Here is a 72,089-nt window from a genome sequence, read left to right on the forward strand (position 1 = left end):
TATATATTTTATAGATTAAAACGGATCGTTAAAGTTTTCTAAGAACTATGATAGATCTCTAAAATATTTAACTTATCCAAATAAAATAAATTAAAGATAAAAATACCTTTTTGATACATAGATTTTGGTTTTAGTCTATAAATTTCAAAATATTACATATTTAGTCTATAAGTTTTGAGTTTGGTTTCAATTTAATCTATAGATTTCAAAATATCCACTTTGATTCTTGTACTTTCAACTTTTATTCATTCTGATTTTGAACTTCCAAAAAGTAACCATTCCGATCCCTTAAAAATGAAGGACCAAAATGGTCATTTTTTTAAAGTACAAGGATCAAAACGAATATTTTGAAAGTACAGAGACCAAAATGAACAAAAGTTAAAAATATAGGGACTAAAATGGATATTTTTAAAGTATGGGGACAAAAATAAACAAACATTGAAAGTATAGGGACCAAAATAGTATTTAAACCTAAATTAAACATCATTAAAAGAATTATAATAAATAAAGTTTCACTATTTTTATCACTTTTAAAGTTAAATTTAAAATTCCACTTCACAACTATTTTTAATTAATTAATATAAATTGACGTCAATGATTAAAAGTGGATATTTAATAAAAAATCGAGGTTAAAAATGTAAAATCTTAAAACTCAGGAACTAAATCGAAACAAAACTCAAATTTTTTCAATGGTAAAATTGTAATATTGAAACTTAGGAACTAAATTGAAATAAAATTCAAAACTTAAAAATTAAATATGTAACATTTTAAAACCTAGGAACCAAATAAAAACTAGAGTCAAAACCTAGGAATCAAAAAGTATTATTTCCTAAATTAAACGTTTAAAGGACCAAAATGATATTTAAACATTTATTTTAATTAAAAAGCGTGTAAATTATCGAGAGACTTCAAATTTATATATTTTAACCCGTCAAGTCATACTCAAATTAGATTGTGATAAAGGCTCCATTTGAGATTGCTTTAGTTTTAAAAATAATTACTCGCAGTTGTGATTTTAGAAAAATCAATTGTTATAGAAGCTAATTGACGTTTGATAAATTTTAGTTTTTAAATATAAAGAAACAGTCAAGAATGTTTGGTAAATTCAAACTAGATTTGTTATAGTTTAGCTTTAAAGTTCGGATTAGACATTATTTAATCATTATTTTTTAGTGTATTAAATTGTTATGAGTTATTTATTTAGAATTTTTATAGTTTAAATTACAAACACTTGCAAAAAAAAAAAAAAAAAGTGAACCAATAATAAAAGATGAAGGGATTGATAAAAAAAAAAAAAGTGAGTGAAATAGATGGATTAAAGAAAAATTATAGAAAAAATTATTTATCATTAAAAAGGCACTAATACCAAACGGAGCCAAAATAGAAAAGAAAGGGTTAATTTTATTCATTAACCTAATCAACCTTAATTAATTAGTTGAATTTTGTTAACAAACACGTGTAGGAGATATTCATAATTTTTGTCAGTGTTATCCATACATGCACCTCAATTACATAATATAATTTGTATTATATATTCATCCATTTTTGGCAAAAGTTGACTAAAATGTTTAGGGTGGATAAATATTTTGTCATATAGTATGAAAAAGATATATAAGGTATGTGAAACTTTATAATATGTTTAAAAGATAATTAACGTGCTATTAAAGAAGTAGATTTGGAAATCGATTTGAATTTAATCAGACCAAATATTTCCCTTTATTCATCAATTATTTTTCTTCAAATTAATAGTCATCAATTTTAGAATGGTATAGATATATTAATCCTCTAATGGTGAATATAATTAATCAAAAACATATATTTTCAAATATATATATATATAGTTAAAAGAGGGGAAAAAAAACTCATGGAAATCTATTTAATTTAGAGTCCTATTTATAATGATTTTTTTTAAGTGTTTTAAAAAATATTTGTACAATAAAAACTCTCTTAGTTTCATAAAATTTTAAAATAGACATATTTAAATTACTTTTGAGTTTTGACCAAAAACGACATCATAGTGACACTATCATAGTCAACATTGTTGGGATGGAAAGTAGTTCTTTATTTTCTTTTTAGCAAAATAAATAAATAAATACATCAATTTTAATTTGGAAAGAATAAGACGCAAATTCATCCATATCATAAAGTTTTACACAGTTAAAAATTTAAATAAAAAAGTGTAATTTGACTTGTCCCATAGGCTTAATTGTAATCCTTTTGGTAGAAAATTTAGAACAACTCAAACAAGTGTTTGGTCTCTATATTTAATTGAAAGCATAAAAATTAATGATGAGATAAACACACACATACATATGACATTATTAATATTATAATAGAACCATATGACATGAGTTTTTAAATACCGTGGGATTTTATACCCGAGAGATGATGGGTAAAAATATAGCCTTATTATTTTTTTTAAAGGTATTATAATTAAAACGTGAGGTGGGAGAATTGAATCTCTGACCTTTAAGTTGATAGTACAAACACTATGTCGCTCATTTTGGCATAGCCTAATTAATTGATGAATTAATATTGATTACTCATTATTATTAATTTTAATTAATTATTAAATATAAATATATTAAATAGACTTAATAAATTTCAATTAATATCTTACCATTAATATTTTATGTTATCTCTGTTTATTATTATTATTATATTTTAACTATTTTAGTAATTAATTTAAATTAATTAATTATATTTAATATAAAAATATTTATTTATTTTTATTTTTGTTGATTAAATAATGTTAAATTTATTAGATGACTATAATAATTGGTCTCTTGTATTTAATTAAGTAATTATTTAATTTTGGTTTCTGTAAACAAAATTGGTAAATTGAACCCACATATTTAACTTCCAAATATTAATTATTCTACATATTCAAACACAGATATTAATTATCACATATATTTAAAACCCAAACATTCAAATCCCAGATATTTAATATCTATACCCATAAAATAATGTCTGTGATCCAAACGAGCCCTAAGTGAATACAATGAATAATACTATATGTATATACTATTATCCATTGTATTCACTTAGTTGTATTTTTCCTTCTTTTTAAATTTGGCAGTTGTTTAGGTCCACCAACTAAAAGTTGGTGTAAACAACTAACTTAATTTCGAAGTTTACATATTTATGGGGTAACTCAAATTTTCCATCTTTTTATACTTTTTTCAATTATCAAGTAACTTCATCTTCTCATTTTTCTTTACTTTTTAGTTTTCACACATCGAGAAACTCTACATCTCAAATCTAAACCTTACCATCTCCAACATATTAACTTCAGACTTCTTAAATATATTTAGTAGATGAAATGAGCCGTAAATATTATATGATGAGGGCACATCGTTAGGAGGATCCGTTCCTCAATTGTGGAATTGAAGGAGAATCCCATCTCAATCACACCCTATTACTAACCATATTCAAAACAATTCCAAAAGGCAAGATATTTTTCAACTTCTTCCAACACGTAGAAAATGGGTAAAATCTCAACCATCCTGGAAGAAGAAAAAGGAGGAGATAATAAAAAGAAATGAAATGGGATAGAGTTGAAAAAAGAGAGAATTAGTGAGAAACGAAACATTGAATGAGTAGAATAAGAAATTTTCAACTTTTGAGAGAGTTTATGGAAATGGAAAAACGTTTTACACTTAATTTAAACTACAAGCCAAGTGGATGTTTTAAGACAATGAATGCATTTGCCAAATGGCCTCAATGCACCCAAAAAGAAAAAAAAAAAAAGAAAGGATTTTATTTATTTATTTATTTTTGCCAAAATAGTGAAGAGGTAGCCAAGCAATTGGGAAGTAGGATAAGTTAGAACAATTTTAGACGGCAAAGAAGGAAGGAAAGGAAGATGAAAAAGGGGGAATGAATTTGTCCACATGAAATTAAAACTCTTAAAAACATTATAATAAAAATCAATTCTCTTTGGATAAATATGAAATACCCTTTTTTCCCCTCCAAGTCTCTAATTCCCCATTCATTGGTGTTACAACAAATGTGTTTCTTTTTTATGATAGTGACCATTTCCACTTGGCACCATTTTATTTCCTTGTCAATGTCAAAAGTAGAGTCAAATGATGTCAATATAAATCTCACGTGGGTCGGTTGCCAACGTGAGTATAATTCAATAATTAAAAATTAAGACGACTCATTCAAATCGTAAAAGGTGAAAAGAATCAATTTTGACCATGAAATTTGTCCGGATGTGTTAATTTTGGACCATAAACTTAAACAAGTATTACAATCTAGTTTTATCATTTTTAATCATCTAACACGTTACCACTTCATATATCCTTGAAAAAAAATTCTCTCTTATGTATTTAGGCTATCGTAGCAAGCTCGAATCACAAACACAATTGAATTGGTTTTTATCGTGTTTACCAAGAATTATGAATCTATCACATTTTATTGTTACCATTACTGTTACTGTTTGACCTTAACGGTACGGGTAACAGTAAAGGTAACAATGAATGTGGCAAATTCATAACTTTCCTATTGTTACAATAATAATATCTGTAACGGAAACGGTAAAGGTAGTGTGTCCCATGTAATTTTCAACCGTAATCAGATTGAACACCTTTTATTCATCAATTAGATTACACGATTTGATTACAAATTTCAAGACGGATCCCACATCTTATTACGATTACAGAAAGTAAGTAAACAATAACAAAAGTAATCAATTGAGGTTCACATTTTACACTATCATTGATGGATTACTTTTCAACCTGTGTAAACGTGACCTTAATAAATTATAAAACATGCATACAATATGAAAATGATATATTTTTTTTTAACAAAAGCAACAACATTGTTAGAAAGACTTTTTTTTTTTTTTTTTTTTGAAATTTATCAATTTTGAGAATGTTATTCAATGGTTAGTTTGTATGGTTGTCAAACTAATTTTGTACAAAATTTTAGTTCATTGAAATACACGTGTTTATAAAATATTTTACATCATTTTTTTTTATCAAAATTAATAGATGAATTAGCTAAAATTGACTTGAGGGTAAAAATTGCAATACTTATGTAAGTTTAAGATTGAAATAGATGAAATTGAAAGTTCATAGTCCAAATTGATACAACATGACAAGTTTGTTGATGGATAGTAATATTACCAAAAATCAGAAAACATAGAACATGGTATACTAAAGAGAATGACTTTACGTTGTCCCCTTAAAACAATTTTACATACCCTAGTGTCTGAGTATCCTGAGTAATTATCTCCCAAGATAGAACAAATTAACTTTCTTATGGAAATAGTACCCCGTCCACAATATCCAATGAATTATATTTTATGGAAATAAACCGAACTTCAACGACTTTATAAAAAGGGAGAAATTTTTAATGGGAGAAAAGTGATTATGATAAAGTTCTTTTTTGCAATTTGAAGAAGAGACATATTTATAGACTATTCGAAAACTATTCGTGACCATTCGTCATGTCTTTTAGTCAAGTTGATCATTTTTAAAAAAATGTATTCATTTATGAAACAATGCGACTCTACACGAATGGTCACGTACTATTTATTCCAACAATCCTCCCCATAAATGGTAAGTTGACAATTTAAGATCAAAGAAAAAAACATTCGGTATTTTCCAATGAAGAATATGCATCAGGATAAGTAGTAAAAACTTTGAACTTTCCTTAGTGAACATCAATTGAGGTTACTTGGTTGATTAGTGGATTTGATGCCTTGAGCGATCAACCATTCTAGAGTAAACTAAGACAATTGAAGACACACAGTTTCTCATCATAACAAAGTTTATTCTCAGTTCATTTTGGCCTTGCATACTGTCTCGTCTCATGAGTGTTTTAGAGAATTCGCCTTAAAATTCTCATAGAAGCGGCCCTTCACACTCACATATGTGATTCCTATAAAGAACATCATTTATGCTCTTTTCGTAAATAATTATTCAACAATTTACAGAAATCAATAAAAACATAATGCTTACCCTAAAACCATACTTGTACTGTCTCATCATCCTTACTTAGAATGGGTAAGAAAAAAAAAATCAACATAGTGCTCACTAAGTTATCTAAAGGTCGGTTCGCTCGTTGAACCTAGATCTTGGGATCTCCAATCAATTAGGTTGGGTTGCCTCTATAGTTAACTTTTTAAAATTAAAGGTTTTAATCCCATTCTCCTTGATGAACTTTCAAAACTAACTCTCTAGTAAGACATTTTACAAGCGGATACGCAATATTATCTTTTGACCTTACAAAGTCAATTGTGATAATTTCACTAGAAAGTAGTTGTCTAATTGTATTATGTATTAGTCATATATGTCGAAAGATATTATTATTCACTAAAGAGATATAGGTTACATTCATTTTAGGAATACTATACAAATATTCTGGAGCCAACTCAAACATGTCCCATCCCCTTTTTAAATTATGATCCAATATTCTAAAACTTGGATTATCGATTGAGAATAGTCACTTTTCCCTAATACCCCTACATTAACATACAACTTTCAAAAGGTTTTCTACTTCTATAAGTCCCAATGAATTTTCTATGTTTTCATGTATAAAATTATATATAAAACATAATTGACCTTCAGACATATTCATCGAATAAGTCTTGTCATGATTTTGGAATCAATCATTTTATAGATTAGAAAATTTTCAACCATAAATATTATTGTTGTGGCATTTTCGGTCTTCCATATATTATTTTCCTTTAATGATTGCCATAGATTTTCACCAAACTCACCACTATAAATATTATATAGTATGTTATCTAGTCCGCTCAAAATATAGTTCATGCATAACTATTTTGCATGTTTTATGCCTCAAGTACATGCAAGCAATTTTCATTTGTCGGCTTCTCCTTCAGACATTACAATAATATATTCTTTCACAAATCTTGTCAGATATTAAAAGTTGTAAGGTAAAATAGAATTTCTCCTTGTCTTCATTTGAGTTAGCACTTAAATTTCTCATAAAATTCTCCATGATTTCCACCAGAACAATTTGGTATTGCTGATGACATTTATGTGAAATAGTTCACCAAATATTTGTAAAACAAAGTAAATAACTTATCGAATAAGTTCTCACAACATAAAATTAATATGCCCACAAACAAACGTAACATATTATTTATTATGCTTGAAACAACACGAGAATATTATGTTTGATAATCCATTATACATGATATTAAAAGCACCTAAAATTATTTTTGTTTTAAAAAATGGTATTTACAGTTCTAGTGAATTTCAGATACACCAGAGCACATTTAAGAAAAAGAATATTTATAGATCATTGTCAAAGGAAAGATCCCAAAATGTCACTAACCTCTCAACAGGTTTATGGACTAAAACCCATTAAAAACCAAATACAGTAAAATCAAGGAAAACTTATTCAACACACATATCGGTATGATCCTATATACAACTTTAACTTCTAGATTATCTATTTCATTTTTCAAGAAATAGAACTCATTATAATAGAGAACATTATTTTGTAATTTTATTGTACTCTTCAATTCCAAGATGACCCACAAGTTCTTCAAACTTTATCTCCTTGCGTTTATATTTGAGATAGTTTTTGAAATCTCTACATGAGAATGACAATTTTTCAATTATTGCTACTACCTGAAATAATTCACTCAAAAGCATATTCTCAAAATGTAAATCATGAAGAATTACTTAGAGTTCTTGAACCTGACTTATCACCGTTTTTTAATCCACCATTTTATAATCCAAAAAACTTGTCAACTAGAATTTCTTCGAACTAACAACTTCTATTTTATACTTTCTTTAATGAATTCCACGGATTCTTTGCTGAACCAAAACTACTATACACATTGTAAAATGTGTCGTCCAGTCCATTCAGAAATTTTGTAATCTCACACTTCATACCATACAAAAAATTTGTAGCCAACTCAAATATATTCCAACCTTTTTAAATTGTTATCGAATATTCTCAAATTTAGATTATCAATTGGATAGTCACTTTTATATATATATATATATTTTAAAAAGCTTAAATAGAATTCTGGAAATCTAAGCAGCCACCAATTAAAAATTGTATACATAATATATAGTTTCAAGATTTCCTTTTCACTGATCTCAGAAAGTATATATTCAACAAACAATTAATTTGCATACTGGAAACAAAAAAATAGATACATATTTTAAAGCAGAATCTAAATGAAATAACTCTAGAGCTTGGTGTGAGAGGTAGAATCAATATAAAACAAGAGGCAACAAACAAAAAACGTGTAAAGTAAGATTATCTTAAAATTATTGTTTGGATAGTAATATTATCAAAAATTAGAAAATATAGAATATGGTATACTGAAGAGTCTGAATCCAACGTCTTCGCTTTATCTCCTTAAGACAATTTTACTCACTCTAGTGCTTGAGTATCATGAATAATTGTCTCTCAGAATAAAACAGATTAACTTTCCTATAAAAGTAGCACCCTTTTTACAATATCCAACGAACTATATTTTTTGAAAATAAACCGAACTTCAACTACTTTATAAAAGAGAGAAAGTTATAATGAGAGAAAAGTGATTATGATTTTTTTTTTTTTTTTTTTTTGACAATTTGAAGAAGAAACATATTTATAGACTATTCGTGGTCATTTGAATAGACGTGTCTCTTCTTCAAGTTGATTATTTTCGAAAAGGTATATACATTCATGAAATAATGCGACTCTACACGAATGGTTTGTTTTTTAGTTCGACAACATATAGAGATAAAAATTCGAACTTTTTGACATTTTGATTTAGAATATAATACATTTAACCAATTGAATTATTCACATAATAAATTAATGGATTTATTGGCGTAATAAATTTCATAGTGTTTGATTTCATTATCGATACATGAGAATTGGGAAGAAGCCATATTGTGTCAAATTTTGATAGCAAATGGCAATGGAAAGCCTTTTTTTAATCTTTCGTGGGGAAGTTTGGGTTTCTTTTTGTTTCAAGGTGACATTATTTTTTTTGAATGTGACATAATTAAATTCAATCCATAATTATCAACTTTTAATATGGAGTGGTTGGAAGGATGAATGAATTACAAAAGAAAAAAATGATAATTAAAAAGACACTTGTAAATATATGGAAAAAAACAATAGAACAAATACATTCATAAGTGATTATTATAATTAATTATAGTCCATTCATATTTGTGATCATTTTTATATATAAAAAAAATTATCATAAACATTTTTAATATAAATACCCATTCAATTTTTCCTTAATTTGGTGGATTTCTTCTTTAATGGTTCAACTCAGAAGGAATGGGTAAACTTTTTAAAAGTAATATGTCAATTTTTTTATTATTTTTTTCCCCTTGAATTCGATCAACTTGAAGTAATAGTAATATGGACTAAAATGTAAAAAATATTTAATTTGAACTAACAAAATAAATAGTAAATTTAGAGGTTTTATTTGGAAAATAGTAAAATATTCTCAAATTTGTGAAAATGGTAAAACTGAATTAAATAATAAAAAGTATTGATAAAAAATTGTCAAACTTGGACTCAGTTAAAATAAAATACATAGCATTTAAAAATTGAAACCGGAGAGTAGAGGTGTTCAAATAATCCGATACAGAAAAACCGATCAACCCAACCCAATCCATGCAGTTTGGGTTGGATTGGGTCAAATAAATAAAAATTTTATGGGCTGGATTGGGTTCATAGGTTCACCTAAAATAACAACCCGAACCAACCCGAACTTTAATATTAACTTTAAAATGTAGTTTTTTTTTTAAAAAAAATTATGATACCATTATATATACATATATTTATTTTAGTTGTATTTAATTTCATTATTTTTTGGATAATTTATTCTCCATTCACTCCTGAAAATAGTTTTAACACTTTGAAAGGAAAACATCCATTATACAAATTGAAATTGAGTTATTAATCTTAATTCATTATATGAAAATAATTAATCAAATTTTTACATATTAACATTTTACTTATTTTTAAAATAAAAATTTAAATAAATCAATCGAGTAATCTGAACCAAGTGTTTCATGGTTGGGTTGTGTTCCTTTTTTTAATAAGGGTTATTTGAGTTGAAGAAACTTCAACCCGAATAATCGGTTTTGGTCTAAAAAGTTCAACCCAACTCAACCTAACCCACGAACACCCATACTGCAAAGTTTCTAAAACAAACGTCAAATCTACACCTATAAGTATGATTACTACACTAAACTAGCATGCATACAAAATAAAGAATAATTAAAACCAAAATAATAAAAAAAAAACTGATCTAATTGTAAAAGAAAACAAGTTATGGATTTTGGAAAGCTTCTGCCCCAAACACACACCATCATCGTGAGGAAGAAAATACCTCTGTTCGACGATACCAACAAAAGATCAACGTGAGGAAAATCCCTTCGATTACGGTGGCCCCAGCTAAAATACTAGAGAATCTTTTTGCAAGGTAAAAGACTGTAAATTATTCCCCAATCTTTCACCTTCTCAAGTATAATCTTCTCTAAAACTCGTTTATTCATTAAGGGACCTTTTTATCGATTAGACTGCCAGAAGAAAGACGAATCTCACCTGTTTATACCATTGGACAACACAAAATCAATAGTACTAAAGTCCATTTCATAGGTAGAGAAGTCTAAACCCTCGTGTAATCTTTCTTCTTGTCATGTACTGTAATTTGTTCTACACATTATTTCCCCCATTCAAGGTCAGAAGTAAGTGTTGAACAAAAATATATGAATATAATATATAGATATTTTTATTTTTTCCAAAAATAATTAAAGATTTAGCTTGTAGTTTTTTTTTTAATATAAGATCGTGTTTTAAAATAATATTTTAATTGTAATCCTTAGGTAAATCAAATAAATCTATGGTCGATTGAATATTTTTTCCTACTTTTTAGGATTCCAAAATAGAAATGGAATTTTGTTATTTATCTCCCTCTTTTTAACTATTAAGTTTAAAAATTATCAACCATTTAAATGCATTCGAAAAAAGATTAACACTATAAAAAAAGAGAAAACTGAAGGAAGAACAAGAGTCAATTTGTTTAGTATTATGCTTTGGAGAGAATAATTTGTTGCTACTAACTCATTATTCAAATATATTGTATTTCCAGAAGTACCAGAAGATATGTGGTCAACTACTACACATAAATCATTAGGGGGAAGTCCGATAAATTAATATCAACCACATCCTTATTTTCAACAATCCGAATAACATTCAAATTGTTGGGGCCATCTAGTACATTATCGAACGAGATATAGACAGATTGTCATAATGAAAAAATTTATCTTGAATATATTTAACAAACTGTTGGAAGAGAGAATATGATGGAATATAAGTCTCAATAACACAATAATTATGATAGTATAAACTTTTATCACATCTATAATCGAAAAAAAGTTTAATTTATAAATTCATAGAAAAAACAACAAGATAGCAAAACTGAGTACTTACTTGTTTATCAATGAAAAAGATTTTTTTGTTGAGATATTGATAAAAAAAAATGTATCTCTAAAATTTTAAAATGATATAATAATATAATAATATGTTAAGTGATAAAAGTGATAAAAAATCAAGCAACTCGGAATTTAAATAGAAATATAAACATAATTTGATGAAGATATGTATAAAATAATGAACAAAAATTAAGTTGGAATTAAATATATCAATAACAATTTAAAATAACAAGAAATTAATAAGATAATGTAAAAATGTGAAGATTTACTATAATTAAAATGGAGAGATAAAAATAAGAGATTGGTTCATTTTGAATGAATTTGAAAAGTGGTTAAACAAATTAGTTTGATAAAAAAATGGCCAATTTGAACTTCAAATTGGACGAAAAATGCACCACTTTTATCTATAAAATCCGTTAAGTTAGAAAGTGATAACCGATGCTTACACATTTACATTGTATTTTTAATCATAATTGATTCATGTTACAACAATTATACTGTATTCAATATTTTCAATGGACAATCACATTAAGGACAAATTAAGTATTATAAAAAGTGATCTCGCGTGAACGACACACGTTTTTGCCAAAAATCTTATTAGTTCCACGTAGATCCAAATAAATCTTCAAATCTTGTCATTTTATTCCATTTCCCATTTAATTTTCTATTGAACTAAAAAAAATAATAAATAATGGACTGAATGTATTTTATTAATTATGTTATAGAGTTGGCTAATCAATTAGTTAGTTTTAAAGGTTGAGCAATAAATTAATTAGCATGGCAAATCCACATCTTATTTTGTGATTTTTTTTTTTAATGTGATCTCTTAATTTTATTATGTAATGATCTTGTCAATGTATAATGATAGGTTGATGGGATCCATGAAATTGTCATATTAAGTCACACTTCTATGGAATTTTTAACAATAGAAACTACTACAGTTTAGGAATGAAATAATTACAAGTTTCAGATTATCCTTTTTTTTTCAAGAAAAGTTTCAAATTATCTTAATAATGTTATCACACAATTATTACACATACTAAAGTTAATCTTTACATAGGTTTTTCCCCCTTAGATTATTACTTTGGTAAAAGTAGAGGACCAAATGAGGTTTTTTCATTTTTTTTAAAAAAACATTATTTTAATTAAAAGAGATTTTGATATCTAAACTTTAAAAATGTAACAATTTAATTCTTAAATTTTTGTTTGTCACCATCTAAATTTTATACTTTAAAATTTGTAACAATTTTAGTCTCCGATTTTTCATGTAATTGTATTTTAATCCCTATATTTTTAAAATTGTAATAATTTAGTCCTTACCGAGAAAAATCTCATCAAAGTTTAGTGTCAATTTCATTATGTATAAACTTGGCCTTTTTAGTTGATAAATAAATTTGGTTCCTAATCAATTTATCAATCTACATATATAAGAAATTTGATTAAATCTAAATATGATTTATCATAATTTAGACTAAGTTGTCACTAATTTCAAAGTTATATACCATTGATGCCAAAATTCGGATGAGGGAAAACACACATGATGTTCACATGACAACAATGGTTAGATTTGTAATTTAAAAAAGATGTAACTTGCAAAACAAGAAAAATTTGGGCATCCATGTGGTATTTGCCACACCATCTATGATGCTTAAGTTTGTAAGAAGTTTTTTTTTTTTTTTTTTGGTAACAAGAATTATAGGGAGATGAAAATGAATCTACTTGTGAAGTCATAATTAATGTACATGTAGGCCAATTGACCTAAAATTTTTCCTTCTACTCTTAGGATTCAAACTCTCAAATATCCAACCTCTTTTCAATCCTTAATATTGGGCTCTTGAACAACCTTGAGTTGAGCAAACCACCCCCGATCTCATCCCAAGCCAAGTTGAGGGTAACTCTGTTAGGTTAAATGTTTAAAAACTTGCAGTTCGTATTATTAAACATATTCTATTATCAATAAAGATATTATTGACGTTTATTTAATAAAACTGTTGTTCAATATGTAAATTGCACTTATGAAGTCTAAATCCAATCAATTAAAGATCCATGGCTATTATATGAATACATGAACTTTATATAGAGACATAAGAGTGGATCAAGTTTAGTAAATAGCCAAGATGGTCCATAGTATACGAATAAGGCTGGGTATCTTATTTTGGTAACACTATAAAATGCGACCCACTCTATAGTTGTTGCATCTGATAGTGTTACAATTTATTGTAAAGTGCTACAAAAAAATTGATCCTAATTCGTTCATGTATTGATATGAGAAGCGGGGGCATCCCATGCAATGAGTTTGCATAAGATCGGACCAATAAATAAGTCACTCTCGCTTTATAACGCTGTTTACTGTTTAAGACTGACTATTTCAAAGCGATGACCTAGGTAACTTGACCTTAATCCTGAGCTAGCTATGAACTCATGTTTATTTGGGATTATCCTTAGATTTGCATGGGTAAGGCTTGGCTCAATAAGCCTCTCATTTCAGGAGTAAGACCGGGTAGATAGTTGGGGACATAGGGTGCAAGACGAAATTCGTTCCTACCCACTTTTAGGGATGATAGAGAGGTTGTTCTCTTAAGTGCTGACTTCAGGTCTTGAACAAGGGGCCCCACTCTCTTATTAGCCCGAGAGGAACTCGGTTTAGTGATTGGATCATAAACAAATTGTTTATTAGAGGATCAGTGGGACTTAAGGAGCAAGATGTAATCTCGGAGGTAAAACAACTTTTGAACCCAATCGTTATTACATACAACTTGTGAAGGGTTAACTTCCTAACCGTGGTTATATCGAGTGGACACAATATACCTATAGTGAGAGAAGTGCAACTACTGAGCTTTAATGGAATGACCCAGTAGTTAACGAATGGTGGTTAATTAGGTTAAAGAGTTTAATCAGTTAATCTCGGATCGTTGGAGCCCATGATCTGTAGGTCCATGAGATCCCCCTACTAACTCATATCGGACTAAACCTTAGAACAATGTGATGAACGAATTTGAAGTGTTTAAATTTGATTTTTTGAGCAAAGTGTTAAATATATACGATATATTTAACATAATGTTTAATTGTGAATTAAACATAAAGAGAGAGAAAATAGGAGATATTTAAATAAGATTTAAATATCAAGATTATGAAAGGGATTCATACTAATTGGGATTAGTGTTGGATTTAATATTAAATTAATTAATTATTTATTTAAATATTAATTGGGATTAGTCAACAAATTAATTAATTAAATATCAAGATTATGAAAGAAAATAGAATTGGTCAAAATTGCATTAAAAGTCAAAATTGTTGACTACGTAAAAAATACAATGAAAGTAAAAAAAAAAAAAATGACTTTTGACTTTGAAAATAAAAAAAATTTGAGAGTCAAACTTGATATTTGACCAAGTTAGTGAAAATATACAACATTTTTTAGTGGAAAATTCCAACATTTGCTGCCAACAAGAGTGTAGCTCAACTAGCATAGTTTTCATACTATCAATCTCGTGGTTTAAAGTTCAATTCCCCCACCCCACACTTTAATTACAATATTTCTAAAAAAAAAAAAAATCCAACATTTGCATTGCTAAGTGTTGTCTTCAATTGAAAACACTTGCCCTTAGTGGATTTTTTAGTGTCAAAATCTCATCAAACTTATAGTTTCATATTTTGCATAAAATGACTTTTAAAAAGATTTTTTTTTTTTATGTTATTTAAAACTTTGGGCCAAAGTGGATTATTATGAGATTATTTGATAATCTAAAACATATTTTTCTCTCAAATACTTAACTCTTTCCTCTTCAAATTAGTCACTCACCGGATCCCACCATCCCGTTATAAGGCTGGAGAATAGTCGGAAAGACTTTCGTGGTGGTCTACGGATCGTTCGTGAGGAGATTGAAGCTAATTTGAAGAAGTTTTAAGACTACAAAGGTTGTATTTCTTCTTTGCCTTTATTCTTATTTTACTTGCATGCTTATTTTTTGAAATTAACCTTATTAGAGTACTTTAGATCCATTTTTCTTTCCACTGCACTTGTGCTCGTTCTATCAAACTCCTCATGGACCTTGACTCGGGCTCACTGATCCAATGCTCATTTAAGCATTTCGGTAAGGTATTTTGATATTCAATTTTTCCTTTTGTTTCATTCAAGCCGATGCTTCTTGAGTCTAAATCTACCTATTACATATTGATAAAAAAAGGAGGAGTAAAGAGGGAAAAATGGCTCACACAGAGTTACGTGAAAACCCTTAGTACAGTGAGAAAAAAGCACAGTATAAAGTTTTCTTATTAGAATTGATACACTAGATACACAGAGGCTATACGTATAAATAGAAAAGTAGAAAACTCTAGAGTTTAGTAAAAAGACATAAATTCCCCTAGGCTTTAGACCCTATTTTCAACACTCTCCTTCAAGTTGGGACGTAAATATCAGTGAGGCCCAACTTGCTAACACAATAGTCAAAAAACTGTCTAGGAAGCCCTTTTGTAAGAACATATGCTATCTGTTGATTGGAAGGAATATAGGGGATACAGATGTTGTCACTGTCAAGTTTCTCCTTGATGAAATGTCTATCAATTTCCACATGTTTTGTTCTGTCATGCTGCATTGGGTTATTTGCAATACTTATTGCAGCTTTATTATCACAATAGAGTTTCATCGAACACTCACTGTCTTGATCGAGACCCGTTAGGACATTTTTCAGCCAAATTTCCTCACATATCCCTAGACTCATGGCCTTGTATTCTGCCTCAATACTGCTTCTTGCAACAACACCTTGTTTCTTACTCCTCCAAGTAACAAGATTACCCCACACGAAGGTACAGTACCCAGATGTCGACTTTCTGTTTACCATAAAACCTGATCAATCAACGTTCGTGTACACCTCGATGCACCATTTATCAGACTTCCTGAACATCAACCCTTTTCCAGGAGAGGATTTCAAATATCTCAGGATGCGCTCCACTGCTCTCATATGTTCTTCGTAAGGAACTTGCATAAACTGACTGACTATGCTGACAGCATAAGATATGTCTGATCTGGTATGAGAAAGATAGATCAATTTTCCAACAAGCTACTGATATATCTCCTTGTTGACTGGGACACTGTTATTCAAGTTACTGAGTTTAGCATTAGCTTTCTCAAGAGTATTCACTGGTTTACAGCCCATCATACATGTCTTCTTAAGTAAATCCAAAGTATATTTTCGTTGAGAAACTGAAATCCCTTCTTTCGACCAAGTCACTTCCACTTCGAGAAAGTACCTCAATTTTTCGAGGTCCTTAATTTCAAATTCCTCAGCTATTTTCATCTTCAATTTGGCAATTTCTAAAGCATCAACACCTGAAATGATAATGTCATCTACATACACAATCAGAACTGTAATTTTTCTTGATATTGATTTCTTCATAAAGAAGGTGTGATCTGAATGTCCCTAACTGTACCCTTGTGATTTTACAAAGGTAGTGAATCTGCCAAACCAGGCTCTTAGAGACTGTTTTAACCCATACAAGGACTTCCTCAATTTACATACTCTGTGATTAAACTATTTCTCGAACTCTAGAGGAGGACTCATGTAGAATTCTTCTTCTAACTCTCCATTAAGAAAGGCATTTTTCACGTCAAACTGGTGCAGAGGTCAGTCTTTGTTAACTGCAACTGAGAAAAAAACACGGACAATATTTAACTTTGCTACCGAGGAGAAAGTCCCCGAGTAATCTATTCTGAAAGTTTGAGTAAAGCCTCTGGCAACCAATCTTGCTTTGTACCTGTCAATCGTTCCATCAGGCTTGTATTTAACGGTAAACACCCATTTGCACCCAACCGCTTTGTGCCACTTTGGAAGAGTAACCCGGTCCCAAGTGTTGTGTTTCTCGAGCGCCCCCATTTCCTCCATAACTGTAGTTCTCCATTCGGGAATCTTCATCGCTACATTTATACTTCTTGGTATAGTAACTGTGTCCAGACTTGTAGTAAGGGCCTTGGACTCAGAAGATAGGTTGCTGTAAGATAAGTAACTCTGCAGTGGATACTTCCGGCAGGATCTCGAACCTTTTCTCAAGGCAATGGGAAGATCAAGAGAGGCATCGTGGTTTTTCTTCTCCATTGATTCTCCACTGCATTCAGCCTTCTGCTCATAAGTCTTACCTTCTAAGAGATCTTTTTCACCTTCAACAATGTTATCTGCTGGAATAGGTTTCTCATAACTGTCATCACTTGCATCAACAACGTCCTCGGTACAATCGTTGATACCGTCACCATTTTCTTTGTCTTTACTTACATCATCTTCAACACGAGCATCATTTTCAACACAAATGTTACTATCATCAGAGATAAGATTACTAGTACCTGGAACTGACGCCGGTTCTGACTCATGGACTGGAGCCGGAGAAGTAACAGACTATACTATTTCCTTTCTAAGATTCCTCCTATAATATGAGATCCATGAGACTTGTGCAATAGGAAGAATGAATCCACTGACGCTTATGACAAGTTCAGGTTCAGGTAATACAGACGAACTCAGACCCCAATTAGTCTCTTCACTAGTACTATCCCCCTGAAGATGACTAATGAAAAATAATGAGTGATCTTCGAGGAAGGTCACATCCATTGAGGCAAAATATTTTTGTAAGGAAGGATGGTAATATTTGTACCCACGTTGATGAAGAGGATACCCCACAAAGACACATTTCTGAGCATGAGAAGTAAACTTGGTACGATTAGAACCATGGGTATGGACAAACACAACACACCCGAACACCCGAAATGGAACATCAGGGATAAGCCAACTATCGGGATAGGACTCCTTGAAATAGTCTAGGGGGTTTGAAATTTTAAGACTTGGGAAGGCATTCGGTTTATCAAATGAGCAGCTGTTACAACAACATCTCCCTATAAATAGGACGAAAATGAGGTTGACAACATAAAGAAGCAAGCAACTTTGATAAGGTGACGGTTTTTCCATTCAACTACCTCATTTTGTTGAGGAGTATACACACACGAACTCTAATGGACAATTATTAAAAAATTCCCAGAAATAATTATTAAAAAACTCCCAACCATTATCACTTCAAAGGATAGCGATTTTTATGTTAAACTGGGTTTCTACAGTAGTATAGAACAGTTGGAAAACCGATGAGACTTCAGACTTATCAATGAGAAGAAAAACCCAAGTTAGTTTAGTGTGGTCATCAATGAAGGTTACAAACCAGCGTTTTCCAGTGGCAGTAGTTGAAGGATCTCATTTACAGAGAACCTTAAGCGGAAGCGGATGGTGCAAATCCCATTTCGATTGAAACAAACATTCACAGTAAACAGTATAGATTATGCATAAAACATGAACTACAATATGCTTTTGAACTAGAAAAAGGGTTAAAGAGGTTATACCTTTGAAGAACTCTTCTTCGTGTTAATCCCTCGAACTTGCACGAACAATTCGAACAGCAACTGAACTCCTCGAACAACAACCAAACTTGAATCAAAGGAAGAGGACATTACCACTTGGTGACCTTAGTATTCTCGGTGTGAGAACTCAGGAGTGGTGGGCTCTGGCTATTTTGGTTAAGAGGGAGTTTATGGTTTGGAGAAGGAAGTCGATTAAGGAAGTAACTCACTATCGCATAGGAAAAACTTCAATTGTTTAGTGAATCAAGTCTATCGCTTAGACTCTCTAAGTTGATTGTGTAGTCTTTCAATCGTGTAACACTTGTTATTGGAATAATAAAATTATATTTCATTTATTCCATTTGTCATAATAAACTGCTTAACCTCCCACTAAAGTGGTTTGAGAGAAAAAGAGGATAATTATCAAATAATTAATACATAAATATGATAACTAACTTATCATATTATATTTATAACCTATAGTTTTAATTTTGGATCATATACAATATAAACCATAGCTCTTTTTCTCTATTTTATGGCATTTAATATAGATTATATTTATATTAAATTTAACAACTATTTGAATCTCATTCAAATATTTATTTCTCCAATGAAAAAAAATGTATAAATACATTATATCAATTATATCATATATAATTGAATCAATTTAATTATATCATACATAATTAAATTTCCTCTTATTTATTTGAACATTTCAAATTAACCCAAAAACTTATTCTCAACTAAATCCTTTGAGCTACCAAAGGAACCTTATGGACATGTAGCTTGAAGCTCCAATGGTACGTGAATAATTAATTAAACTTCTTAATTACAACCATCCGCTAACTATCGGGTCCACTAAAAACCGACAATTGTACTATTCACACTACAGATATATTTATGTGTCCATTGGATATAACCAATAAAAAATGCGATGACCCTTCACTTACAGCTGGGCCAAATTACCGTTTTTCTCCTGTAGTTACATATAACTTCTTAAGTACCACTGATCCCTCTAATGAACAATCGATCATAATCCCACTATGACTAAACCCCTCTCGGGCTAGGAGAGGGTGTGGCACCACATTGTTCAAGACTCGGAATCAATCCTTAAGGGAGCAATTTATCTACTTACCCTTGCTTCGGGGAAGGAGTAAATTCCATCTTGTGTAGTTGAGTTTTCAGCTCCCCAATTAGACGAATTCCCAAAATGGTAGGCTTGTTGAGTCGGCGATCTGGCTACTCTCACCTATACAAATCAAAAGACCACCCTCGTAGGCAGGAGTTCACAACTCACTCAGGATTAAGGTCATATTATCTATGGTCATCCTAGTGAAATGAAAGTCTCTATTAAGAACGACGTTATATAATGAGACTAAACATTTCGTGGTCTGGTCTTATACAAATTTCTTTGTATAGAATATCCCCGCTCGCATGTCTAATACATGAATGATCAGGATCATATCATTTGTGGCACTTTACAACATTTGTAACATCTAAAAAGTGGGACATACTCGTAGTGTCACCAGGATAAGTTACCCAGCCATATCCATATACTACAGATCATTTAGGTTATCACTTAAACATGATTCACCTGTATGTCTCCACATACATGTTTAAGTTACAATGATAACCTTGGATGTTAGTTTATTGGTTTATGGTTAATGCAACTAAAATATCATATATTTCATAGATAGTGAATAAAATATTAAATATTATTAATCACAGAAATGTTTGTTCATACAAGGTTTACAAACTATAGAACCCTACGAGATTTAGGGCATCAACCCTAACAACAGTAATAGGTGAAGAACCCCAAACATCGCTATGGAAGAAGGTGAATGGCTTAGAAGGCTTATAAGGCTGAGGTTTCAGTGAGACACGAAGTTGTTTGGCCCAAATACATACATCACAAGTCAAGTTAAAGAGATTAATATTGTGAAACAGATGGGAAAAATAAATATTTCATATAATGAAAACTAGGATGTTCGAGACGATATTGCCATAACATGTAATCAGTTTTAGAAGTAGAAAAACATGATAAGTAAACTAGTCTTATCATATATCCTAGAAGAAGCATTTTCAATAAGAAAATGGAGCCCCCTATCATGCCGGTTAGTGCCAATCGTCGTCCCCAAGTTCAGGTCCTGAAAAACAACAGCATCAGGTGAGAAAGTAACTCGACAATTTAAATCTCATGTAATCTTGCTAACATATAATAGATTATAAAAAATTTTAGGAACATGGAGCACATCTTGTTGAATTAAACCCTCAAAGGGGGAAAGACGACCTTTCCTAGCCACATGAGCAAAAGATCCATCATCAATTCTGATTCTCTAATTCCGAGCACTTGGATAGTAAGAAATAAACTAGTCGAAAGAACCAGTTAAGTGATATGTAGCCCCTGAATCTGGAATTCACGGCTTGCTACCAGTTATACTAACAAGGGCAAATGATTGAAGTGTACCTGATTGGGCAATCGCGCTCACACCCATTGCACTAGAGCTATTCTAACTAGTTTCTTGACTCTAAGGTTGAGGACCTCCGTTTGCTAATTCACTTGTCAGTGCTCGTATAGAACCTGACTGATGTCATTTACCATTAGATGGACGACCATGCAGCTTCCCACACTAGTATTTGTTGTTCCATGGCTTCTTGCAGTGTTCACATACTGGAGTCGGCTTTCCATTCTATTTGTCATTGACAAGCCTTAACATCTTAAACACAACAGAATCAGTTGGTGACATCAACGTATTATTCATAGCATTGGACCTATCTTCCTCGAGGTGGATTTCAGAGCAAACTTCCATCAGGGATGGTATTGGACGATGTCCCAGTATCCGACTTCTTACAGCGTCAAACTTAGAATTCAACTCCGCAAGGAAATCATAGACCCAGTTGGCTTCCTCAAACTCATAATATAAGACTCCCCCACAAGAACAATTCCAGACCATCTCTCGACATAAGTCCATCTCTTGCCAGAGAAGAGATAACTTGTTGAAGTAAGCCGTAACGTCCATCATTTCCTATTTGCATTTATAAACCTGTTTGCGTAAAGTATAGAGCTGGGAAGCATTCTGTCGTTTGAAGTACAACTTCTGGACAACCTCCAAAATATCTCGCGCAGTGGTAGCATACAGTAGGGGTTTTCCGATCTGAGACTCCATACTACCTATTAGGATATACCGAAGTAAAGAATCCTCTCCTTTCCATATAGTTCTTCAGGGTCACCCGATCTCGGTTCCAGTATTTCACCATTAGGTATCCAAATTTATGACGACCCTCGAGGGCCATTTTAATGGATTGAGACCATGAAAAATAGTTATGACCATTTAATTTCTCTCATACAATAAAGCCTGCAGAATTTCCCATTGTCCTAGAAAAAAAAATTGTTATAGATAAAATAAGGAAAGGCGTTACCGAATTTCCAAAGTAAATAGGTGGATTTGAAGGGAGGTATGACTGGACATTTGAGGTCATTCCAAGTGCTTCTCTGAGAGCAGTTATCTATTGCTGGACATACTCGTTTTACTGTTTAATCTGAAGTTGCAATTGAGTAAATTGATCTTGGATTGTATTGCCTTGACCTCGATAGTGAGATGATGACTCCCAAATTTTGAATCCACCAATCCTAGGAGATGACTGACCTAGACTACTGTTCAAATCAGGTTGGAACGGAGGGCTGCTGTTGGTCGGCGCTAGGTGGCAGCCGTGGATTGGATCTACTCCAGTAGGGTCGGAGGTACGAGTTGCATCGACTGGAATAGAGAATCTTGGCTGGGTCCAACTCACTAGAATGGTTGCGCCGACTGGAGGTCGTCAATCGAAGTGTTGCACAGGTTTCATCTCCCCGTCAGCTGGAGGCACGAGTTGAATCACGCCGATTTGTGAGATCGGGCTGGTCTGTGTCCGCATGGCTTGGATCACGCCGATCGGCTGCGTGGGCTACTGTGCGTTGATCCGTGAGGTTGCGTTGGTCTGCAACTTCTATGTGGCTTGGATCGCACTGATCGGTGGCGGGCCATGAGTTTCTTATCTGGTTGGCTATTGTCCGACCGGCTGGTCACTTCGGTGGAGATGTGGGAAAGCTGTCTGAAAATACCATTTTATGGCATTCTGCACGGTAATGGTTATATCTGTGCCATTGTTGTCAACTACTGGCAATTGTGATTCTCGTGTTGGGTTTTCCTCAATGGTGACCAGGGTTTCGTCTCTATACTTTGATACCATGATGAAAAAGGAGGAGTAAAGAGAGAAAAAGGACACACACAGAATTATGTGGAAAATCCTAGTACATGAAGAAAAAACCACGATATAAAGTTTTCTTATTAGAATTGATATACTAGATACACAGAGGCTATATGTATAAATAGAAAAGTAGGAAACCCTAGAGTTTAGTAAAAAGACATAAATGTCCCTAGGGTTTAGACCCTACTTTCAACACATATACTAAATTGTTACATATTGAATTATTACTAGATTAAATAATTATAAATTGAAAACATATAGATTAAACTGTTACTTTCACAAAAGTTCAAAAGACTAAAAGTGTTACTTGTTGATATCAAATTTTACATTGGAGTTTGTCAGGTTTTATCAGTTTGGAACTTAAACTTTCAATTTCATCAATTTTGACTCAAAACTAGCTTATATTAAATGTTGTCATTTTAATCTTAAATTTTAAAAAGGTGTTGCAATTTTAACCCTTGAATAAGTTCTTGTTTCAAGTATCATTAATAAAGTTTGTTCTCTAATAATAATAATAATATTTTAAAAAAAAAGTGACATTTTTAGCCGTAAATACAATAATTCACAATCAAATGGCAAAGGTTTGAAAATAATTACCATCACTATTCACTCCACACTTAAAAAATAATAGTAATAACACGATCATAATAAAACAAGATTACGGAGACTTGCAATGTTGAAGGATGCTTTTTTTAAATTCATAATTATATCACCCAATAATGTTACAACATCAATTGCAACGAACCCTTGTTCATAATTAGCCATGGGTTTTCCAAATTTCCTTCTATTTTTGTTTTCAATTTTCCACAAATAGTTCCATCATTACCCATGAAACTATATGATTTGATTTTTGAATCCAACGCTCACATTTCTTTTCAATTGATTTAGTCTTGATTGGTCCAACTCACTCATGACAAGTCAAACTTATATATAGTATGTAATTTTGTTTATTCTAAAATTATTGAAGTGTAAACATTCTAAAAGCTTTTTCATTCATATTATTATGAAGATATATTGAACTTTTATTATCTTCCATAACCTATAATAACCTTTTTTTTTTTTTTTTTAATTGATGAGGCATAGGACAAATTCACTTCAACCAAAATCGATGCCGAACCAACATTTCATTATTTGTATTTATAACCACATTCATAAGAATTTCAAGAACTTGTACCTCTATGTGAAGCACGAAGAAGATCTCAGTATAATCTTAAATGATAAAATAGGACATAATCGGACTGATTAAGAGCTAAAAGACCTTATATAAAACAGTTGACATTTAGCAAAAAAGAATATTATTAATATATATATATATATAAGAAAAAGAAAAAGCAAAAAAAGCGGGATGTCGGATAAGGCGGGTTGATGTCGTCAGATATCAAGACAAAGATTTAAAGGGCAGCCGACAAGTCGAGGTGCATGACTAACACGCGCTCTTCTAAACAATGACCAAACCAAATCGGAAGTTTATTTATTTTGTTCCATTAATTGGAAAAGATGTGTTTGTCTTCAAACAAATCAACAATCTCCTAGGTTCTTGCTTTTTTTCTTATTTTTTTCTATTGGATGGGCAACATGTTTTAGATATTTTATGTGTGTGAAAGAATCCTTTGTTAAAGAGGATTTAAATTAGCTAATGAAAGAACATTAGGCATATAATGTGATGTGATCTATAATGTCTTTGTTTTTTTACGCAAAGAGGATCGGTTTTGGCTAAAAACATCCCTTGCTCATGGGTCCTCCTTATAATATTTAATAGAGAGTCAAGATGTTCACTTTATAGATATAGAGAATGTTTCATTAGTAGAAATTTTAGGTCAGGAGTCTTAAATCATCAATTGACCCAAAATCTTAAGTTGGTGGGTGAAAATAGATTTAATTGTATATATCTAACAAAGTGGATAATTGAACAAGAATCGCTTTCAAACAAATATCACACTATACTTTTTTAGTAGAATATCTTATGTTGAACCAGATGAGCTAGCTCTCTTACAAAAAGATGATAAGAAGCCAGAACCTCTTAGGACTAAGAGGCCTACCTTGATCATCCTAAACCCCTACTATTTTACTTACAAAACATATAGAGATGCACCACATGATACTTTAGGGAGTAAGCATGGGTTTTTATTATATAATAATACATCAACATGTTAATAGAGCATCTTTATATATTTTACATTAATCCCAATTTGGTCAAAGGTTTTAATTGGGTATGGCAAGAAATTTAATTTATTTTAAGCTGAAATGATCTTCTAAAATAAAACCCTAAAAACAATGATCATTTCATATCAACATTATTAAATATTACGTATCATAAACTCTCTCATGCAAGTATGATCATAATGAAAATATAGAAAAAGAGAGAGAGAAATTGGGAAATTATGATGGATCTAAGAAGGCGTGGGAGAGAGGAAGAAGGTGTGGTAGCCAACAACTGAGACCAAAATGCTGATTTTAGGTCAAATCCTTGTCTTAAAAATAACATCCTAACATCATACAAAAATATTCCATATGCTGGAATTATATTCATATTCATTATATTAAAAAAATTAATAAAATTTGATATACATTACTTTATTCTTTTATAAAATGCCTTTTATCATACTTGAATTATGATGGGAATCAATTCAAAAGATAAGCACAAGGGAGCTGAGTGAGCTCTCATTTTGGCCGACAATAACAACTTATGACATATGACCCATGTTTTTTTGTTCATGTTTTTTGTTGGGTTTACATGCAAGTTGACATAATCTCTTTTGTGTAGCTTTAATTTCATCCATTCGAATATAGTCTAGTAAATAAGGTAATAATCATTTGATAGAAGAAAATATATCTCACCTTCACATGACAACAATGGTAAATTTAGGAAAGAATGTAATCTGCAATATGAAAAGATCTCACACCAATGTAGTAACTTTGATACATAAGTTAGATTGTATGACTCTGTAATAAGTTGAGAGTTTGAGTATCAGAATGGACTTTCAGCCCTTAGAGCTATCATGATGTATTTATAGATGTAGTTACCTATGACCTTTTCTTTTAGAACTTAAAGTTGTATTGTGCTTATCCTTTGTCTTAATGGACTAGGGTCAGTCTCGGCCGAACATCTTCTTTTAACTATATTTTGGGTCTACAATGATCCCTTGGGCGGGACCATCCATGAGGCATGTCCCATTATAGGTAATTGGTGAGGCTCAACCATGACCTTGACCAAGGTCAAGCGCACTGGCTTGGGCTAAGCCTACTCTTTTTCTAGGCCAATTTTGGTCCTAAGTTGTCACTTTCGACCCGAATTATGCTACCTTCTTGACTTTGTTGTTTCTATTCTTGTTAGATGTCGATTATACCATTTGGTCCAAAATCACCTACAACAATTACTACTTCAATAAAATCCATGGTTTAATCTCTCATTCAACACATCTATATCATCTAGAAAAATTATTTAATGAGTTAGTTACAACGTGGGGTTTGAAAGGACTAACTTAGTATATACTACTAAAAAATTTATTCTATCGTAATAATAGAAACTTTTTGTGACTATATTTTTAATAACTATTAAATGTAGGTTCAAAAATTCATATACCCCTTAATAATTAACTTTTTTATATAAATTCAAAATATTTTGTAGTTTCACTCTCATAGATCTGGTGGTGAAAAAAATCGTCAGTCGTATGTATTGTGAAAATCTCTTTAAATAATTTCTTGTTTAGTGAACTAATAATAATAACAACTGCAACGACGATAATAATAATAATAATAAAGCTTCATCATCATTCTCCACCATCACCATCTAATAACTGTCACTCTTATGCTATTATTCCTCTATTTTTCCACTTAATTATTCACCCAAAAGTTACTACATGATGGGTACTGAAATTAAAGTATTTTTCACCAACTTTATAACGTATTGATAAAAGAAGAAAAAGCAAAACTACTACATAACACTCTTATGAACTATTAAATTTGTTATGCTTTTAAATGTCACATCATATGACATATACATATGTTATCAAACTCAATAAGGAGGTGTAGCTTTATTTATTTTAGAACTATATTTTGTTAGATTAAAAGTGCAAATTAAAAATAATGCATTGGCTATAAAGTTTATTAACCATACTTTGCAAAAAAAATAAAAATAAATAAATAATAGTGACTTAAGGATTTTGAGTTCAAATTTCCTATGGTCATTTTTTAAAATTATGTAGTGTAAGTCATGTGTTCAAGTTTGGTGAGTAAAGACACAAATTTTGTCCATTTTTATGTGCTTAACAACCTAGCAAACTAATGCACATATATGGACATGGAATGTTCCAATAATAATGTTAATATTTAATATAACAACAAAGACTGAATAGAGAATAATAAAATACACTCGTAGTTAATAGTCTGAGTTTAACATGTTTATTTGGTCTCTAAAATTTTAGAACCTAGACATTTTAATTTTAAAGTATGGTGGAGATGGTTGTTCTGGTTTGAAATGATCTTTAAACTGTCAGTTGACTAATTGAATAATGATTCGATGGTTAAAGTTACTCAATGATGTATTATTAAATTGTCAAATATATTAATTTACTTAATACTATTTTTTTTTTTTTTGTTGGTGAATGGCTTATTCTACCTTAGATTTGGATCGAGAGGAGAATACAAAATCGAGGTCTAAATCCAAGAGCAAATAGAGAGAAGGTCGTTGCAATGCTACGAAAGAGGAAAGGACATCAATGTCGCTTAATGATGTGGGGCACTAAGGCCTATGCTGAACAACATCGCGATACTGTCGATTTTTTTATATAATTTTTTTTTATTTTATATAAAAAAAATCAACAGTATGCACCAACGTTAGAAGAGAGTAATAGAGGTTGATAATGAAAAGTTCTAGTACCCCTTCCACTAATTAATTGCAAAGGAATTTGGTTTAGTAGCTAGGAGGGTGAAAGGGTTGAAGCTCGAGAGAGGATACTTAAACCATAGACTTTTTAGATTTATGTTATTCAACTAAAGTTTAATCTTTTGAATCCATCAACTTATCGAATGAAGTTAGATGTTATTAGTTGAAATTATCTCAATTGATAGTTTGCTTCCTTATTTTTAGTTCAAAAAATTGGCCAAATTTTCTTGATAGTTAAAAGAGTTAATTACTTGATCTCTAGAGAACGATACTTGGTTTTGGGTTGTTTTAAACTATATTACAATTTGCATGTGTTAAATTTTTGGCATCGTTGTTAGTGATCGATGTCTTTGATTTTTTTTACTCACTATCAACTATATTTACACTATGTTACTAATAGTATTTAAAATTATCGTAATTGTAATAAGTTTACGTTTATGTATCATTGGACATCTCTTAATAATCAACAATAGTTAAAGTGAATATAATTTAGCGATAATTGTCAAGTATTCATTCTCTTATTATCAGATGTTCAAATTCTAAACTACGTTTATTGTACTAAAAAATAAATTCAAACAACAATATAACCTAAACGCGAAATAGAAAACGAGTTATAAAGGACTTTTCATCAATTCCTTTTCGTGGAATAAAAAAAAAAAAAGGAAAAAATTAATGAACTAGTAAACAAAAAAACCTTAAACATGATTCAACCGGCTAAAATATTGTATCATCAATTTAAAAATTATAAATTCTAATATATTCTCCAACATGTTAGAATGAAAAATCTAAAACTAAATTTGACAAAAGAAAAAACAAAATTAAATATAATGAAGCTCTTAGAAGTATAGACCAAACTAGAAAATTAATTTTAAAAAATTCAAGTTTTTTTTTTCTTTAAATAGTGTGAAATAGTGAAAGTATAAAACACGCATTATTTAATAAAATTTAGTGGAATTGAAGTATTCAAGAACGTGTTGACTCAAAATCAGCAAATTTCAAAACATAAAATCCTTTGAAAAATTAAAGAAAAAAAAAATTGTGTTCCCACTTCTCATGCTTGGAAATTTCATTTTGGATTCTCATTCTTTACCTTAGTTTTTTTTCCTTTCCTTTTATTTAATGTGAAAATGATAAAATAATAATAATAATAATAATAATTCCACTTGGATAGCTTGACTTTAATACAAATCCATTCATGAAACTACTTCTAAACATTTTCTTCTTCCATTTTTATTCATGAAATTTCTTCTAGAACAAGCCAATTTAAACTTTTGAATAGTGATTTTATATATTTTTAACCATGAACTTCTATTAGTTGTGAAATTAATAGCTAATAGAAGTGTGGTGGATCGGGTTGGATTTGGTTGAAGGATTTTTTAGACCTAATATAATTGTTCGTATTGTTAATTTCTTCAATCCAATAACTCTTATTAAAAAAAATGAACTCAACCCAATTCAACCATAAAACATTGGGTTGGATTGTTCGGATTAATCGAACTATTTATTTAAATTTTTGTTCTAAAAATAAGTAAAATGTTAATATGTTAAAATTTGATTGAATTATTTTCATAAATTGAATTAAGATTAGCAACACAATTTCAATTTATATAATAAATTTTTTTTCTTGTTAAAAAACTAATTTTAGGAGTTGTTAGAGAATAGATTATCCAAAAAAATTAAAACTTAAGTAAATATATGTATATATATTGCATCATAAGTAAAAAAAAAAATATACATTTTAAAGTTAATAATAAGTTCAGGTTGATTCGGGTTAGTTTGGGATATTTTAAGTGAACCCATGAACCAACCTAACCCACAAAATTTTCATTTATTTGAATCTAATCCAACTCAAGCCGCATGGATTGGATTGATCGATATTTTTTCAAATCATCAGGTTTTTTTAAAAAAATTTCTTTTTCTTTTTTTTTTTTTTTTGAAAAAGCACTGTTTACCATCATTCATTATTTTAAAAGATTCAACAGCTCTCCAAACTAATCCCATATTAAGTTAGATTTTATAGACTGATTTACGCGTTTTTTATATCTATACTAAGTCCTCTATTTTCTATCTAAATTTGATCTATTTAGTTGAAATAACACTATACCATTTATCCTCCTACTTGTGTTTTTTGTTAAATATCACAGAAATTCAACAGAAAGGTCTAAATTTGGAGACTAATTTTTGTTGTTCTGTTGGATGAAATAACATTTTGATTGCCTTTGATATTTTCTCTGCTGGATAGAGCTTTCTATATCTCCAAACTGTTAAAAATGTGTTGCAACAATTTAACTAAATAGTTTTGGACACTGATTTCACATACAACATCCCGAACAAAACCTAATTATCTTAACTAACACACTCTTAATTAACCATACAAATCTTTATAACGTTTTTCTTAACAACAATATTTATGTAGAAATTTGGTGTTTCTTTTAATACTTAGTTATATGGTAGTGATTTTAAAAGGTACGTACAAATTTTCCTCGAAAGAGAAAAAAAAAAAAAAAAAGTTTAACAACAATATTTATGTAGAAATTTGGTGTTTCTTTTAATACTTAGTTATATGGTAGTGATTTTAAAAGGTAAGTACAAATTTTCCTCGAAAGAGAAAAAAAAAAAGAAGTGAAATTGATCCGAGTATAGCTCACTAGATAAGACACTAATACTAACATCCTCCAATGTTGGATGGTTTCAATGATTGAACTCGGAAAATTGGACTTTTAAGGGGTAGAAAATGAGAGGATATGAAGAGAAAATGTATATTATTAAAATTTGGAGTCATAAATACAAAAGAATATGATCAGATCAGTCAATTACACTCATAAAACCCTAATTAGATTTGAAGGCTAATCAGAGAGACAAATTTCCCCCTCCCTTCAGCCCTATTTCTCATTCAATTATGGGGTTAGTCCAATTTGCAGCCAGCAGTAGTATCCTCTCTAAATATTACACTAAATTAATAAAATTAGATAAAGTTAGCCAATTGAATCAGTACTACACTAATGTCATCAACTGAACCTCTTGAAAGAGACAGCTCCACAAGCTTTTTACAGGCCATCAATGGCTCTGCCTTCTCAATACCTACACACAATGGATGTACTATGTCCACTGCTTCTTGATTGCTCACCTGAAAACCACAAGAAAAACAAAATGGTTCAGTACAAATTGTCTTCAATGGAGGAGGTTTTGTGATTAGTGATCACACTAGGGTTTGAATCGCTTACCATTTCCCATAATCCGTCTGAGGCTAAGATCAAGAACTCGTGTCGAGGCTCAATCCGAATTGCCCTCGTCTCCGGTTCGGCTATCACCCATTGTTTCAGGTGAGCATCCCCAATTCCTCTTGTTACAGCCAGAGATCCCTGGACTCTCCAAATGCCATTGCACAAATCAACATATCCACCCTGCAGAAAGCCAAAAAACAATACCAAATTCAGTTTTGACATCATCACTCCATCAACATTGAACAAAGGCTCAATTGTTAATGAATAAATGTGTAACGACCCGAATTTTCTAAAGCAAATTAAACTGGAAATTAACTATATCAGAAAATACGGGGCGTTACAGAATGAATCATCATCTACCAATTCAATTCTTACCGTGGACTCGATCCTGTGTCTTTCGTCTTCCCGGGATGGGCGGTGGTCGGAGGTGATGGCCTCGGCAACACCTTGGCTGCTGAGAACAGCGCGACAGTCACCAGCGTTGGAGATAACAAGGTTGCCTTTCTTGATCAGGGCTGTCACACAACATGAACCACCACGTTGATCCTCCTTGAGGAAATCAGAATCAGTGGTGAGGTAGCCATGTTTAATGGCTTGTTCAAAATCAATTTCATTATCGGCCATTCTTTCGATTTCATTCATAACGTTCTTCTCCAAGTTATTTGCTGCAAATTCTGCAGCCTTTGCACCTCCATGTCCATCGAATACACCAAAGAACGCCTGAAAATTCAATAACAATAACACAAAATTGAGTCCCATTTGTTCTAATACTTGGAAAATCCACCCCTAAAATTAATACCCAGATGCTAAAATCTTAAAACTCAAACAAAATTTAAAAAAAAAAAAAAATAAAAAAATCTACAACAATTTTTACCTCTTTAGAATTTCCACGTAGATCAACAGCGGCAGAATACCGATCTTCCATAGCAATTCTCCTCCTCCCTCTCTTACAATACACGGAATACCCATCTCTTTCAGCCTCCACCACCTCCCTGAACGACGACGGCGACGGCATCACCGGAGCCGCAAAACTCAACGGCGTCAACGGAATATCCAACCTAGCGGGTCTCTTCCTCTTCAAAATCGCGCTCGACGACGCCGACGAAGGAGAAGAAGTGGAAGCCACCGCCACCGCTGCCGCCGCAGCCGAAAGCCCAGAAGGGGGCTTGGGAAACCTAATCCGAAAAGGGGAAGAAGGCGAAGAAGGCGAAGAAGAACAAGATGACGAAGCCTGGGACGATTTCAAATGGGCTAAAGTGAGCGTCAATGCCTCCGGCGCCGGAGAAATAATGGACGTCTTGTTACAGAACATAGACGATGAAGGGGAAAATCCCGGCGAATTCGAAACCGCAACGGAGACAGACATATTCAAAGCTTCTAAAGAAAAACCCAGATTCAAAAACACAAAGAAATCAAAACCCAGATACGAATTTTTCTTGAATTAAGGATTGAGATGGAAATTTGAGGGATTTAAATTTAGGGTTACGGAAAAATTGGAAGAGAAAAAGGGTAATATAAAGGGAGATTGAGTCAGCGCGTGTTCTTTTTTAATTCCGTGTTAATAGCGGGGGGTGGGGACAGTTGGATTTGGATTATTCTTAACGTATTTTGACTAATATTCCTTTACATTGATTGAAATACCTAAATTACCCTTCTTTGCTTTTGCTTTGTGACTTGAGTCAAACGTTATAATAGTGAGTCGGCAGCCAAATAAAAATAATAAAGGGTGCAATTCTCCATTTATTATGGAAGGAAATTAAGAAGGAAAATAAAGAAACATGTTACATATGATAATGTTAATGTATTTTGTTCTTTTTCAAAGTAGGATGATAAAGACCAAATACTCTTCTACACCTTAAACATTAAGTTATGTAGTGAATTGAATGTCTTGTATAGGCCAACTTAAATATATTCTAGAGGTTGAGAATCTATTGTCATGAATTGTGAATATTCGATAAAAGAAATAGAAAATGAACTTTGAAAGTTAAGGAATTTTAGTGGAGAAATTGTTAAAAGATGCTATCACAATGTGGTGGACAATTCTGTATCCATATATTTGGGAAAAAATCGTATAAAAGTGTTTCAAATTTATATCTTGTAGTTGTATCTTTTTTATTTAGTTCAATGTGTACGGATAGGGATTTTGAAACTTTGACCATTTGATCGTTGGTATATGCCTCTTACGATGTATTTGTGGTTGATTTTTAGGAGGTCGAGATGATTTTAAAAGAATCTTTACCCTATTTTGTGTTTGGAAAAACAAATTTTGATTAATCCATTAAAATCAATTTTACAAACCAAGTTCATTTCACTCACTTTTAAAATCAGTTTCATACCAGATTTTAGATTTTTTGTAAAATCAAAATTTTCTTCTTAATAAATTTTCATTTTTCATTTTTATCCTTCAAAATTAAGATTTATATTATATATGTAGTATCTTTCCCACATAACCATCATTTTTCATACAACACAACTATTATTTTTTAACATATTAATTTTTTAAAAAGAAAATTAAAGTTTCTTCCCCTTAATACTTAAAGCATAACATTTTAAATAATTATTTATATATTCTAATCTTTTTTTTTTTTTTTAAATTACCAATTGTAATAGTAGGTTTATTTGGATACTATAAATTATTAAAAATATATATATATTTAATAAGAAAAAATCTTATAAATAGAAAAATCCAAAAAATATTAACACTTTATACTAAAAAGTTAGTTTCAAACATAATTTATACTTTTGAAACTTTTTGCTAAGTGTAAATATTTTGAAATATTTTTTTATACTTAAAAAGTCCCTAATAATAATAATAGGTTTATTTAATAGTTATATCTAAAAAAAGACAATGATATACTAAACATTAAAACTAATTTTTTCAGATCTAAAACTAATATATTCCAAACACTAAGTTGCTTCATACTACAATTGATTTTTCTAAAAGCAAAGTTGTCAGCAATTATTTTAAAAGCTACAATAATTCCAAATTAAGCCTAAACCAATTGAGATATGTTCATGTTGGCTTAGTTTTTTTTTGTTATTATTAGAAAGCACATATATATATTCAAATTTATATTATAACATTGTCATGGTCTCATTGTATAATTTTCTTCATTTATGAGGTTCAATATTACTCCAAATGTCTCCATAATCCATGGTGCGATATTTTTCAAATTAAGCACAAACATTTATGGTTTTTCTTTTAGTTTCATCCCAAAGACTTCATACCATTAGAAATAGTTATTCTCACTTACATGTCATGAATCAGCTTCTTCATATTTAGTCAATGTCAAAACACACATCAACAAAGGAGTTTGTTATCAATTACACATCCCACAATATTCAAGTATTCAAGAGTGTTGACCATGAATTATTGTTTAAAAAGAAAAGAAAAGAAAAAGATAGCAACACAATTGTCATGATGATCTAATAGAATAGGATCAATTTTCTTTTTGTTAATCTATAGACAAGATTGGAATAAGAGAGCCGAAATTAGGGGTAGAAATAGAATAAGAATTAGAGAAAGGAGGGCAATGAGGTAATTGTAAGAAAGAAAGAAGTCAAAAGTCATAAACATAGAGTTAAATTTCCAAAGTGGGATTCTCAAATTCAATCATCCTTTTGACTGAAAAGAAGAAAATAGACTGAATGCAGCAAAATGACAGCTGTCTCCTGGGTGGGACCCACAGATCAGAGTTTGGGATAGTACTGCGAAGTTACCGTTATAATGCAGGGATTGTTTTATAATATAACAATTTTAACAATTAAAAATATTTTTTGTATGTGTTTTTTTTTTTTTTTTATATATTTTTTTCTTAAGGCGACCGTTGGGGATGACGTCATGTATCAACGTCTCTGTCACATGCAACGCTGCATTTTTTATTTTTTAAAAGTAAAATTAAAATTTGATCTTCTTCTTCTCCGTGTTGAATCTGTTGATTCGGAAATTCGGAAGAATACTTATAAGTTACAACTCATATTTAAAATACATAAATCTAATAGCTCAGCGATAATACTTCACATTTAGACCAAATTTATCAATTTATAATGAAAATTAATATATTTGTAATGAAATTTCATTTATGAATAAATCGTAATATACCTGAATCATAACATAATTGAATTTTTTTAATTGTATTTATTTAGAATTATGAATATGACACATTTTCTATCGTTACTGTTATTGTTTGACCCTAATGATAATTGTTAACAGCAAAAGTAAAGGTAACAATAAACACATATTCATAATTTTCATAATTTTCAATGAATAGCATTGTACATTTGGATGATATTTAATAAATATTTGAGTACCACATGTCAAGCACTTGTAGGAGGATGCAATAACAGAAATAAAATGGAAAATACAATATAAAAATAACATAAAGATTCTACAAATAATTAGGAAATAAAAAGGAAAAATATACAACTATCAATAGTAACAATATGTAATAATAAGGGTAAATGTAGTAGATTCTACGTCATTTTCAACCACAATTAGATTGAAGACGGACCTCACAATTTTTTATAAATACGAAACACATATAAACAACAACAAATATAATCAATTGAGATTCATTTTTCAGATTACTAGGGATAAATTATGTTTCAGCTACATAAACATGACTTCTTATTGTATTAAAATTACGGTATGTATTTATATTAAGTTTTTAAAAATTATTAGTCAATTCAAGTATACTTTAGTAAATAAAACATTATTTACTTGATGATTTTCTCCAGGTCATAACGGTTGAACTCAAAAAATAAAATTTAAAAATTATGTTAAGACTAATAGGATTCAAGTCTTTCCAGCTAACTTTTCCATACTAAAATTTAGGTCAAATTCAAGAAGTTATAATTATCTTAATTACTAAGGTCCCGCCTTTATGACCATTTAGTTTTTTTGTTTTTGTTTTAAAAAATTAAGTCTATAGACTCTACTTCAACATCCAAATTTATTCATTTCTCATCTATTTTTTATCAATGGTTTAAAAAAAATTGAAAACTAAAAAAAAAAAAAGTAGGTTTTAAAAATTTGTTTTTATTAATGGTTTAAAAAATCAAGCCAAAATTTGAAGGCTAAGAAAAGTAGCTTTTAAATTTTTAATTTTAGAATTTAACTAAGAATTCGACCATAGAATGAGATACAAATCATTATAAGAAACAAGAAGAAAATAGGATAAATTTTAAAAAACTAAAAACAAAAAATGAAATGGTTACCAAACGACACCTAAAATATATTTCGAATATTGGTTTATTAGACGAGGTCCAAATTGCATTTGTTTCCTTTAACAATAATGCTATAAATTTATTTTAATGATTTGATAATTCATTGTTTGTCAAATAGCTTAGAAGTAGATACCAAAAGCTGGAAAAACAAAGATTAGAAGTATTTTCTATGAAAAAATAGCATATTTCAATTAACATAAAATTTTGTCCTACTAACCTTAAGGTCAGACGTCTATTTCTCCCGTCTCTAAATATCATAAAAAATAAATATGTAATCTTGTCAAATGTTTTGGTTCAAACACTTTATTTGTAATCAACCAACTAAAAATAACAAATGGTCCCTGATCTTTTTTAACTTTAAAAATTTTAATATTACCTTTAATGCATATATATATATAAGGAAAAAAAAATCTTCATAAGGTTTTTCAGTACCTTAATTAAGTGTTTATGTTAAAAAAAAAAAATGTTAAATTTGGTTAGCATGCTAGGACATGTTACTTTGAAAGATAGAATTTATCAATTAGACTTTTAAATTTCCATGAGCCAATAAATTTAGACCACTTATTATCCAAATGTGAATCTTAAAATGCTGATTTTACAAAATTGACAATTTGAATAAATACATGAGAGATTTTCCAAAGAAATGTTATCTAAGATTCTAAATTGATTCATTTATAAAAGTTTGAGAGTTTAACAAATATAAGTATAAGTTTCACACGACGTTTTCTCAAACGGAATATAATGAAGAGTGTAGGAGATATGAATTGATATTTTTAGTAACTTGTCGATTGTAAAATTCAATATAAAACACTTATCTAAAAGAACATAAAACTATTTATCCAAATGAGTGTCCCTAAATTTCCATTGGTTTCTCTCAGCTAACAATAAATCATCAGTTACTTTACAAATTACATTATAGTGGAAGAAAGATTATAGATTAATTTGAATATATCCCTGAATTCTTGCATTAGAACAATAAGTATCTAGAGCTAAAAGAACAAGGCAGTATAAAGTAATTGATTCCAGGTATCAGGTACGCCAGGAAGACACCAATGGCTACAATCAGCTGATCTATCTGGGTTAGCCTTTTGTTGAGGGCTCAAATCACCACTATAAATGGAAGGGTGTCCATCCTTTCTTAGCTCAGACAACATTGTGATGTCTAACAAGTATACTGCCTTCCTCATGTCCCTTATCACTTCATCCACAACCCTCATCTGAATAGGGTATCCTCCCGGGTATGTCGTCCCCCCCATCGGTGCCGTTTCGCCATAGCAATTCTTCATTGATGTCATTGTCGTCAACGATGTCCCCATGTTCCATTCTGATGGACTATTTCATATATCATCCACAAACATGAACAACATTTTTATTATGAAATGAGGAGATTTGAACTTTTGACTAAAGGGTGAAGCGAGGAGATTTGAACTTTTGATTAGGGGTGTTCAGTGTTTCATTTGGTCCCCCAAACTGAACCAAACAAAAAATTTAAATATATATATATATATATACCAAACCGAACTAACGAATCGTTTGTTTGGTCTGAACTGAACCAAACCTTAAATATTTGGTTTGGTTCGATTTTATTTATAATATATATAAATGGTTTGGTTCGTTTGGGTTCGGTTTTCAAATCTACAAAAGTGACCAACATTTTAGCTATGAAGTGAGAAGATTCAAACTTCTATGTCAATTTCCATGTAATTTTAAATTAAAGTGCACTGCGCTCCATTAAAAATCGAATTTTTGGTTTGATTTGGTTTAGTTGGTTTTAGTATTCACTCCTATCTCTAATCTCTTGATGGAGGGTATACATTTTTATTAAAAATAAAACACAACAGCTAAACCTAAGATGATTTTATATGCCAAATTCAGGGAACAAGACATGATGTTGGAAAGATTCTTAGTTTTCAATGTTTTTTTAAGAAGTTTTATTAAACAAATTGAAAATATCTTCAGATCATATCATTTTGAATTAAGGAAAGAGATAAGCCAACAGGTAGGGCCATGAAGCTTCAAGGAAGCATCATTTACAATTTCTTTTTTCCCTTTTAAATTGAACACATCCAGCTTGAAATTATCATACAATAATTTTTTTCTTTTATTTGTACATCAAAATTATCAGGAGCAATTTTTAATGTTGTACTATATATAGAGAAAATTAATAAATATCCATTTTATTAAATGATCTGTCCCACTCCCACCGACATATTTGGAATCCGTTAAATTGTGTAAGATATTTTCCCACATAGGAATAACACTAAATGAGTTAATTAACTTTTCAGAAAACATATTATGATTAGACTATCAAGTTAAGAGCTAAACTATTAGATTTATGTCTATTTAAGTCTTTTTCGTAACCATTTGATTTTTTTTTTTTTTTTTTTGGAAATTAAGTCTATAGATAGAGATACTATTTCCACTTCCAAAATTTTTCCTTTGTTATTTATTTTTTACCAATAATTTAAAAAACCAAGCTAAATTTTGAAACTAAAAAAAGTACCTTTTAAAAACTTGTTTTTGTTTTTTAAATTTAATTAAGAATTCAACCATTATACTTAAGAAAAATACAAATTATCGTAAGAAATGTGGAGGAAATAGATTTAATTTTCAAAACCAAAAACAAAAAACAAAATCCTTACCAAACGGATCCTTAATTTTTAAATTTTGAAAAGTATATAATAGATTCCTAAACTTTCAATTTTATGTCTAATAAGTACATGACTTTAATTTTGTGTCTATAAGGTCATTAACCAATTCTATATATTTTTAATATTCACCTACCTACTAAATACTAGAAAAAAAAAATTAAGTCTTATTAAACATAAAATTCAAAAGATCCCTTTTCATTTTTCATTTTCTTTTTCTTTTTTTTTCCAACATAAGCATAGTTGTAAAGTTAAGGCATGTGTTCTCAATGAATAGGCCAAAAGTTTCAATTTCTCCCCCTCTATGTTAAATTCAAAATAATAATAATAAAAATATGGATAAGTTACTCTTATCCCAAAAAAAAAAAAAGAAAAATAGAAACAAGTTGCTTTGTAAAAGTATTGATTATGTTAGAGAAGTAAACACACAATTGAAAGTTAATAATCTATTACAAAGATTACTACGAAACACAAAGTTGAAAGTTTAAAAATCTATTAAACGTTTTTAAAATTCAAGAACTTTTTAAATGACTAATCTTATAATCGAATTAATTTTGTATGTTTTTTTAGTAGAATAGTCGCAAGATGAGGGATCGAACCTCTGACAATATAAAAATGAGTGCATGTTAACTATCGCTGAGCTAAGCTCACTTCAACGAAAGATTAAATTGGTAGACCAACTTAAGCAGAGTATACTAGGGTTTGATTTGAGTAAAAAAAAAATGAGAAAATAGAGTAGATTTTTAGAAGAGAAAATAAGTAAGGTGAAAAACGGCGTTTGCCCAATTTGTGAATTTGAACATAATTCAATGAATAAGACATCAATTACCATTCCAAAAATCAATAGTTGAACTTAATTATAGCAAATCCAATTTCTCCATCTCAGGTCCTTGTACAATTACTAATGCTAGAGCATTTTAAGATATTTAATTAAACTATGAGGACCGCGATAAAACACAAATCGATGGCTTATTTGGATTGACTATTGAAACAAAAAAAAATTAATCACTTTAAATTAAATTCCTTTTGATAAAAACTATTTAAAATACACTTTAAAAGTGTTTCAAAAACTATTTTGAGTGGTTGTCAAATACTTTAATTTTTTTCAAAATAATTTGTTTTTAAAATTAAACTTGTAGAAGGTTAAACTAAACACACTTCGAATTATAAGTTTGGTACTAAACTTTAAAAAAATGGTATTCCATGTACTTTAAAATGGTTTTGAAATTGTAAATAAATCTAAGATTAAAAGAAAAAAAAAAGTAGTATTCTAAAACAAATTTCCGTTTTTTCAAAAATAATTTTTCTAATTTTCATTTTTCCCTCTTTTGACACATACCCCCTTTTAATAAGTTTCATTCTCTAACTTTTTTTTCTCTCTCTAAAACATTCTCTTGAAGAGAGAGAGGGGAAAAAAGCTCTATTTTCTCTCTAAAATTAAAAGTTCAAAGGCTGGTTTGAAATCCAATTTGAATTCTTTCAAATTAATCAAAAGGGATTCAACAAATATTCGTTTGGTTTTATTTCTTAAAACAATTTTTGGGTTGAGTGATTAAATAGTAGAAGTTCTGAAAATAGTATTGTTATATATATATGTAGTATGCCATGTCAATTAATTTATGTAAAATTCAATTATGTAGTTTATGTAGAAACTAGAATATAATTTATATCACATGATATTGTAAAATAAAAAATTATAAAAAATTAATAACTTAAATTAGTTAATAATAGTTGAGTTTCAACCTAATATCCATCCATAACTATAATTATTTTTATGATTTATAGATTATTAAAATTATTTAAAAATACAAAATTATGAAATACAACCATATTTTCATTGAATCCCTTATTTTCAAATTTCTATTTTATATCACTAACCAAACGTGCCTTTAAGAACTTATCCGAAACTTTTGAAAGTACGTAGACCAGACATATAATTTAAACTTGGTAGGGAATTAACCATGTGGTTCAAATCAAAACTAAAAAGGCTAAAATGATAATTTAACCTAAAAAAAAATATCTAAAATGCCTATTGTGAGACCTGAAGGAATAGCCAAAAGGCAAGAGCCCAAGGCCCCAAATGGGCATGGAAAAAAGAATTTTTGGTGCTTGGAGCCATTGGTAGACCAAGCCAACATTCAATAATGGACCTAATTTTTAAACAATAAAGAGAATAGTTTTTCAGATTTTGGGTCTAGTTTTTATCAAGTTTGAATTTTCTTAAAGTATTATATTTTTAGCGTTAAACGTTAAATTTGGTTTCAATTTAGTTTCTAAATTTCAAAATGTTACAATTTATCTTTGAGATTTTGAAGTTTCGTTTCAATTTGGTCTATAGATTTTTTAAATGCTATACTTTCAAGTTTTTAACCTCCAGTTTTCATTAAATATTTACTTCAGTATTTGGTGCTAATGTCTATTAATTAATTTAAGTAATTATGAAGTGAAATTTTAAAATTAGTTTTAGTGGTAAGAAAAAAGAAGTGAAAGTTAATTAATTATAATTCTTTTAATATTTTAAATTAATTAATATACATTAACAGACGGAAAATGAGCAAAAAATCGGAATTAGAAGTGTAAATTTTTAAACCTATGGACCAAATGAAAACAAAACTCAAATCCTAGTAGTAAAATTATAAACATTTTGAAACCTAAAAACTAAATTGAAATCAAATTGAAAACGGACGAACTAAAAGTGTAACTTTTTGAAACATGGAGACAAAATAGAAATCAAATCCAAAATCTAAGAAACAAAAAAAAAAATTATTGTTTCCTAATTTTTATTATTACAGTGATACATACTCCTTTTATTCGAACACATTATTAGATATTATATTATTTTATTTGGTAGATCTATACTTTTTATGAGAAATAATGAACAGAGATGAAAATTTGTTCACTTACTTGTAATGTGTGGGGGAGATAGCTTGGAAGAAAACCCTTGTTCTAGTGACATCAATGTTCTTATCAACCCAATCAGCCCATGTTCTTAGACCCTTTTCCATTGCACCCAACCGATCCATGTCCTGATAATATGATCCTCCTGATTCCATGTAATCCCACCTAAAACAAACACAATCCACACCCTTCATCACATCAATGGCTAAACTAAAATAAATTATTCTAAAATTTGTCATTTATTTAAAAAATATCCCTATTCTTTTCAAAGTTTCGATACATTTCGTAAACATGAAGTAGAAATCCATTAAAATGTTGAACGAACATTGAAACAATATGAAACATCCGTTGCAGCCTTAACATAGAGTCGTATGCTAAGTTTTGAAAGAATATGAATATTTTTGAAAAATTAGGCCACATTAATCATCTTCTTCATCAAGATTTCAAGTTTCATAACAAACCCTTGTAGAGAGCCTGTGTGGCTCCACCAATGTCCGGTATTGAAGGAAATCACATCAGCTCCAACCCAAGCATTTCCATTCATTGATATCTCCTCCAGCTTTAAAACTCTCTTCCCGTTCTCTATATTTATGTCCACAAGATATGGGGCTTTGTAATAGGACACAGTTAACTCATATTCCTGCAAAAAGTTACTTAATCTATCAACTTTAACATCATTTTTATATCAACAGATTCTGAAATCTAATCCTAGATTGTCAAAACCCACCACAGATCTATGATTTAAAACAAAATCTGAAGGTTTAAAGTGGCAACTCACAATGAATCTGAAGGTTGAAAGAGGTTCTCCTCTAATCATTTGAGTGGGAGTTTGGGGAGCAGATGATAAGATCAAGCAAATCAATGACTCCCATTGGTTTCTCCCCAATGAATCACCAACAAACATTACAGTTCTTCCTCTCATTCTCATCAAAAACTCAGCCCCATCGAACCTTTAATGGAAAACGCTACAGCAAGATTCATCAAAATGTAAATGACAAAGAAAAAACATAAACAAAAACCCCATCAAAAAGAAATTTCATAAAGAGGGGTTTTCGATTCCTGACCTTGGGAGCTCACAATCAAGCGGCTGCCAACGGTATTTGAGGTAATTAGAATCGGGTCGGCCGTAGACTTGGCAGTTGAACTGAGGATCGATGAAAGGGCAGTTTGATGATTGGTAGAGTGGATATGAATCGTCTCGAACCCAAGTTCCGGCGAACAGGGCACAGCTGCTTTGGTTAGCTTGAAGCATTGGCCGCCGATTGTGGTGGTCGTTGTTGCGGTAATGGTGCTTCAAACTGATAATCAAAGCAGAGGAAGCTAAATGGGTATGAAGCAAAATGAAGAACAATGTTGCCAAACAAGGCCAAAAACTGAAAAACCCCATTGAAGAGTGAAAGAGAGAGAGAGGGGTTTTGTTGTGGTTTGGGAGAAGGAAAATGGGGAATGGGGTAAATGGGTGGGGATGAAATCAAGCCATTGAAGAGATAATGATAATGGGAGCCAGTTGGGAAATGGGTTTGGAATTTGAATGGGGCAAAATTGTAGTTAAGTTGTGGAATTGGGGAATTGCTTGGCTTTTGGTGAAAAGGGAAGGAAACAAGTAATTGAAAGGCACATGTTCTTTGCTTTGTTGAACACACTCAGCCTCTCGGCTTTGTTATTCTCTCCCCCTCTCTCTCTCTCTCTTTTAACACAAAGATTAATGAATCCTGCTACTACACATTAATTTGTGAGCTAATGTTTATAAAATGAAAATAAAATACCCATGATCATGTGTTTTGAAAATATCTCTCTCGCTATACTTTTTAAAGGTGTTTGGGATAATGAGTAAAGTTGTTAACTCTAAGAAATTATAAAATTTGGAGAGTTGTGAACCACTAGGATTCGCAGTGTAAGAAGTTTGATATTTTTTAGTAGTGGAACCTACGAACTTCTTTGGTCTCACTTCCCAATTTTCTACTCTCTAATGCTTATCCCAAACACCTTCATGAGGTAATGAGTGGAATTGTGAACTCCGAAAAGTTATGAAGTCTGTGGAGTTGTGAATTCCTAGGACCTGTAATATAAGAAGTTGATAAGATATAAAATTTATGTTTTTTATTCGTGGACTCACGAGCCCCTTTGACCAAACAAGGAGTTAAGTTTACAACTCCATACTTCTTAACTCTTTGACTCAAACACACCCTTAAAAGTTACAATTTTTTTTTTTTTTTACTTTTCGCATAAATACTTCAAAACCTCTTGCATTTATTAGAATGTTGAACGAACATTGGCATTTGAAATGTTGGGTGATTGCAATCTTATCCCAATTTTTATTTTATTTTTTCAACAAATAAATTTCTACTCTAAATATAATTTTGAAACGTTTATGGAAGGCCAAGAGCAAATAGAAAATAGGACTTGTTTTTTTTTTTAATTTTTAAACAAATAGCATAGTTTAGATGTATTTTTAATAATTTAGTCTAATAGTAAAGAAAGACGATGTATTTCCTATATTTGTTTCATGAAAAAGAAAAAATGACAAATTCTAAAGTTGATGTACTAAACTAAACATTATTTTTTAAATCAAAATAGAATGAAAGTAAAAGTTGATGGGCTAAATAATCTTTTCTTTGGTTCAATCCTAAATGGGATTTTTTTTTCTAACAGATGAGATTTAAATACATAAAATAGGCACAGAATATTTCTACTCTTATACCATTTCTTACCCTTATGCATTTTTCCTCTTCTAAACTTTTTGAATATTAATCTCCGATTTGATAACTTTTTAAAAAATATATAAAAGAATTATTTGTCAAAAGTGTTTCCTAAAAGTAAAATATAGAATCAGGTTCTTTTTAGATATTAAGTTAAAGAAAAATAGTAAAAATAAAACACATTTCTTTAGTTGTTGTGCTTTGTCTCCAATATCTAATGTTTGCACTTTTATTTTATTTTATTTTATTATTTACTCTTCTAACTTATATGTTGGAAGGATGGAAGGATAATTAAGGTACAATTTCATAACTGGTTAGTTTTTTAATTTTGAAATTTGTGTTTGTTTTTCGGGAATTGATTGTGTTTTTATCATTCTTAAATAAACATTTGAACTTAGCCAATCTAAAAAGAAAAATTATGTTTTTAAAGACTACAACTCTATCTCATTTGACAACTATTTAATTTTTTTTGTTTTTCATTTTCAAAAACTAAGATTAGAAACATTACTTTCATTTATTGATATCTTTGTTTTGATATATACTATTTAAAAATTATATCCTATTTAGTAATCATTTGAATTTTTTTTTTTAATTAAGCCTATAGTTACCAAACACGACATAGATTAGAATTTCTTTGAGATATAAGGTAGAGTATAGTTATTTATATTTCATTCTTTTATTATTTCCATGATGAAAATTGTTTAATGAGAAACTTTAATCTATTACAAATTATCGCAATATATCTCAAATTAATGATAAAATTACAAATGATCAAGTTTGGGATTAATTAAAAACCGACCTGTGTTTCAAATTAAAATTAAAGACAAAAGTTGGCAAATCCCAATATGTTATGTGTCTTCATCGTAGCCGTTGGATCAAATAAACTAATTTGATCTAATTTATTTTTGACAAATTCAATTGAGTCCAAAAATAGGCTCAATTTGGTCAAATATCAACCACGTCTGAAACCCTAATTACTTGGGCCCCAGTATTCACTACAAGAATTTTGGGCTTTAATGTCGGTTGAAAAAAGTGAAATTGGATGTATAATGTCGGTTTTGTTTCTTTATTTAAAAAAAAATGGATCTTTAATATCGGTTTTAAACCGACATTGTAGGGGTACCTTTAATGTTGGTTTAAAATCGACATTAAAAGCCCACTTAATCTATCTCACTTTATATTTTTCTCCCATTTTTTTTCATTTCCCTCTTCACTCTCCCTCTATTTCCTTTTTCCTCTCATTCTCACACTTCCCTCTTCAGACCCTCTTTTTTCTCACTTCTCTCTTCCAAACCCTTGCCATTCATTCGTTGATCGTGGGTATAGGTCTGTTCATCGTGCAAATCTGGCCTCCATGTGCAGATCCGACCTCTGTTTGACGATTCGCCTTTGTTTGTCGTCGATCGTGCAGGTCTGTTGTGGATCCAGCCTCCGTTCGTCATTAATCCGACCTCTGTGTCATCGCTCGTCGACCAAATCTACCTCTCCACCAGACATTTTCCACCCTATAGGTAAACTTCTGGGACATTTTCCTTTCCTCCTCTGTGTCGTAGCTCGTGGTGGTGATGATGGCAGTGATGCTTGAACACTACCACTACACCACTGCCTATTGAAAACTTTTTTTTTTGTTTCTCGTTCTCTCTAGGTGGGTGTTTAGATTCCACGAAATGGGGAAAGAAAATGATTGTGTCAGAGGTGAGGAAAGTTGGGTAAATGAGCTTGAGTTTGGAAATGAGGGATTTATAGATGTTTGAAGAGAAATTGTGAAGGAAAAAAGTAGATGTTTGAAGGGAGATTGAGAGTAATAAAAAATGCAAAAGTGGTCTGGTGAAGGTAGAGTTTAAAGGGTTAGATTGGTTTCAAGTCCAAACCAACTTTAAGATGTTATATTCATCCTAATCCACTTAAACCCAATAACTTTTACAATGTAACTCAATGCATATGGTTTTAGTTAGATTGATAGAAAGTGCTTTGCCATTGGGATATCTTAACAGTAACCAACATTATTGGCATCCATGGATTTTTTTGAGCCAGAAGATCAGAGCAATGCCTCAGATCTATGATTAACATTTGGTATTTTCTATCTGGTTTCTTTTACTTTACATTACATCATCTTTCTTCTTTTCAATTTTTGAATTTTGCTTAAATTTGAATACTTAATGTGATTGGGTATACTCTTGGTTACAACTTCTTACATGGGATATTCTAGTGAGCTTACTCTCTAATCATTTATATACACACTGTCACAAACACCAAGCTATTAGAAAGAGTTTGTAAATTTTTATTGAATAGAAAAGGGTGGTTCTGTTTTTTTAATTTTTATTTTTTATTTTTTTTTTGTGTTTTTTCATTGAGATCGTTCTCCTAATACCAGTTACCAATTGATTAAATTTAACTTACAGGTCATATTGAATGACACTCACCTATATGCTATATAGAAATATAAAATAACAATACCTTTATTATAAGCTTATAACAATAATGACAATAATAATAAACATTTAAAAAAAACAACAATAACAATGAGAAAAACAAGAAGAGGATGGTAATGTTTTAAATGGGGTTAGCTTCTTACTTACATTAATAACCCTATTGGTATCACAAATTTAGTCATTAGTTACCGATATGTCCAAGCTGTCTTCATATACATTAAGAATTTGTTGAATATTTTATACCCTATATACAAATTCATTGCTGCAATATTTAATGGTTGGTATATTCTTTTGCTGAAGTTTTAAGGTAACGCATATGTGCAATTTATGCTGCATCAATCAATCATCTGCTATCTTGCTGAAATTTGTGTAGATCTTTCAAGATTGAAGACTTTTAATCTCGTGCATGATATTTCTTGTTAGTTGTTATAATCTTCCACTTATATGATCAGAAGCAGTAGAGAGTTGGAGAAAGGAAAATTACAAACTCTTTCTAATAGAAAAAGTGCATTTCTTTGAATAGGTTCAAGGTAAATTTTTGTTTTCGTTGTAGTAGTGTCATTATGTTGTCGAAAATTTTCCAAAATATAAGAGTTTGTAAACTTAGTTTTAGGTTAAATTTTTGTAACGAGGTCTGTTTTCTTGCATGTTAGCATGTTCCTTGATTTACTTATTTGTTCAATTTTCTTTCTTATTATCTACTTTTCACTTTTCGAGTTATAGCATGTAATTGTTGGAAAGGTACCAACACGCAGCGGAAGCGACGAGGATCGATAAGCATTCTAATTCATTAATTTTGGCAGAAATGAAAGCATGCTTAAACAGGATTTAATGGGTTTCAAGACATACCTTTGAAGAACTGTTGAAATCTAGAATTCCAGCTGCTAAATCCTCCAAATCTGTGTGCAGACCATCACAAGATCTTCCCTACTATTCTAGAAAGAAAATTGAACAAATAAGTAAATCAAGGAACATGCTAGCATGCAAGAAAACAGACCTCGTTACAAAAATTTAACCTAAAACTAAGTTTACAAACTCTAGATTTCACTTTTCGAGTTATAGCATGTAATGGTTGGAAAGGTACTAACACGCAGCAGAAGCGATGAGGATCGATAAGCATTCTAATTCATTAATTTTGGCAGAAATGAAAGCATGCTTAAACAGGATTTAATGGGTTTCAAGACATACCTTTGAAGAACCGTTGAAATCTAGAATTCCAGCTGTTAAATCCTCCAAATCTGTGTGTAGACTATCACAAGATCTTCCCTACTATTCTCTTGGTGCTCTAGATTGAGTTGTGGGATCAAAACAAGCTGGAATCAAAGGGAACTTGGAGAATGCTTACTGCAACAACCTAAATGAAGAACACTTTCTTTTACCCGAACTTTTCAGAAAAATTCATTCGGTTGCAACCCTCCAAAATCACTCCAATCTCTTCAATATATTGCAGCTATCATGCAAAGAGATTTGTTGCATGGGATGCAACTCATGCTTGGAGTTATTGAAGGTTGAAGATAATGGGTTCTTTGTGAGCTAATTTGAAGATGAAGATGAAAAATCTCATTTTTCATGTTTGTGTAATTTTCTATTTCGAAAATCTAAAATTGATTTTAAAACCATATTTTATTTCTAAAATTAAAATTTATTAATTTTACAAATTAATTTCATAAATTATTTTCTAATAAAATTAATAAATAATTATTTAAACAATTTAAATAATTCTAATTAATTTAATATCCAATATTATATTAATTTTTACACAAAACCATCTTCATATATTTAAATCATATTTAAATATATATCTCCAATTCCGTTTGATTCTAATTTGAACGTCTCAAATTAACTTATCACGCTACTCTAGAGCTAATACATTTCCGAGCTAGTAGGGGACCTCGTGAACCTACAGATCATGGGCTTCAACGATCTGAGATTAATCGGCTAAACTCATTGGACTGATCTAACCCCCATTCGTTAACTAATGGGTCACTCCACTAAAGCCCATAGTTGAACTTCCCTCATTGTAGATATATTATGTCCACTCGATACAACAATGATTAGTAAGTCAATCCTTCACAGGTTGTTCGTAATGACAGCTGGGTCAAATATTTGTTTTGCCCTCGAAATTACCTCTTGTTCCTTAAGTCCTCACTAATCCCCTAATGAACAATTGTTTTGTGATCCAATCAACAAAATCGAGTCCCTCTCGGGTCAGTGAGAGGGCAGGGCCCCTTGTTCAAGACCCAGAATCAACACTTAAGGGAACAACCTCTTTACTATCCCTAAAGCGGGTAGGAGTGAATTCCATCTTGCACCCTATGTCCCCAACTATCTATCCGGTTTTACCCTTGAAATGAGAGGTTTATTGAGTCAGCGCTGTTGAGCCAACCCTCACCTATGCAAATCTAAGTATAATTCCAAATAAACAAGAGTTCATAGTTAGCTCAGGATTAAGGTTAAGTTACCTAGGTCATCGCTTTGAAATAGTCAGTCTTAAACAGTAAACAACGTTATAAAATAAGAGTGACTGATTTCATGGTCCGATCTTGTACAAACCCTTTTGCACAAGAACCCCCTCACTCTTCATGTCCCAACATGAACGAATTAGGATCACTTCGTTTGTAGCACTTTACAACTCCTTGTAACAACTACAGACGAGCCGCATTCAATAGTATTACCAGAATAAGGTACCCAACCTTATTCATATACTATAGATCATTTTGACTATTTACTCGAACCTGATCTACCTTTATGTCTCCATATAAAGTTCAAGCACTCATCCAATAGTCAAGGGACTTTTAAGTTTATTGGATTTCTAATAAGCAATACATCTATTCAATAACACCTTATTGAATTTTCAGAATAAGTTCCATTGTTTATATACCACGAGTTTTAGGACATAAAATCCAACAGTAGTAAGCTCAAAATAGGGCCATTGAAGTCTTCTGGTCCGGATTTATGTATATATAATAACCTTATTCACATGTTCTGTTTGGTAGGAAGGTTAAGGATGCACGTATCGTGTGAAGGAACTTAAAGAGTTAGTTTATCAATCTGAGGCCTTCATTTTGATTAAATTTGACAAAAAACCTCTCTTGCGATGTTCACCAAGTTATCTATATTTATTCAAATCATGAAAATTCTAAGTGGGTCTTGCTTGATGACGAGAGACTGGACCAGTGCGGTACGGTGGCATTTTGGAAGCCTCCATTGCCATTGCAGAGCTTGTATAATAGGGGTGTCGCCAGTCTTGTTATTAGTAGTGGTTATGGTCTACCATCACTGGATTTTGTTGCCAGGTATTGTATTATTCCTATTCAAATTAATCATTGGATTTTGCTTTTCAAAATTTTACTAGCTTGATTTAGTTTGCTCATTCAAATTCTTTTTCAGAAAATCTTTGTTAAGTTTATTAGCTTCCTAGTTCTTGGGGAAAATTTTTTCATAAGAATATTATTAGCTACTCTTGTGAAGCACGTATGGTTATTGTTATTTTGATCTTCCTTCACCATGATTATAAATTGTTATGCTCTGAGATTCTTTTACAATGTTTAATTTGGAATTGTATATCTATTGTCTGTAAATTGGTTGAGAAAATTCAACAGTTGCTCTGAGAACATATTCTTTTACAGAAGGTATGGTTGTATGATGATGATTCTGAAAGATTTGTTTGACTTACCGATTTATTTTCCAAACAAAATTAGTATTAAACCTAATTTATTTTATTTGGCAGCATTGGATAAAGAATATGTTGAAATTTTGTACCTTTTTGGTGACTCGAAGACATCGACATTTTCAATCCATAATCTTCTTCAGGCAGGAAGGGCCTATGACCTTGTTGTTAGGTCATGGGTGGGACCATATGCCATGTGTAGGTCATAGGAGACTCTAATCCGCTTAAAAAAGGAAACCTCTAATCTCCAAGACCAGCAACTTTCAATGGCCATTTACATTGTTTCTGGAGACGAAGATGGAGAGAAAGGTGGTGCTCCAATTTTATGCATTGATGATAAGACATTGTTTTGAGTTTTCAAAAGGCCAACTTGATTGGAGCCCTATTCTTTTATTAGTTCCTTTTGTTCTTGGACTTGAAAAAATCAATCTAAGATAAGTTATAATTTTTTGCTGGCCTTGTATATTTTAATACTTTGAGCTTGAATCTCATTTTAACAATAGTGAAATAGGATTCTAGTTCAAGATTTAGTACTTTGAAAGGCTATAATTTTCCCTAATAATTGGTTTTGCATCTTCATGCTTTAGCAGTTTTATTGAAAATTATAAGTGTTGGTAAGAAGTACTAAAGGTTGACCCTCTAGGTTTGGAAATGGTTGCTGTATCGAGCTCTTTTAAGTCTAGCATTGTATATCCATTGTCTGTAAACTGGTTGAGGAAATTCTTGCAACTGCTGGTCACCACCTCTCTCTCCTTGTTCTGTAATTTGTTTGAATCTAATTACTGTTGTTTGACCTTTATAATCCTTCTTGGCAGGTTTGCTAGCCTCTTGGTTAATGTGGAGAGCTAGTTTACAAAACAAAATGATATTCAGACTTTAAAATGGTCCAACAACCCCTTAGAAGATGATGTTGTCCTTTGTAAATGTGGAGGCCTAGTCAACAGAACAAGATGTCGTCCATAAGTTGCAAAATTTTTTTTTGAGGTAGTCTAATCTTACGAGTTTGCCAGCCTTCTTCATTTCTTGTTTTTAAGCAATCACACGAAAATATGGAGCAAAAGCTAATGAATGGGTGAATATGTGCAACATTGAAGAACAGATGACATATTTTCCTGACGTGCAACATTCTTTAATATGTTTTTATAAGTTCTTATTATATGTTATTTGCCCATTTTTCTCTGCTTGCAGAAAGTTATGCTTTCGATTTGGACCAAATCTGTGGTAGATGGTGGAGAGAACATAACGAAGGAGCAATTGAAAGATTATTTGGAAAATACTATATAATGACAACAAGTGTGTGTGCACTTTTGTTTTGTTTTGTTTTTTGTTTTTTTTTTTTTGGGAGAGGGGGAGGGGATATTTACAAGTTTTAGTTTGTATTTTATAGTTTAAAAGTAAGTTCTCTCTCTTGTTTGGATCAAAATTTTAATTTTGCTATGTAACGCTTATGAGTTTTGGTAATTTGTTGATTACCTTGGTTTTAGAGTTAAATTATCATCTCCAATTCCTCTTTTTGTAATTTATTATTATGGATTTGTGAAAGCAATTAAGAATTCATTTTGTGCATGTACAGGTTGATTACCTTGGTTTTAGGGACATGTCATTTTTAATTTTGTGACTGACATTAAAAATGGATTGGACAATAATTATATCGAATACACGGACAATAATTCTAGACAATAATTGAAAAAAATGGATATGGTATTTAAAAAAAAACGGACAATAATTGAAAAAAATGGACAATAATTCTGGGGTTTAAAATCAACATTAAAGATAATGTTATTAAAACCCTTTAATGTCGGTTTCAAACCGACATTGTACACTCTCTTCAATTAAAGACAATTGACATTAAAGAGATTTAATAACACTATCTTTAATGTTAGTTGTCAACTGACATTAAAGTCCAGAATTCTTGTAGGACAAACCAAACTCAAACTCACACGACCCATGGGAACTCCATAAATTAGAAGAGTTTCTCTTCATTTTGGGGTTTAGGAATTGTAGACTCCAAAGAGAACTTAGAGATAATTCTCCAACCATCAAAAGACTCCTAAACTCTTGAAGAATGAATCACACTCGTAGACTAAAGTTCTTTGAAAATACAAACAATCTTCCAAGACTTCAATTTTAAGAACAGGGTCACATGCTACACTCTTCAGGTGAAGTAAATGCATTCAAGAGATCAACAAGCGAAAGGTCAATCTCACATACAAGATCAACAAATCGAAAGATCGATCCTACATACAAGATGAACAAGCTAGAGGTTTTAGAGGAAAACGTAGTTCGAAAACCTTAATCAAAATACAATAATGTTCATTGATTTTAAACTAACCTGTAACATTTAAAAAAGAGTTCAAAAGAATCTAAATAGAACTTTAATCAAGTACAAAAGAAAACTCAAGGGATGAATTACTGGATAATCTTTGTAATGGCTCTTTACCAAGTCACTCATAACCTATTGGCCTAGGCCATGTACAGAAGAGAAAACAATCCAATGTGTTTTTAGGATCTAAAACTATAAACAAACTCCCTAAACCACTTGATAAGGTTAAACACTCCTTCATATTAAATCTCATTTCTTCAATTAAGTTAGGGTTTGGTTTTATAAAAGCAAAGACAATCGATGATCTTAAATATCATGGATTCTATAAAACGTTTTCCAACACTTCAATTTAAGAGTAAAACTTAATGAATGAATAGGTATCACACTTCAAAGTCATTACAATTGGGATATAATTGATACAAATAGTTCATAAAGACTAATTTTGTCAAACTCATGACTCATAATTTCCAAAAATATCATTTCAACCTACTATTGCACCTAGGACTCATGCATATAATATATTGCATCGCAAAATAAGCTCACATATTCTAATTTTGGCAAATTTTTGTCCTTACAAGTGTATTTAAGAAAATGCACTATTGACCCATTCTTATCTAATAATTAGGTTGCAGGCTTAGAGACCAAATAAAGCAAATACATACTCGTTTGTTTCAAATTTCTGTCATTGGAAAAAAGATCCATTGTACATCTATACCATGCAAGATGGCAAACAACATAATTATCTCTTTACATAATGCATTACAAAGTTACCAATACTTCAATACTTGAATAACATAAAGTTTCTTCAATCCTGAAAGAAATTAAATTGAACTATTTTAAAATATATACATGTAAAAGCTCAATTTAAATAAAATCTCAATATTTCTTCATGGTATTAAGTTTCCTTCATTGAATATCTATCATAAACAATAACTCTCGACAAATAGTATGTGTTCTTAAAACTAAATAAAGGTGTGTGTTCTTGAAACACCAAAAGGAATATTTATGTAGCTTAATAACTCAACCAAGGTAAAATCGAGAATAGTAGTACGAGAAGATATGTATCAACAAAGTAATAACCAACCAGCGTTTTGGATATCCAACCCAAAGTAATAAATCATTTTTCAGTATCTCACAAGCAAACAACAGTCATTTTGGATACTCTAATCCAAAAAATTTAACAAATATAATGTGTATATATATATATATATAAATAATATCCTTGGTTTGAGTTTGTATGTGTTGGGATTGGTGTCCTAAATCTCATTGTAATCTCGTAGTTTGTAAACTTTGTATGAACATATTGTTGTTAATAAAATAAGTGTTATTTTATCAGCATATACTCAATCTAATAAACTAGATCCAAAGTTATTTCATGTAATTTAAACAAGTAGAGACATACAAGTAGATCTTGTTTAAATAATAACCTAAACGGTATGTAGTAGATGGATAAGGCTGGGTACCTTATCTTGGTGACATTACGGATATGGCCCATTTTGTAGGTGTTACAAGTGTTGTAAAGTGCTAAAAATGATCTGATCCTGATCATTCATGTAGAGACATGTGAGCGGAGGTATCCTATACAAAGAGTTTGTATAAGACCAGACCACAAAATGATTAGTCTCTTTATATAACGTCGTTAATAATAGAGACTTACATTTCATTAAGATACCATAGGTGACATAACCTGAATTCTGAGTGAGTTGTGAACTCCTGCTCATAAAGGTTGTCCTTTGATTTGTATGGGTGAGAGTAGTCAGATTGTCAACTCAACAAGCCTACCATTTTGGGAATTTGTCTGACTAGGGAGCTGGGAACATAGCTACACAACACGGAATTCACTCATTCCCCGATGTAGAGGCAAGTAGATAAATTGTGATTCCAGGGCTTGAACATAGTGACCATACCCTATCCTGGCCCGAGAGAGACTTAGTTGTAATTAGACTATGACTTATTGTTCATTAAAGGGATCAATGGTACTTAAGGAGTTAGATGTAACTACAGGGGCAAAACTGTAATTTTGACCTAACTGTACTTATGAGCAATTTATGAAGGGTCATCACCCTATTGATTGGTTATATCCAATGGACACAGAAATTTATTTGTAGTGCAAAGAGTGCAGTTGTCAGTCTTTAGTGGAATGATCGGTAGTTAACAGGTATTAGGTAATTTAATGAAAAAGTTTAATTAATTGTCTGAGTACTATTGGAACTTCAATCTATAGATTCATAAGATCCCCTATGTAGCTCAACAGGGATTTAATTGAGAATTAATTTTGGATTAATTTGAAGTACTCAAATTAATTGAGGGAATTAATTATATATGATATAATTAATTAAATTAATTATATATGTGATATAATTAATATAATATATTTGATACATTATAATTTAAGGTAATATGAGAGGAATTTGAATATGATTCAAATACTAGTTATATGAATGAGATTCATGTAATTAAATTTAATATAAATATGATTTATATTGAGAGGAATTAAATATTTGGATATGATCCAAATATCAATTATGTGAATTTATATTAAATGTGATTTATATTAAATGTCATGTATTGTTGAGAAAAAATAATCTATAGGATATCTTATATTTGATGCAATATAAAACTATAGACTATATGTTATATAGGATATAACATATAGTGTGTATATATATATATTATCAATTTAATTCAAATTAATTAAAGGGAAGGCGTTACAACTCCCTCCCCCATGCTCTCAGTTAATTTATGTGGGTTGTAAAAAAGATTCAAGTAGTTGGAGATTCATCTTCTTCCTCAATTCTCTCTGAGAGAAGAGTTCTCTCTGAAAAACAAAAACAGAGAAGAAAAATTCTTCTCTTCCCTTTCCTCCTCTCCATCTCCTTCCCTCTTACAAGGATTCAAACAAAGCTCACAACTCTTGCTTGAATCCTTTATCCCAAGAGAATACAAAGGGTTCTCAAGTGGTAGTGTCCCTTTTGAAGAAGGAGACCCACGTGGAGAAGGTGACCCATTCGTGTTTTGTTCAAGGGAGTTCTTGAAGAAAGGATTCTTCAAAAGTAAGGGTTTTTGAATCCCTAAGTCTTTTTTTTTTTAAAAGCATGTTGTAGTAAATGCATATCTTGTTCTTATTTACTGTAAAACTTCTATCCAATGAAAAATGGAATTTGGGTCGATCTTGCTTCCGCTCAAAGGATCTTTTTCGAAAATTTTCTTCAGTATGTTCCTTAAATGATATACTGTTATTAAAATTAAAAGGAAATACATGGTATTGTTGAAGCAAATATGGTGTGTAGAGGTATTCATGTGTTGGGTTGAGTTTAGGGATATTTTAGGCCCAACTCTATGCTTCAGTTTGTGTATTTTTCTAATCCAAACTAACCCTTGTTAAATTATGAACCTAAGCCAAACCAACTTGTAAAAAATGGGTTGGGTTGGTTCGGTTCCATCAGTTCTCTTTAAAAAAAAGCTTGAGAGGATCTTAGTTATTTACTCATGATCTCGTATGGAAAATATTAAATACCCTAATAATGTTCAAAGATATAAATCAACTATTAAATATTCATTGAAATAAACGAAACATACATGGAATCAAATTAAACTAGGATTCACCAATAAAAATGCTAACACATAAGATTCCACAATAACAATATCCAAAATTTATAATAACAAAATAAGTCTAAAAAATTCATAAGAAAGACTATAATGCCTACAAAGTTCAAAATAAAGACAACAATGTTTTCGAATGTCTACAATATCCATAAGTAAGACTATAATGTCTACAAAAGTCTTCAAAATCCATAAATACGACTATAGTATCCACAAAATGTCACACCCCCTCCCAGACTACTCTCTTAGCTTAGGAAAGGACATGACTGTAGTAGTTATCAACTCTTTTGCTGACACTTACTACATATTAACTCTAGCGAAAAATAATCTGATACCAACATGCAATCTCAACACAATGGCTGCCTCTATGGCCAAAAACATTAAGTATTAAACACAAAACATTTACAGAGATTACATTACAAGTCTCATAAGTCCCGACACCCAAAACCTTAGTCTCTACATGCACAACTATAATATGTATACAATATTTTCAGTAACCACCTAGCAGACGGGTTACAATAACTTTTGTCTTTGAGTGACGGAGCAGATGGAGAGCTACCTTCTGAGGATTTGACCGCTACCCAAGGAAAGAAAAACATTTGAAAACGGAGTGAGCTTGCTAGTTCAGTGAGTGACTTAAGAAAGAAAACTGATTCTCATGCATAAGTCTCAATAAAGAGATCATACTAAAATATAAATCTTTACAGTAACCTTGTACTGAAATATAAACATTTTCTAAGCATAAAACATGTAAAGTTGTTTTTATCAGAAAACATTAAACTGTTACTTAGTTGAGAATAACCCTGTTGTGGTTAAATCCCAATGTCAACTGCTTAGTCAAGAGAGAACCCTTTTACTCAATCTCTGATTTTAAACTATCTACGTGCACGTGATTATAAGTACCATCATACCTTAGGTACTACTGCTTAGATATCTTCTCAATGTCCCTCAGTATCGAGCTGCTCGGATACCTTCTTAAATGTCCCTCGGTATCGAGTTTCAAGTAATACTAGTCTTACTATGACTTTCTCTTTAAAGTATGTAAAGCAAAATACATAGAAAACATGTCTTTAAAGGTACTAACGCATGCTTTGTGTATTTAAACACACACAAATAGTTTTTCAATAAACTTTCATACATGGCACGCATTTAAAACATAACTCATAGTTTGCATGGAAATTACTTTGTAAAACTAGCTAGCATGAGAATAATCTTTCTTAAAACATGGTTTCTTTAAAATATTGTAAATATTTAGTCACTCACAACTTTTAAGATTACTCCTCAAAGGTCGATATGCTTCCAACACTGGTGTCAATCTTGTGGACACAAAAGCATATATTTAGCTACTAGCATTGGTCTCCCTTTTGAGACTAACCCTCAAATAAGCTTTTCGTTTAGCCTTCCTCTAGAAGACTTTCACTCAATGCATACCTTGCTGTAGGTTTAGCACTTAGAAATTTCCTTGAGATTTTGGCTCTTGCAATGCTTTCAACCGCACTTCACAAAAGCATCCCACTTGGCAACCAGAACTTTGCTCTAAGTGTTTCTTCAGCTGCATATGGTCATCCACAAGGCTGCTTATGCATCCAAGACTTCAATGCAAGCTTTTCTTAGCCCACATAGCAGGTCCAACGCATAGGATTGCTCAACCCTTGGTCTGTCCGAGCGTTTACTTCGAGCTGTCAGCTTACTCAACCCAAGCAGCTGCCTGCTTATTCATGAAATTCTTGATTCAATTTATGGAATTTATAATGCAAATTCTAGAGCTCATCTCAAGAAATTTACTTCTACAAACCTGTTTAAAATTGGATCAAGAAGCTTACCTTAAAATTTTAACTTCAAACTCTTCGTAGTTCATCCTAGAGACTCAATTCTTTATTGGCGGCCTGGATTCACCCGAGAACGGAACCTCTGGTCACTTTTCCCTTCTCCAGCCTTATTCCGATGAGACCTTCTTCCAGTAGCGTCACCTATGAAAGTAGATTAGACTCTTAGAGATTTCCAACGACACCAAGATCTCTCAATTTTTATGGAGGAAATGATCAAATTGATATTTTGAAGTTCAGGCTCCCTTTTTATACTACTTTCCACCGCTTACCATTAAAACCTAGCATGCCACCTTCAACTTAAATGAAGTTAAATCTGGTACTTAGAATAGTTGTTGCCCTTAATCAGTGGTTAGGACTGATCAATGCATGCTACAATCATTTAGTTCACTGCCCATCGTGTAGCTCATCGTTCAGTGATCTCTCGCTGATGCTTATCACCCAACGATCTCGCTCTCGCTCATCGTGTAGCACATAGCCTATTGCACAGCTCTTGTTGTCGCTCATCGTGTAGCTCTCAATGACGCTCATCATGTGTTGATGCCTATCTTCTAATGCATCACGCCCATCGTCTAGCGCTCATGCCTATTGTGTAGCGCCATCGCCAATCGTGTAGCGCTATTGTCTAGCGCATCACTTCGCATCATCTAGCACCGCATGTAGCTGCATGATCATCTAGCGTATCGCTTAGCACCACACATAGCTACACGATCATCTAGCGTATCGCTTAGTGTCGCACATAGCTACACGATCATCCAGCGTATCGCTTAGCGCCGCACATAGCTACACGATCGTCCGCGCATGCCATTCCAACGCCCAATGCCCACTCTCGCGCACACCTAATGTTACCACATGCATGCTAACCTCTCAAGACTTGGCTGCCGCATGCCTTGTCCACATATGGCTTTTCTCTTTGCCACACTTCGGCTTCCAATGTATAGGTTACACTTAGCCAATTTTTCTAGCTTCACCTAAGAGTCAAGCTTTCAAACTTAAAACTTTTCTTCTAACTTTTCACCCTTTTTCCCTACAATTAAACATTAATTCTCACATCAACCTACTCACCATACTGGTCTCAGTAGGGAATATACAAAAGTAGAGAAATTAGGGTTCAGGGTTTACACAAAATCCACTGAAAAGAGCAATCCATTGAATTTTCGAACAACGACCAATAGACTTGAACGATCCATTTATGATCTTGATAAAACTTGCTTCTTGAACCCTAAACAAGATTTAAAAAATATATAAGAATATTATCAAAATTTTAATATATTAATATAGAGTAAATATATAAAAGATAACATTACTTGATAAAACGTGATCATAAGTTTCCAATTCTTCAGTTTGTAGAGTAAGATCTAATAACATCAGCTTCGCACGTAGCTAATTTTGTGTACATATTAAAACCTCCATCATCTTAGGACTTAAATAACGTCTAAAAAGTCAAGTATTATACCTTCTATACTAAATGTTGATTTAAAAGCAATTGTTGACACTGGTACAGCTAAGATATCTCGAGCAACTTGTGATAGAACTTTGTATTTGGGAGCATTTAATTTCCACCAATTCAAAATATCAAAATTTTCAATTGGATCCTCATTAGGTTTTGAGAAATATCTCTCCATATTATTTCTTATTTCATTCAAATTTTTCTCTTTTCTTCTTCGTTTGTATTCCAATTGTAAAACCATTTCCATGTCATCACAATCCTCACTTATTTCAACTATATGACATGGTTGTTCCAAAGTATGACCACTTGAATCACTTGTCTTATAAAACTCATACAATTGCATCAAACTAACTTTCACCTCATCATTCATTGTTCTAGTAACTTCATCCCCATAGATACTTATGAAACAAAAGGACACATAATCCAACTTATATCATGGATCAAACACGATATCTAGAAACAACACTTTGTTCATCTTGTCAAGAGATCTCCAATACCTATCAAATTTCATTCTCATAATGGAAGCCATAGTATATATCACATTATTTACATTTTAGCTCCAACCTATTAAACGTCGTTAAATCCCACAAAATTCATGAAAAAATGTATTAAAAGTGACATAAGTTGAACCACTAACCTTCAATGTAAGATCATAAAACATCTGAAAAATTTTGACAAATGTTTTAACATGGTTCCAATCGGCTAATGTCGGCGACCCCTTTCTTTTCTTTCCATTCTCATCTTTAGTAAAGTGATGTACAAAATCTTCATCCCCTTCTTCTAAGCATTGAAAAGCCTTTTCAAATTTTAAAGCATGATCAAGCATCAAATATGTTGAATTCCATCTTGTAGACACATGCAGACAAACAAAGGGCTTTAAATTCAATATTTTCATGTCCAACACACTCTAAAAAAAGTTTCAATCGCTTAGGAGAAGATCTAACATATCTTACAACATTTCGCACACTAGCTATCGAATTATACAATTCTTTTAATCCGTAATTGACTATTAAGTTCATAATATGAGCGCAACATCGCATATGCAATAATTCACTATCCAAAATAAGAGACTTCCAAATCTTTAGTTTTCTCTTCATATATGAGATTGTCGAATCATATGAAGTTGCATTATCAACAAGAATTGGAAAAACTTTATCAATATCCCAATCCAATAAACAACATTCTGAAGGAACTCTTAAACAAGAGAACCATTGAGCGGAAGCAAGATCGTTCCAAACTCATTGTGAAAGAACAAAACATTTACAACCCAACAAGAACAGTCATTCATCATCGAGTAAATTACAACATGCTTTCATGTTAAAACCAACTAGAATCAAATGACATACCTTTGAAGAACTATTCTTCAAGTATTCCTTTGATCAACACCAGTAACGCGTCCAAGCACCCTCCGCAACGAACAACCAGTACAAGTCTCGAATTGTCTAATCCTCGACCACAATCGAGTAAGACTCGACCCTCGACCCTCGAACGGCAAAACTCAACACCACCAAGAGGTTATCTTGGTATTCTCAATGCGAGAATCCAAGAGGTGTGGGCTCTGTATGAATTTGGTAGAGGGAAGGATGAAGTATACGATAGAGTAAGCGGGAGAAAGGCTAAGTCGCTAAGTTTATCGTATAGACTGGGTACTCGATCGTCTAGCAAACGAGGAGCTGTCGTCTAGTAAACTCGATGTATCGTCGTTCACTCTCTCAAAGACTATTGTATAGCTTTTTCTTTCACTCGATCAAATGTGTTGTTATTTTTATGAAAAATGAAAACAATTTTCGTTTTTATCCTTTAGTTATTAAAACTGATAGCAACTTCTCGCTCAAACGCTTAAAGGAGAAATAATAACCAACCAAACAATTATCTTATAATTGTTTTAATTATAAATAAATATAATAATTAATTTATCATATTATATTTATAACTTGCAGTTTTAATACCACATCATATGTAATATTTAAACCATAGTTCTTTTTCTCGTTAATGACATTTAATATCAATCATATTTATATTAATTCCTCCAATTAATGTATCTAATATATCAAATCAATTATATCATATATAACTCAATCAATTTAATTATATAATATATAATCAAATTCCCTCTTGTTAATTAGAACACTTCAAACTAACCCAAAAACTGATTCTCAACATAAATCCATTGAGCTACCAAGGGGACCTTGTGAACCTGTAGCTTGAAGCTCCAATGGTACGTGAATAACTGACTAAACTCTTTAAATACGATATCCACCATCCGTTAACTGTCGGGCACTCCACTAAAGACCAACAGCTACATTCTTCGCACTACAGATATATTTTTGTGTCCATTGGATATAACCAATCAACAGTACGATAACACTTCACAAATCGCTCATAAGTACAGCTGGGCCAATTTATCGTTTTGCCCATGTAGTTACATCTAACTCTTTAAATACCACTTATTCCTCTAATGAACAATACATCATAGTCCTCTTATGAGTGAACACTTCTTGGGCCATGAGAAGGTGTGGCGCCACATTGTTCAAGCCCTGGAATTAGCCTTTAAGGGAGCAATTTATCTACTTACCTTGCTTCAGGGAAGGAGTGAATTCCGTCTTGTGTAGCTGAGTTCCCAACTCCCCAATCAGACGAATCCCCAAAGTAGTAGGTTTGAGTCGACGATTTGGCCACTCGCACCCATGTAAATCAAAGGACCGCCCTCATAGGCAGGAGTTCCCTACTTACTCAGGATTAAGGTCATGTTACCTATGGTCATCCTAGTGAAATGAAAGTCTCAGTGATGAACGATGTTATATAACAAGACTAAAAATTCCATGGTCTGGTCTTATACAAACTCCTTTATATAGGATACCCCCACTCGCATGTCTCCACATGAATGACCAAGATAAGATTATTTGTAGCACTTTACAACACTTGTAACATTTACAAAGCGGGTCGTATCCATAATGTCACTAGGATAAGGTTTCCCTCCTTTATCTATATACTACAGACCATTTAGGTTATCATTTAAGGCTTGCTTCACTTGTATGTTTCCACATACATACTTAAATTACAACGATAACCAGGGATCTTAGTTTATTGGTTTGTGGTTAATGTAACTAAAATATCTTATATTTCATAGACAATAGTGAATAAAATATCTCATATTATTACATCACAAATATTTTTCCATACACATGTTTACAAACTACAGGACCCTACGAGATTTAGGGCTTTAACCTCAACAATCTCCCATTTGTCCTAGAGCTAGTGGGGTGTACAAGATAAATGGGCACAAAGGCCTAGTACAAAATCTCTCACTTGCCCTAGTCTAGCAGCAGTCAGTCCCGTAGACCCATGCTCTGTAGGTGACCCTCAAACACTATAGCCGTAAAAGTCTTCATAAACGGATCAACAATATTATGCTCTAAAGCTATCTTTGTAACTATCACGTCCCCTCGATGCATAATCTCGCGGATGAGATGGTATTTCCACTCTATATGCTTGTCGCGCTTGTGACTCCTAGGCTCCCTAGAGTTTTCTACAATACCACTATTATCACAATAAAGGGTGGTGGGCCTAGATATGCCTGGAACAACTTCCAAATCAGTTAGAAACTTCTTGAGCCAAACGACCTCCTTAGCAGCTTCACAAGTCGCTACATACTCGGCCTCCATAGTGGAGTCAGTGATACACCCCTACTTAGTGCTTCACCATACTACAACCCCTCCGTTAAGAGTGAACACTGATCCCGAAGTGGATTTCTGAGAATCCTTATCGGTCTAAAAATGAGAGTTTGTGTATCCGGTAAGGATCAAATCCTTAAATCCATACACAAGCATGTAGTCCCTCGTTCTCCGAAGATACTTAAGGATGTTCTTGACGGTAGTCCAATGACCCTGTCCTGGATCAAAGTGATATCTGCTGACTATCCCCATAGCGTAACAGATGTCAGGTCTATTGGGGATAATGCCCTAAAGTCTCGTGTCCTGTAGTTTGTAAACAGTTTGTACGAACGCTTGTGATGTATAATATATGATATTTACTCCACTTCTTGACTTTGCACATTTTGATGTTTTATTTGCTTTACCACAAACCAATAAACTAAAATCTCTGGTTATCTTTATGTAACTTAAGCATGTATGTGGTGACATACAAGTGGATCATGTCTTATGTGATAACCAAAATGGTCTGTAGTATATGGATATTGGAGGGAAACCTTATCCTAGTAACACTAAGGATGTATCCTCTTTGTGGAATAAGTTACAAGTATTGTCATTTGCTACAGATGGTATAATCTTGATCATTCATATGGGGGACGTGCGAGCAGGGGCGTCCTATACAAAAGAGTTTATATAAGACCTGACCACGAAGTGTTAACGTCTCATTATATAACACTGTTCATGACAGAGACTTCACTTCACTAGGATGACCATAGGTAACATAACCTCGATCTTGAGTGAGTTGGGAACTCCTACCATTGAGGCTGGTTCTTTGATTTACATGGGTGCGAGTGGCCAGGTCGCCAACTCAAACATACCACTTTAGGGATTCATCTAATTTGGGAGCTGGTAACTCAACTACACAAGATGGAATTCACTCCTTCCCCGAAGCAGGACTAAGTAGATAGATAGCTCCCTTAAGGGCTGATCCTGGGGCTTGAACGATATGGCGCCACACACCTTCTCTTGGCTCGAGAGGTGTTCACATATAGTAGGACTATGATGTATTGTTCATTAGAGGGATTATTAGTACTTAAGGAGTGAGATGTAACTATAGGGGCAAAGTGGTAAATTGCCCAACTATACTTACGAGCATCTGTGAAGGGTTATCGTACTCATGATTGGTTATATTCGATGGACACAAAAAATATATCTGTGGTAAGAAGAGTTCAGTTGTCGGTCTTTAGTGGAATACCTAGCAGTTAATGGATGGTGGATCTCGTGGCTAAAGAGTTTAGTCAGTTATTCACATATTGTTAGAGCTTTGAGTCATAGGTTCATAAGGTCCCCTTAGTAGTTTGGATACAAGTTGAGAATCAGTTTTTGGGTCAGTTTGAAATGTTCAAATTGACAAGAGGTAGTTCAATTATATATGATATGATTAACTAAATGTATGAGATATAAATATGATTTATATCAAGTAGAGGAGAAAATATTATGGATATATGATATCAAACTATAGGTTATAAATATAATATGATTATATTTATTATATTATTAATTGGACAGTTATGAGATAATTTCTCGATGTTTTCTCTAAAATCATGTGAAAGTGGGAAGTTCAATTCGGTTTTGTAACTGAATAATAAAATGAAAATGGTTTTCATTTTGCAAGAGATACACATAATTTACTCACGGGGTGTTTGTTAATCGATTGCTTAGTATTTGCATAGCCTATACGATAGAGCCAACTTACTAAACGACTGCATTCACCCGCACACCCTTTCTTTAAACGATCGCTTACCATTTCCTAGACGATCGTTTAGCACTTGAGCTTAACTAAACGATTGTATAGACGATCACTTAACTTTTTCTTCACGATCGTGTACCTCGCCTAAACGATCATGCACCCGACTATAGATAGTTGTTCACTTCTCCCACTTGTTTGATCTTTTGTACACGATAACCTTTCCTCCTCACCTTTACCAAATTCGAACAAAGCCCACCCTTCGGATTCTCACTTCGAGAATACTGAGGGCTCCTAGTGGTAGTGTTGTCCCTGTTTCTTGGTGTTCGTGCGAAGCTGTTCGTGGTAGAGGACTGGAGTTGCTGAACGATTGCTTGCTGGTCTAGTGAAAGCAAGAGAAGTTCGTTCGTGAATTTCACAGATAAAGGATTCGTGAAGATTGTCTTTAAAGGTGAGGTTTACTGTAACCTTTTATATATATATTTATATATTTACAAGCATGTTGTGTGTTTTTCTTTTAAATGCATTTTTTTTTCTTCTTCTCTGGAAAATTTTGATTCTGTAAAGAATTGAAATTTTGGGACGATCCTGCTTTTGCTCAAGGATCTTATCGTTAGGGTTCCTTCATCTCAGACAATACTAGCATCTTAGCACATGCATTTCTAACTCTTTATTAACTAAAGGCAGTAGACAAAAAATTCATATTCATAGTACTTTTAACACCAGCTTCATTCGCTTGAAACTTTAGTATGGTTTTCCCTTTAGGTTACTCTCTAAATGGATAAGTTATGCATTGTTTTCGCAAATGCTTCCATAAAGTACTAGTTCCACATGAAGAAGTGTCACAAGCATAATCTTTATCACAATAGTTACATTTACATCTTATACCTCCAGTGTTAGACCTTTCCATCTTTGTAAAGTGATCCCACACTGAACACAATGGCCTAGTTGGTTTTCTCTTGCCAATGGCTATCATTTTCGATGGTTTAGAACATGGACCAAGAATATTTATAGGTGGTGAATCATTGTCGATCAACTCACCATTTTCCATCTATGATATTAACAAATGAAGAAAAATAAAAACAAAACAAAACAAATTGTGAGCATAGTTGAACCATGAACCGGAGATAAATAAATAAAAGGAGAGAGTTTAGTGGCTAACCAATGAGGCAGTAACTGTGATGGTGTGAAGCCAAAGAAACAGCATGAAGCAACCATGTAACATGAAGGTGAGGTGACGGTGGGGAATGAATCGGCATGATTGAATGATTACAACGTGAAAGTGATGAGTGATGAGAGATAATGAATTGATGGTGAAAAAACGGTTGTGAAGAAACACAATGACGATGGAAGACAGAGAGGAGACAATGGGAAGAAGACGTGAAGGGATGGAGATATGATGAGATGGAGACATGAAGAGATGGAGTATGGAGATGGAAGACGAAGAGAAGACGATGGGAATAAGAAATGCAAACAGTGAGAAGAATAAGAAGGAGCAGAGACGGATGTGGGACGTTCCTCACGAATCCCCAATGGCAACATGTCAAGCGCTCGCTTGGCTGGGCGTCTGATGCTGAAAGGTAAACGTGAAGTGACATGAAACCCTAAAAAATGGGCTGGGCCTTGGGCTATTTGGGTTGGTTCAGTTCGACCCGACTTTCTACCCTATGAACCCACGAACCGAACTGACCTACTTGAGTTTATTAAAAAAAACCCAAACCAAACCAATTTTTTTTAGAACCAACCCAAACCAGGTGGGCTAGGTTGGGTTGCTCGGTTTTTTAGGGTCTTCGATTTTTTTTAACACCCCTAATGGTGTATATGTAGAAGCTTCTATAACTTTTTTTTTTAAAAAAAAAATCCATGTAGTTAAAAATCTTAAAATTTTAACTTTAGTTTTAATAGCGATGAAAAATAATAAAACTTATCTAATTTTAATTCCTTTAAATGAATTAATAGATATCAACACTAAAGAAATAAGATGAGTATTTAGTGAAAAAATGATATTAAAAGTGCAAATCTTGAAGTCTAGGGACCAATCTGAATCAAAACTCAAATCTAAAAGGTAAAATTGTAACATTTTGAAGCCTAGGTACTAAGCAAAAACCAAATTCAAAACCTAAGAAATAAATGCATAAAATTTTGATAACTAGACCAAATGGAAACTAGACCCAGAACCTAAAGACCAAAAAGTATTTTTTTTTCCCTTTTATTTATAAAGAAATTGATTTTTAAAAAATAATTAAATTAAAGAGAGAATATCAATTTTATACTCTAAGCTTTAAGAGTTGTATTATTAAAATCCTGAACTAATAATTGTATCGATTAAAACCTTGAACTTGAAGGAAACATTGAAGGTTCTTGAGCAGAAAACAGGATCGGACCCAAACCCAAAATTTACATAATTAAATTTTACAGCAAACAAAACATACAGTGAAGGAAATCAGACATAAGGATTTCCATGAGCAGCGGAATAATCGTTCCAAATTCCATTCAAAATTGAACATAAACAATTACAGTCACAAAACAGAAACTAACAAGTCATGCACAATACAAAATTATAGCATGCTTTACAATAAGTTCAAGGGATAGAGTGTTATACCTTTGAAGACTCATTCTTCAAACTCCCTCAATCACGAATGCTCGTTTAGCCTCCAAGACAAAAATACACGAATGCTCGAACACAATTATCGCAACACAACACGATCAACAGCAACCACGAACCCAATAAATAGACTCCGAAACCTCGAACTCATTCGAGTTGATTGAGGACACCACCACAATGGTTACCTTGGTATTCTCGGTGTGAGAATCTAGAAGTGTGGGCTTTGTATGGACTTGGTTAAAAGAAGAGACCGGAGGAACAACAATCGTGTAGATGATTGAGCAAGTGGGAGATGAGAAGTGTCTATCGCATAGACGAATGTTCAATCGTGTAGAAGATGACAGCCTATCGTATAGACAATGCCCTACGATCGTTTAGCTACGACCAACTGAGTGAACTATCGTATAGTAACACTCCACGATCGTTTAGTCTCTCTATGAGCTATCGTTTAGTGAAACCATTTCACTTGATAGCAATCCGTGAGTTTCTTTCTGAATTAAGCAACTCTTTTAAATTTAGGAAAACATTTTTTCTTTTATCTCATGGTTACCATAAAAACACCAATAACCTCCTACTCAATTGGTTATTATAGAAAAAGAGATAATTATCCAAAAATTAATATTATTATAAATAAATATGATAACCAACTTACCATATTATATTTATAACCTATAGTTTTAATATTTCATCTTATGAAACATACAAACCATAGTTCTTTTTCTATTTTATGGTACTTAATGTAAATCATATTTACATTAATCTTCCAAATCAACACCAAGAACTGATTATCAACTTGCATCCATTGAGTTACCAAGGGGATATTATGGATCTGTAGCTTGAAGCTCCAACGATATGTGAATAACTGACTAAACTCTTTAGTCATAGGATCCACCATCCGCTAACTGTCGGGAAGTCCACTAAAGACCGACTACTGCACTCTCCTTACTACAGATATATTTTGTGTCTATATAAACCAGTCAACAGTGCGATAACCCTTCACAGATCGCTCGTAAGTACAGTTAAGTCAATCTATCATTTTGCCCCTGTAGTTACATATAACTCCTTAAGTATCACTGATCCCTCTAATGAACATAAGTCATAGTCCTATTATGACTGAGTTCTCTCTTCGAAAGAGAAGTTGTGGCCATTATGTTCAAAACCCGGAATCAGCCCTTAAGGGATCAATCTATCTACTTACCCTTGCTTCGTGGAAGGAGTGAATTCCATCTTGTGTAACTGAGTTCCCAACTCCCAAATCAGACAAATCCCCCAAAAGGTAGGCTTGTTGAGTTGGCAATCTGGCCACTCTCACTCATACTAATCAAATGACCGCTCTCAGAGGCAAGAGTTCCCAAAACACTTAGGATTAAGGTCATGTCACCTATGGTCATTTAGGTGAGATGTAAGTCTCAAGTATCAACGACGTTATATAAAAGACGAATCATCTCGTGATCCGGTTTTATACAAACTCTTTGTATAGGACAACCCTGCTTGCATATCTCTACATGAATGGTTAGGATCAACCATCTGTAGTAATTCACAACATTTGTAAACCTTTACAAAGCGGGCCGTATCCGTAGTATTACCAGAATCAGGTATCCCTCCTTAATCCTTATACAACAGATCTTTTTAGGTTATCACTTAAGGCATGATCCACTTGTATATCTCATATACATGCTTAAATTTTCATACAATAACCATGGAGCTTTTTTTATTAGATATGAGTAAATGTCAAATAAAATAACTTTTAGTTTATTCATAACAATGTGTACGGTTTACAAACTACGAGACTCTGGGAGAATTAGGTAGCGGCGAGCGAAATGGGAGCAGCCTAAACCGTGAAAAGGGGGCTGCTGTAACAGCTAATCCCAACATACAGATCATGCATTTAAGAGATAACATGCTTAAATTAAAATTACAGAAAAGTAAATGGGTTTAGAAATCCTTACTTTTGAAGAATCGTTCTTCAAGAAGAATCCTTTGAACCAAAAGAACACCACCGCAATGGAAACTTTGTATTCTCTGGGTGAGAATCTAGGAGTTTTGTGTGTGCTTTGGCTATTTTGGAAGAGGGTGTTTGAGAAAGATGAGAGGAGATGAAGATGGAGAAAGAAAAAATCTTAAAACTTTTTCTGTGTTGGTCTATCACCTCTATAAATGCCAAAAATGGGAAAAAGAAAAAAAACAAATCGTTCAACCCCTCCCGAAATCACGTTGTAAAGAGAAAAAAAATTGTTTTTAAAATTAAAAAACAATAAAATAAATTAATTTAATAACAAAAATAATATATATTTATAAATAACAACGTTATCATATAATATATATTAAACTATATAGGGTTGGTAACAAGGTCGGGGCGGGGCGGGGCGGGGGGCTCCCCATCCCCGTCCCCGCGGGGGTATTTCCCCTATCCTCGCCCTCGTTCCCGCCAATTGAAGGCGGGGATGGGGATTTTCCTGCTGGGGAAACAGGTCCCCGTGGGGACTATCCCCATTATATAATATATATATATTAAAATTAAACTGGGATGGGGACAGAGTGCGGGATACCTTCCCTGTCCTCGATCGGAGACTTGGTTATAATCCCCGATTTAACCCCTATCCCCGGTCAAACTAGGGATTCTCCACCCCGACCTGACCCTGCGGGGATTTTTGCCAATCCTAAAACTATATGTTATATCAAATATAACATATAACCTATAATTTCATATTGTATCAAATACAATATAACCCAAAGTTTAATTCTCTCATCAATGATATTTAATATAAATCCTATTTATATTAAATTTAATTATATAAATCCAATTCACAGAATTAATATTTGAATCATATTCAAATATTTATTTCCTCTCAAATAAACTTTATATTATAATGTATCAAATACATTATACTAAGTATATCATATATAATTAGATTAAATTAATTATATCATATATTATTATTTCCCTCAATTAATTTGAACAATTCAAATTAATCCAAAATTTGATTCTCATTAATTCCCATTGAGCTATAAAAGGGACCTTATGGACCTGTAGCTTGAAGCTCCAACTGTACGTGAATAATTAATTAAACTCTTTAATAAATTAACTATCTGTTAACTAACGGGCACTCCATTAAAGACCATCAGTTGCACTCTTCGCACTACAAATATATTTATGTGTCAATTGGATATAACCAACCAACAGTATTATAATCCTTCACAAATTGCTCTTAAGTAAAGTTGGGCCAAAATTATCATTTTATCCCTGTAGTTACATCTAACTCCTTAAGTACAACTGACCCCTCTAATGAACAATAAATCATAGTCCAACTATGACCAAACCTCAGGGTGTGACGCCACATTATTCAAGCCCAGAATCAGCCCTTAAGGGAGCAATTTATCTACTTATCCCGACATTGGGGAAGGAATGAATTTCTTTTTGTGTAACTGTGTTCCCAACTCCCCAATCAGACGAATCCTAAAATGGTAGGCTTGTTGAGTTAACAATCTGGCCACTCTCACTCATATAAATCAAATGACCGCCTTTATAAGTAGAGAATTCACAACTCATGTAGGATTCAGGTCATGTTACCTATGGTCATCTTGGTGAAATGCGAGTCTCTATTATGAACGTCGTTATATAATGAGACTAGTCATTTTGTGGTCCGGTTTTATACAAACTCTTTTGCATTATCCCCGCTCACATGTCTCCACTTGAATGATGAGGATCATATCATTTATAACACTTTACAACAATTATAATATCTGCAAAGCAGATCATACTCGTAGTGTCACCAGGATAAGGTATCCAGCCTTATCCATCTACTACAAACCATTTAGGTTATCACTTAAACATGATACACCGTATGTCTCTACATACATGTTTAAGCTACAAAATAACCTTGGATATTAGTTTATTGGTTTGTGAATTAATGCAACTAATTGTCAAATAAAAGATCACATATTTTATTAGATAAATAAGATATTTGTACAATACAATTACAAACCATAGGACCCTACGAGATTTAGGACATCAACCCCAACAAAACTTTCACAAGTGTATCAATTTGCACCATTCTCCAAATTTTATTAGATCAATATCATGTAAAACTTATAACTTGAGTCTACTAAACTCCTAAATTTTCACAAGCCAATCATTCATT

General features: G+C 31.8%; 2 protein-coding genes and 1 long non-coding RNA gene across 4 annotated transcripts; 1 reads left to right on the forward strand and 2 right to left on the reverse strand.

Moving 5' to 3' along the window:
• Window positions 1–30,686: 30,686 nt before the first annotated feature.
• On the reverse strand, window positions 30,687–32,673 carry LOC120082415 (probable protein phosphatase 2C 25). Its single transcript, XM_039037575.1, has 4 exons — window positions 32,045–32,673; window positions 31,546–31,890; window positions 31,171–31,350; window positions 30,687–31,073 (listed from the first exon to the last, which is right to left on the reverse strand). Exons 1-4 carry the CDS (start codon window positions 32,534–32,536, stop codon window positions 30,912–30,914), a joined length of 1,179 nt encoding a protein of 392 aa, XP_038893503.1. The 5' UTR covers window positions 32,537–32,673; the 3' UTR covers window positions 30,687–30,911.
• Window positions 32,674–37,212: 4,539 nt separating this feature from the next.
• On the reverse strand, window positions 37,213–43,646 carry LOC120083834 (protein PMR5-like). Its single transcript, XM_039039724.1, has 5 exons — window positions 43,007–43,646; window positions 42,721–42,892; window positions 42,404–42,582; window positions 41,949–42,107; window positions 37,213–37,728 (listed from the first exon to the last, which is right to left on the reverse strand). Exons 1-5 carry the CDS (start codon window positions 43,327–43,329, stop codon window positions 37,386–37,388), a joined length of 1,176 nt encoding a protein of 391 aa, XP_038895652.1. The 5' UTR covers window positions 43,330–43,646; the 3' UTR covers window positions 37,213–37,385.
• Window positions 43,647–45,811: 2,165 nt separating this feature from the next.
• Window positions 45,812–52,215, forward strand: LOC120082660. Of its 2 annotated transcripts, none has more exons than XR_005483241.1 (4): window positions 45,812–46,152; window positions 50,804–51,052; window positions 51,559–51,727; window positions 51,932–52,212. It is a non-coding gene; the product is annotated as an uncharacterized LOC120082660 (long non-coding RNA). The 2 variants fall into 2 exon arrangements; XR_005483242.1 differs by lacking the exon at window positions 45,812–46,152 and adding an exon at window positions 49,858–50,369 and having other exon boundaries at window positions 51,932–52,215.
• Window positions 52,216–72,089: the final 19,874 nt, after the last annotated feature.

Source organism: Benincasa hispida, chromosome 8 (assembly GCF_009727055.1).
Source record: "Benincasa hispida cultivar B227 chromosome 8, ASM972705v1, whole genome shotgun sequence".
In the NCBI taxonomy this organism is placed as follows: domain Eukaryota; kingdom Viridiplantae; phylum Streptophyta; class Magnoliopsida; order Cucurbitales; family Cucurbitaceae; genus Benincasa; species Benincasa hispida.

What these genes read in the sequence shown, in the direction of transcription:
- LOC120083834 (XM_039039724.1), bottom strand. Translation starts at nt 43,329, where the DNA reads ATGGGGTTTTTCAGTTTTTGGCCTTGTTTGGCAACATTGTTCTTCATT. An exon ending in TTTCAACCTTCAGATTCATT is followed by an intron (nt 42,583 to 42,720) that starts GTGAGTTGCCAC and finishes AACTTTTTGCAG; the next exon opens with GAATATGAGTTAACTGTGTC. An exon ending in ATCTCCCCCACACATTACAA is followed by an intron (nt 37,729 to 41,948) that starts GTAAGTGAACAA and finishes TATATGAAATAG; the next exon opens with TCCATCAGAATGGAACATGG.
- LOC120082415 (XM_039037575.1), bottom strand. Translation starts at nt 32,536, where the DNA reads ATGTCTGTCTCCGTTGCGGTTTCGAATTCGCCGGGATTTTCCCCTTCA. An exon ending in TACGTGGAAATTCTAAAGAG is followed by an intron (nt 31,891 to 32,044) that starts GTAAAAATTGTT and finishes TTGAATTTTCAG; the next exon opens with GCGTTCTTTGGTGTATTCGA. An exon ending in GACACAGGATCGAGTCCACG is followed by an intron (nt 31,351 to 31,545) that starts GTAAGAATTGAA and finishes GGCTTTCTGCAG; the next exon opens with GGTGGATATGTTGATTTGTG.